Consider the following 72,089-nt stretch of genomic DNA (forward strand, 5'->3'; position numbering starts at 1 on the left):
TGATGATTTAAATGCAAGAATACCATAAATGTTTCTTAGAGAGAGCCCAGGTTGTTCACTGTAACATGAAACTAATATTTGTCTACTGGTGAATGCTATGATGCTATGAGAACTGCTCATACAGGACATTAAAAATCATATTAAGTGAGCTATTATTGGCAATAGCCATTCAATTGGAATACTTCCAGATATTTGGGGTCATACTTGAAACCAAGTGAGGTTTTGCCTCACAAAAGTATGGTAACCCTGACATCCTGAATGAACTTTTGAGGAATTAGCTCTTCCACTGGTGATCTACAGGAGCACTGGTTCTTTGGCTGGCATCACTTCGTACAAGATTTTTGATGACTACTCTGCAAAAGAGCACTCCAGCAACTTTTCTCAGTGGCAAAGTCTTCCCATTGAACACAGCTACTTGGATGATGACTCTACTGCTTTGGTAGGGGCCGTTAGGTGATCATGGTTTTACATGCAGTTGTCAGCATCTCTAATATCTGGCAGCTTTTAAAACTGATTTTTTAATAGCTCTGGTTACAACACTATAGTTCTGATCACATTGGCTAATGTTATTTTCAGCATGGGCAGACAATACCAGTGCAAACTGTCATTAATCCTCTCACAGACATATGTAAGGTAGATATTGGTCAATCAGGGGTGGTATTTTTTTTTTCTATTCTAGAAATCTTGACTTAGAATTTTCCCCTGCTAATTTTTAAGTGAAACCTAGCTGTTGATATCTGATAGTGATAATTATTTTCTTACAGAAGTTATGCCATGGCAGTAACAGGTTAGTCTATTCAGTTCTAAGCAATTCAGAAAATGTGAGAGTTGTATTTTGTACTCCTTATACATGTCAATCAATAGTAACTATTATACAAAATAATTTTCCTACAGACTTTCAGTAGATTCAATTTGAATCTGTTTACTCTTAGCATTCAAGTTGGCCAAATATTGATGGATTTTGGTTCTAAGATATTGCATTACTTTTCAATATCATAGAACTCACTGAGTCTTCCCTATATGAGTACTCTTTTCATGCACCTCTAATCTTATATATACTTCCTTGAAACATCAATATGCTAAGTGAGTTATTGGTGCACTTAGGAATTTTTTTAAAAAACATGAGGGGGGATTAAAGCCTTTCTTATGAAATCCTATGAAGAAAATGGAACCATGTCCTTCATTAAGCTGAAGATGCCAGATTGAGCGACCCCTCTGAGTGCCACCTGTTTTTTTTCTGGTCATCCGGCACTGGCCATGTTGTGCCTGCTTAAAGCTTAACATTGAACTGTCAGGTTTGGAGAGAGCAGACATGAAATAGGAATATTTTCCTTCTACCCATATTTAGCTGAAATTTTCTATAGTGTTAGCTTAGCCACTCGTAGATAAAAAAGCTGTTTTGCTTTAAATACTGCCGGCTATAGGTTCTCACTACCTCCTTTTTCAGCTACCCAGGAAAGGGAATACATTTGTTTTAGAGTTATAGCTTGTGAATTCCCAGGGTAATTGAATTTCTTCCCTGTTATCCATATGGACATCAAGTAGGAATTTTGAGAATTTAGTTATTAGAGAATTATTTTTTTCTTTATGTATGTTGTATTTGGTAAAACAAGATTGGCTGTGGGTCAAACAGCCTTTATTTTTATGAATGGGTACTGAATACCTATACACAGTGTATTCTCAAATATTCATTGGTAATGAATTGCTGAATGTCTACCCCCTCTTTGTTCTTAATAGCCTTGAGTTTCTTCTGTTAACTCCTATATTAAACATAGAAATCCCCCAAGATTTTTTATGACTTTGAATTTATTATGGGAAAGATAAAGGGATTGGTTACAGTATTTTAAAAACAAAAGTCCAAGTCAAGGAATAATCTCTCTTTAATAAATGTGAATTTTGGGGATCCACAGTTAAAAATTCATTTTCCATCTGATTTATAGCTACCTACTGTGCCTAACATGATGCCTGTGTGAGGATTACGCTTAGTCTGCTCTTGCGGCTATTCATAATGACAAGTTAAAAATTGCCTTTGTAATAACAATAAAAAATTGTCATCTTCCCTTTTGAAGGATTTGTCTCTTTGTTTATAATCACCTTCATTGTATCATACCATGAGTGCAAATGTCCATGCTTCTGTACATTCTTAATTTGTTTATTTTTGTACTCCTTATTGGACTTAGAAGCACCTCCTAAATAGTTTTATTAGAATGGCCCTTCTAAGTTCTGTTGTACCAAAAAATAACAAATTTGTGTGTTTTGGCTATGCTTGCATACCATATGCAAGGCTTTTGACTGGCTTGTCTGATTGAAGCTTGCAAAGCATAAAATGGCACTCCAGGAAGTTGGAAGTACTTAATATTAATAGTAGGTCATTACAGTGTGCAGTTTTTTCTATACTGTTCCATTGGGAAATGTCATTAGACAATATGTACCTCAATATGTACTTTTCACCAAGTAATGCAATGCATTCTAATCTATGAAACTCCAGGATTTTTATCAAATAGTACTTTATTATTTACCAAATAGTACTTTCCCTTTATTCTGTGAAAGAGCAAAAGAAAAACTGAACTGAAGAAGTATATAGAGTGGTTAAACCTATAAATGGCAGCAAGATGTTTCTTAGATTTGCCCTTTTTCCTTTCATAGCTATCAGTTCCTTTTTGTAATCTCTACAACTAGAACTTTAGGTAAAAGATGTTAATCCAAATTTTGCATGACCAGAATCCAATTGTATATGTATAGCACAGAAGAAACTCACTTTGGGGTTTTGTTTGATGCTTAGAATTTCAATGTAGATAGTGACCAAAGGAAAGAGCTGATTTTTATTGATTTGTAATTGCTAAAAAAGTAAATAATTTTTCCAATAGCCAAGTTTAAATTTGTTATCTTTATTAAATAGGCCCCAGAACCAGTCTAAGAAATGGTTTTGTGTTCTTAAGTGGAGGAATTATCTACATTTTCCTTTGACATCAAATCATATAGAGGTGTTATATATTACAGAGAGGTAAATTACTGTGATTATAAGACCTTTGTCCTGATTATTGTGTTTATTAATCACATAGTGTCCCTTTTTGAGAGCTGTCTTTCATCAGGATATCTTAAAAAGAGGAAAGGCAGTGTAACCACTTTTGATGCCATTTTTAAGATGGAAAAAAAGTGGTTATCCCCTAAGCTGGAATACTTGAAACATTTGAAAAGTATAGTGTTTAGGTCCTGGGCCAGATGTTGCTTATTTTTACTACATTAATCCCTTTGTTTTCAGTTATGGCATTATTTTAAGCACATTACCATTGGATGATATGGTGATATGTGGACAATTTAAATAAAATGTTTGGACTACTGTACCATCCCCTTTTTAGTCTCCCTGTATTTTTATTTGCAATCCAGATCGTTCCAAATGCTTTTTACAAAAGTGAAATTTTCTCTACCTCTGTTCAATGAAGCCTCCACTCTAATTTTTCCCTGCATTTGTCACATTAAACCTTACTGTTCTTATCTCTAAGGCTTATTTAACTGCTTTGTTTGAAATCACATTTTTTTGTTTGCCTGTTTTCTCATTTCTACACCTGAAAAATCAACAATCTACAAATGAAATTTTAATTGCCACCAGCATTCAACTGCTACCATTTTTATGTTCTGCTGTCCAACTTTGAAGTTTATTAAGCTTTCAGCAATTGCAGAATTTTAGAATACATCCTATAGAAGTAAATTATTTGGTGGTAACACTCCAACTACTAACTTTTCAGAGGAATAATATGATCATAATAGGTGATAAAGTTATGGAAATAGAATTCTTTAAAATATAGCATTACATATAAGTTTATCTTAGAAGATTTTTTTTGAATATTTCCTAATTTTTTTCTTAAACTTCCTCCCCCCAATTTATCTTGGCAGATGATAGGTTCTTGATTTTTATCATATAATTTAAAGGTTATATAAGCTATGTCTATGTCATGTTTTTAATCTGGGAATTAGAACTTGCATTTTAATTACATCATTCCCACTACCTCACTATGTAACCTTAAGATAAGTCACTTGGTGTCTCAGGCTCTCAATTTCCTGTCAGTAAAACTTGGAGGGAGACATGTCTAGAGACTTTTAAGAAGTGTTTAACATATGTTCTATATGATCTCATTTTAGAGGATGAAATAAGTTTAAAGAAGCTGTGACTTGTCCAAATGAGCACAGCCAGAGTGCCATCCTACACAAGTGCTTTAGAATATAGCTAGATTCTCTAGGGGAATAATCTAGGGTTTATATATAGATTTCACTAGAGAGGAAGTTTATAAGTTGGAAATGTAATGTTTTGGTTTGTTAACAATATTTAATCACTAATATTGGTGATAGCATGCAAACAACTTTGAATTATGAGCAGAAATGAACAAATAAAATTAAAAACAATCTAAAACCTTTTGAGTGAAAAGTTTCACCTTTTGGTATCTGCTCTTTTATGGAGCTAATGAACAGATATATTTAGTAACCAATAAAAGGTGAGTAAAAAACCCTTTTATGTAACTTGTCCAGGCTTCTCCAGTGATCTGTGGTCACTCATTTTAATGCCCACCTCTACAAGCCCTAGACTTCCTCAACTGCTGTGACAATCCATGATTTGAGATTTTTCTCTGATAAACCCCTTTTCTCTTGTTTCTCTGTAGATTACTGAAAGTCAAAGTTCTCTCTATTGTCCATTCTCTCTGATGTTGAGGAAAGGCATTTCAACAGCCTCCTTTTCCAGCCAACACATCCCCAACCTCTGCTCTTCAATCATTTGCCTTCCCATCGCCTATGTCCTTGTCTTAATTCTTCAGTTCACTCCAGCATTTATAAAGGATCTGTATGCTTGCTAACATCTCCCTGTTGTCTGTTAGCTCCTTCCTTTCTCCAGTTAGCTACTTACCTTATCTTTACTTTCCTACCAAACTTTTTGTGGGCTAAATACACTATTTCCTTACTTCCTATTCTTTTCACTGTAATTCAATTTCTGTACTTAAAACTCTTGAAGGTGCAAAATCCATAATTTCTTTGCTCTCTGCAGCATATGGCACTATTGGAAATGCCCTTCTTGAAAGTTGCTCTGGTCTCAACACTATATACCATGCTGAATTTTTACTCCAACTTGCTACCATTTCTAGTTCTTCCTCTTGGATCCCAAAGTTCAGTCCTTGTGAATTAAATATTTTACACCATCCATTCATCCATCAGAGAATTTCTGCTTTGAATTATTACCTCTGATTAAGCTCAAAATCCTCACATGCAGGCTACATAGCTAACAACTATAATCCTTGTACATGTAGCTAGGTAACTTCATGACAATTCCTCTTGGAAAAAGGACAGCCTCCTTTCTCAGCTTCAAAGTATCATGAAGCCTTAACTCTTGACAAAGTAAGAACTTTTGCTAGTTTGCAGAGCTAAGTGCCAAATTTGCATTACAAAAACTGACAAGACAAACTGGCTGAGGCCAAAGGGCTTATTTTATCCAACCAAAGCTCTGTGGATTGAGAGCCAGGCCTAGAAACTGAAGGTCCTCAGTTCAAATCTGGCCTCAGACCCTTCCTAGCTGTGTGCAAGTCACTTAACCCCCATCGCCCAGCCACTGTGGCTCTTCTGCCTTGGGACCAATACATATTATTGATTCTAAGATGTAAGGTAAGGATATTTTTTTTAAAAGGCAAATAGTTATTGGCCCTCCTCTCAGAACCCTATATGGAGAAGTTGTATTTAAACAGTGATAGAAAAGACTGGGTCTGGACCTAAGTTCTCATCCTAATACATTCAGCCACAATTTCTGCTGTAGATTCCCCAGAAATAAGAGAGCTAATAATTCTTAAGGATGGAAGCACCAGCCCTCTCTCTGGCACCACCTTAATTATACCTACTTTTTATATTATTGGCTAATTGAAAGCAACCACCCAACAATATAAATATCCCTTTTGCTAATTCATCCTTTACTTCCTCTCACCCCCAAACCAACATTAGGTGCTTTTAATGGGCTAGACAACAGTGGTAGGTCCTGTGAATACAAAGACAAAAATAATCTCTGCTCTCTCAGAGTTTATATTCTATCTGGCTGGTAGTACCTATTCTTTGGTACATTCACTTTGTCTTTATCTCAAGTGAATCTGTGCCTCTGATTCCTTACCAGTAAAATGGGGAAAATAGCACCCACCTCTACATTTCATAAATGGTGTCTACATGGATGATGAAATACTAAGTACCTATTATGATTGTGCTGCCAAGACTTGGAAACAATTCAAACCTGGCTCAGGCAAACGCTTCTTGTAAAACAAAGGTGTCCAGTGCATGCATACTTGCAGCACTCAGAGGTGTGGCCTGAGTCAGATTAAAAGGCAATTGGGAAATATTTAATAAATATGCAATAAAATGTTACTCTTACGATTTTCCAAGTCAATGTGCACCTGCAAGGATCCTTATGTACAGTTTACTGAATCTCTGATACTACTGCTGTAGAAGGGATTTTGGTTGGGATTTAAGTCAGAGAAGCTGTATAAGAAGACTGGAAAGGTAGGAGGGGGCTAGGTTATTAAAGGCTTTGAACACCAGTGAACTTTGTATTTGATACTAGAGGCAATTGGGAGTTGCTAGAGGATTTTGTATTTGATCATGAAGATAACAGAGAGCTGCTAGTGTTTATTGAGTTGACAAGGTTGGACCTGCACTTTAGGAAATCAATTTGCTGGTTGGAGGATGAATTGGGGTGGGAAGAAATCTGAGGCCTGCTGACTCAACAGAAGGCCTTTTGAATAGTTCAAGGAGTGAGGTGAAAAGGACCTGCCCCCAGAGTGGTGGCAATGTAAGAGGAGAGAGGGGGCTTATTACAGAAATGGAGAGGTGAAATCTACAAGCCTTGGCCACTGACTGGATGGGGGGGATGAGAGTGAGGAGGCCAGGATGACACCTCGATTGCCAGTGAGGGGGACTGAATGTCCTCTACAGTAAAAGGAAAGTTAGGAGGGCAGAAAGGCTTAGGGGGAAAATATAATGAGTTCACTTTTGAACATACTGAGTATAAAATGTCTACTGGACATGTAGTCTAAGATGTCTAAAAAGCAGGCAGAGATGCAAGACTAGAGGTCAGCTGAGAGATTGGGTTAGGAAGGTAGGATGTGTGAATACTCAACATAGAGATGCTAACTATATGGGAGCTGAGGAGACCTCCACCCCTCCCCCCAAGTGAAATACTATAGAGGAAGAAGGCCTAAAATAGAATCCTGTGAGACACCAAACAGAATCTGGAGGAGGATCCAGCAATTGAGATTGAGGAACAGTTGGGTAGGGAAAAAAACAGGTGAGAGTGATGTCCCAAAAACCTAACGATAAGAAAATATCAAGGAGAACAGGGTGATCAACAGTGTTAAAAGTTGCATATGTGGAGGAAAAAGGATTTTAAAAGGCCACTGATTTGGCAACTAAGAGCTCTCTAGTAATTTTAAATATTTTATTTTTCCCCAATTATATATGAAAATAAGTTTTTAACATTCATTTTAAAAATTGAGTTCCAAATCCTTTCCCTTCCCACCCTTATTCTCTCTCTCCTATTTCTTTCCCCTCTCTGAGACAGTAATCAGTATGATACAGATTTTACTTATATAATCATGTAAGACATTTTATTAGTCATTTTGTGGAAGAGATCTCAAATTTAAAAAAAAAATGAAATGTAGTATGCTTCATTCCATCAGTTCTTTCTCAAAGAGCAGATGGCATTTTTCATCATGAATCTCTGGGATGGTTCTAGATTATGACACACTGCTGAGAATGTTAACCTTAGAGAGAGCCATTTTGGTGGAATAATGAGTAGAAGAACCTGGGCTGTATGGAGTTTAGAAGAGGAAGGAAAGAAAGAAGAGGTACCTTTTATAGATGACCTTTCTAAGAGTTTAACCACAAAGGGTAGAAGAGATATAGAATGATGGTTAGCTGAGATAGAAGGATCAAGGAGAGGATTTTTTGAGGACATGGAGGAATTGGCATGCCACTCATTGACACAGGGGTAAAGGAGGAGATGGTGGCAGAAGACATTTGAGTGGATTAGGATGAGGAAGAGGGGAAAGAAGGGGCTCATAACAAATGACCTCAAGTTCTCTGTAAAATATGAGGCAAGATTCTTAGCTGAGAGGCTGAGGGGCAGGGAAGGGATGAAACTGGGATGAAAGAGGGATGAAAAGGTTTCATGACTCCTTATTCTCCCTTAGTCCATACATTCAAGCTTTTGTGGAATTAAAAACAAAAACAAAAAAACTACATTATTTCTCACGTCTATCTTTTTTTCACCTTAGATCATCCTCCTATCACCCCTTACTTGGATTTTTGCAATTACTTTTTTTTTTAACCCCTTACCTTCTAACACGGTGGCAGAAGAGTGGTAAGAGCTAGGCAATGAGGGTTAAGTGACTTGCCCAGGGTCACACAGCTAGGAAGCATCTGAGGTCAGATTTGAACCTAGGACCTCCCATCTCTAGGTCTGGCTCTCAATCCACTGAGTCACCCAGCTGCCCCCTTTGCAATTACTTCTTAATTCATTTCCCTATCTCAAGTCTAATCCTGCAACATCCACAGTTCTTAAAATGGATTTTCTTAAAGTACAAATGTGACCATGACTTCATATTTTGATTATTTACAATGATTCAATTACAATGGCTTCTAATCCCTTTTGTTTTTGTTGTTCAGTCCTATCTGACTCTTTGTGACCCCATGGACTATACTGTCTGTAGGGTTTTCTTTCAAAGATACTGGAATGGTTTGCCATTTTCTTCTCCAGTGGATAAAGGCAAACAGATATTAAGTGAGTTGCCCCAGGTCACATAGCCAGTTATATCTGAAGCTGGATTTGAACTTGGATTTTCTTGACTCTAGGGCCAGTGGTCTATTCACTGAGCCACCTAGCTGCTTCCCTTTGGTGTCTTTAGGATTAATTAAAAACCACTGTTTACCTTTTAAAGCTCTTCACAAATAGGCTTCAATCTACTTTTCCTGCCTACTGGGACATTACCCTCCTTCCTGCAATCTGCATTCTAGCCAGACTGACCTTCTGTTCCTCTCATATATTTCTTTTCCTATCCTTTTTACTGGTTGTCCCTCATACCTGGAATGTACTACCTCTGAATCATTTCTAATTAATCTTATTTCCTTCAAACTCAGCTCAAGCTCAATTTATTTCATGAATTCTTTTCTGAATCTTCAAACTACTAGTGTCCTCTCTCCCCAGCTACTCTATTTCACATGTGTCTGTGTTTCCCTCACTGTTCAGCCTAATAATTCTTGATTGTCACAACTGATTAGCTAATCAGATGTGTAAGGTAGAATCTCAGAGTTCCTTAAATAAGTTTTTTTCTTATTAGACATTTGGAACATTTTTCATATAGTTGCTGGTTAATAGCTTGCATTCCATTTGAAAAATCCTTGTGTAGATATTTTGACCACTTATCTATCAGAGAATAGATATATTGTTTTTGTGTGTGTGTATGTGTGTGTATTTTTTATATATCTTGGTTGTCATACTTTTATCAGTATTGGGTACAAAGATTATTTTTTATACCAGGTTACTGCTTCTTTTCTAAACCTACCTGCATTAATTTTCTTTGTGAAAAAGCATTTCAGTTTTGTGTAACCAAAATTATATATTTTATCTTTTATGATCACCTCTCTTTAGTTAAGCATTCACTACCTAGTGATTGTTGTGAATATTATTTTATCTCTCTTCTCTAATTTTTATAATATGATTTTTTAATATTTACTTCATATATCCATTTCCCCCTTTCCTTCTTCAGCTCATTGTCCTCCTGATTCTTAAAGAACTCACACTCCCAAACAGGACCAAACAGGACAGGTCATTTTTATTGCTTACTTGTGACCCAGGCAAGGTCTAGATAATCTTCAAGCATGAAGGCACATTAAAATTCACTCCTGGTGGAATTGTGAATTAGTCAAAGTATCTTAGAAAATTTTTTGAAATTATGCAAAAAAAGTTGCAAAATTTTTCACACTCCACAGCCAAAAACTTCCATTATTGGGTTTATATCCCAAGAAGGTTATTGACAAAAAAAAAAAGCCCTATTGGCACAAAATATTCAGTTTTATGTACCCAATAATTGTGGAATGGCAGAACAAATTGTGACTTATGAATGTAATAAAGGAACATTCCTTTGCCTCAGCAAATGAAATATGAAAAGATTTGTATGAAGTGAACAAAGAAGAACCAGAAGAATAACAATTTCTCCACTGATGTAAATTATTTTTAAATGACAAAAAAAATTAGATCAAAATCACTGGGTAACACTAGTACTAACTTATAAAACATACAATTCTCTATCAAGAAATAGAAGAATAATGTCGAGTACCTATGTTATCAGCCACAATCATTCTTTTATTATTTTACTTAATTGTTTTGGGGAGAGAAGGTTATGGTAGGTTCAGAGGAGAATATATAACAAAAGATCCACATTCTGAACATTTTTTTTTCAGATTCCCTCTTATCCCTGACTTTCACTATCTAAATATAGAATAGGTTTCTAATAACCCTCTTTTATCCTTAAGCTTTCCCTGTGCTGCACTTTTTTAATTGCATATTTTGTTTCTGGCACAATTGTTATATTTTAGTTATTAACATTTTTAAACTGTAACCTTAATTTTTTGACATCTAGAATGTATTCCTCTGCCTTTGGTAACAAGATTTATGACAACAAGATTTCAAAATTCTGATTAAAGCAATGAAAAATAATGGCTTCAAGACATTGATGATGAACATACCTTCCACTTCTTGACTAAGAATGGCGGAGAGTTGCACAAGAAGATATGCATTCTTGGACATGGCCAATGTATTGACTTGTTTTTTTCTGGATTATACATATTTGTTAAAAAGGAGAGATTCTATTGGAGGGAGAGGTAAGTTAGTAGTTAGTGATATTTACACACACAAAAAATAGAAAAATATTTTTAAATGCATAGAAGAAAAAGTACAGAAAGGAGATATGGAGTGTTATTACTTTCTTAAATTAGAATTTTTCTCAGTGTGTATATATATATACATATATGTATATATATATATACATACACACACACACACATATATATATATATAGTTATACACATATATGTGCACATTCACATATCTACTAAAAGCTACTTAAAGAGATCTATGATTTCATCAACTTCAGAGTTTCTTCCAGTAATGACAATTGCAGCCCGTCCATACCCATTCGTCCTGTGGGACTCATTCATATGACCCCATAAGTTTCCCATGTGGTCTGCCCAATGTGCCAGAGGCTTTCCTCTCCTTTGCCTGATATATCAATGAAATAATTTGGCTGTCTGCTACTTATACTTCTTTCATATAACCAGCCCATGTACTCTTCCTATCATAATTCCTTGATATCTTTTACTCTTGTTTTTCAGAGTTCCTCATTGGTTATAGCATTCTGCTTACACCAACCATGCCCTTCTCCATTTCTCTCTTAAGTGATACTCATGTTCAATTCTTCAAAAGGAGTTATATTCCATGTCTTTCTACCACATAGAAATATCCTGAGCCTCTGGGCTGAAAGGAAAAGACAAGTACCTAAAATAACTATTATACAAGTAAGAGCAAGATGAGTGCAAAATAAAGATTCAGGCAAAATTCTAAGAAAAATTGGAGGTAAGATATTGTTTGCAATATATATTATGAGTGATAGTAATATTTGCTTACTTGTACTTCTTCAACCAGGTAGAATGATTCTGTTTCTTAATAGAGATAGAAACTGAGTTGGGCCTTCCCCAAATGAGGGCAAAAAAGTATATATTCCATGTATAGGGAAAAGAATAAACAAAAGCAGAAAGATTCAGATAGCAGGACTGGAATTAAAATGAATAGTTGGAGGCAGCCGGGTGACTCAGTATACTGAAAGCCAGGCCCAGAGACAGGATTCTGTCATGGGTTCAAATGTGATCTCTGACACTTCCTAGCTGTATGACCTTGGGCAAGTCACTTAATCCCCATTGCCTAGCCCTTACCACTCTTCTGCCTTAGAATCAATAAGTAGCATTGATTCTAAGATGGAAGGTAAGGGCTTAAAAAAAAGAATGAATAAGTTTAGTTTAACTAAAATAAGGAATATGTGAAGGTGACTGGAAATATCCTATAAACTCCTTGAGGTCAGGTTTTATTGTATTTGTTCTCCTTGCCCCTAGCTCAGGGCCTTCAATAGGTGGTTAATAAACTGGATTGAATAGATTGGGTATAGTATGAATTAATCTTAGACAGATATAAAATAGATTCAGATTGAGAAAACTAAATGCCAGTCAGGAGTTTATATTTTTTATTTTGAAAGCAATGGAAAAATCACCAACAGTTAAGTAATGAGCCATGATCAGAACAGTCAAGGCATCAAGAGAGGCAGTGTGGCTGACTTAATGGAGAGTTAACCTTAAAGCCAAGAAAAATCTGTTCAAGAGCCACTTCAGGTGCCTACAGGCTGTGTGGCCCTGGGCAAGTCACTTAACTACTCAGGGTTTTAGGCAACTCTCTACTCCCATAAAATGGTGCTAATCCAAATGATAGTTTTCTCAACAGGAATTCCTTATACCATTGAAATGAAAGGTCCAGTCCCTATTCTTATCTGTGGCAGAAGTATTAAGTGCACATTCAAGTTGCTTCTGAGGCTATTTCAGTGTTCCAGGGAGATGATTGCAGGGGGAGTGAAAGAGCCTGGTAAGTGATTGGATGTGTAGAGTGAGGGAGGAATCAGGAATGTCTCCAAGATTAGGAGCATGGGATTCTGAGATGATGATCATTAACTAAAGTAAGGAGGGGTTGAGATTGGTTTATGGCTCACAAAAAATGCTCCAATTAAGCAAAGTTTCAAGGACGTCTAAAACCAGTTCACTTTATGCCTACGCTTACTTGATATGACTCCCCATCCCCTCTCCCCTCAAACCCCAATTTAAGAGGAAAATGCAATTACACTAGATCGACAATGCTATCATCAAAGCAAGGAAGAAGAAAAAACTTTTGTTACCATCCTAGAGATGAAAAAGGCAGTGACAGAGTTATAGAACATAAGACTTTTAAAACATCATGGACATGGCTGGAAGAAACCTTAAAAGTCATCTAGTCCAATTCCTTTAGCCACCTTACCTAAGGCCCCACAGATACTGAGTAGAAGATCTGAGATTGGAACTCACGTCCTCTCACTCCAAATCTACTTATACTGCCCCAACAAAGGCAGTATAATGTAACACATAGAGAATAGGACTTGGAATCAGGAAGAAATAGGTTCGAACCCTCCGTCAGACGATTGCATGAATCTGAACGAGTCTTTTAACCTCTCTGAGCCTTAGTATCCTTATATGTAAAATGAAGAGGTCTGGCCTCGATGACCTAAAAGCCAGTTCTAAATCTATGATCCTAGAGAGTTACCATTCAGTCCCAAAGGTCCCAGGAAGAGGGGAAAAATCTGGGGACATCCAGGCCCCTATGAGGTGAGATGATTCGGAGGCAACTCTAGCAGTTCATGGGGTGACACAGGCTAAGATCACCACCGGCTCCTGTCCGCCCCCGGGGGCGTCTTCAGGACTTCTCCTAGGCTAAAGAGGCAGGTAAACGCTGCGCAGCAGGAAGCTCAACCACGAAACACCGAAGAGTTATCGGTTTGGGCTGCCAGGTGGTGTGAATCCCTGAATCCCAACGTTAGCGACAACTCAGATAGGTTCTCCTCCACAAACTTGCCTAACTAAACAGAACAGAACCAAACCAATCAACATTCGCGCAAGCGCAGCCAACACAGAGCAACTTCCGGATTTAACATCTCAACGAAAGTTGAGAAGGTTGACTTCAACATCATTTCCGGCATCCTTCTCGGGGATCCGGAAATGAGGATTGCGCCTGCGCGCAGCGAGGCTGCCTACCTCCAACCCTTCTATGTAGATTCAGGGTCTATTGCAATCTAGGAAAATGGGTGGTCTGGCTGATGAAAAGACAAAGCCTCAGCTCGTGTCACACGAGGAGGTAGGAGTGGGCTGGGCATCTATGCGTCCGGCCTACAGTTGGGTGACGAAGCTGGGGGTAGAGGCTGAAATAGGCCGCAGCCGCCGGAGTAAGACCGAAGACTGAGGATGAGATGCGAACGGGGGCTGCTCAGGCCCAGGCCCGGAGCCACGGAGCCCCTGTGGCGTTTTGAGGCCGGGTCAGAGTTTTTGAAGTGACTCCTGGAGAAGACGTTCGTTTCCTAGGTCCGCCACATGTCGTGGCCTAAAGGGAAGGGAACCAGAGCCCGCGGTGGGCTGTCCCTCTCAGGCTCGGATAGTGTTATCTCCCTTTTCACCATCTCTGTTACTGTGGCCTAAAATCACTAGAGAACCGGCGCGGTGCTTTGGGCTGCGACCAGGCGTGTAATGCTTGGCCTGACCAAAGCTATTAATGCATCTCCTGGAGGTAGCCGGTTTAGGGTAGAACTTGAGGCCAGGGGGTAATTGGACTTGGCTCATCTCAACTTTTGACATCTGACCATCTCCTGGATAGTCTTCCAACTTCTTTGACCCAGCTCTCCCATTTTAACAAGTTTCTTTTCGTTTTCTGGGTCATCCATTCCAGGCAGCTAAGTGATTTAGGGGATAGAACACTGGGCTTTGAGTAAGAAGGACCTGAATTCAAATGGGGCCTCGTACTTAGTACCTGTGTGATCTTGGGCAAGTCACTTAACCTTGTTTGCCTCTATTTCCTCGCCTGGAAAATGAGCTGGAAAAGGAAATGGCAAATCAGTCCGTTGTCTTTGCCAAGAAAACTTCAGATGGGGTCAAGGATTGTCAGACATGACTGAAAAACAATGGTACAGATGATTCTAAAATGTATCCAGTATCAATATCTCTCCCCTGAATTGAGGTTTAGATATCCCAGATACACGCTAGACATTTCTATTTGGATATTAATTAAGCACTTCAAATTTTAGGATGTACTACAGTTCTACATTGGCAAAAGCATTCCCCAAGACCTGAAATGCACTTGCTTTTCATCTCTGTCAAAGGCTTTTTCTAGTATCAAGGCCTGCCTCTACTATAAACTATTCCTTTTCAAATTCTATTTTTTAAAAAATCTTTCACCTTTTCCCAAATTCTACTTTGTTTTTACTTGTTTGCATATAAGTCAATACTATGTAATTTTTCACCCTTTTACTTCTGTGTCTAGTACAGTGCTTAATAGGAACTAATAAATGTTGGGTTGAACTTGGTTTGGTGTTACTATTTAATTACTACTTTATTACTACTACTTTGAGATGAAGAGAGGGGTAAAAATTTCCATTATGAGATACCTTTAAAGACTCCCTAAATGTGTCAAGTTTCAATTATTCAATGACCATTTATTAAGTTATTGCTTTTGTAAGGGCCCCCAAATTCTTGGGGACAGATACAGCCCAAACTTTGTTGTGTTTTTTTATACAAGTTCTATGGAAGAACATGGTCAAAAATTGCTGAGGATGAGAGGGCATAGATGAATTGTAGTCTGTGAAATTAAGGAACACTTACCAAATGCTTAGGTGCTTTTGGAGTACATAATAGATACTTAATTGAAATGAATTACATGACATCTAAGGATTTGTTAATTCTGAAATTATATGACAAATGTTAAAATTGAGGACCTGCCCCCCCCAAAGGAATGTATTGGAAGAAAGAAATTAATCTAATGTTGAATCATATAACTGAACCAAATTTACACATTTTTGTATCTTTGCTTTTCAGATTAAAAAAGCAACAGAAGATTTGTTGAGATACAGAAAAAATAAGCCAAATGCTAATCCAATGCTTATGAGTGAGGATGAAAATATGTTTTTATTGGTGACTTTATGGAAAATTCCCCCAGAAGGAAAAGAAATCAGAATGTAAGCTTTTCTAAGTTCTCAGTGTGCCATTGATTTTAAATACTTTGTTTCTTTATACCTTTAAGTGTTTTTTATTATCTATTACCTGACAGTTTCAGTAATAAAAGATTACACACGTATGGTGTTTTATAGTTAACAAGAGGCTTATATCTTTATATTATCACACTCATATCATAATTCCTCTGGGAAACTTCAGGACAAAGAGGTTAAGCTACTGACTCAAGGTAACTCTTCTTTTACTTGGAAGAGTCAGAGCTTTTGATCATTTGAATTATCTTTTAGGTATTTCAAAATCAAAATGTCCAAAGCAGTCTTCTCTCCCCTCTCAGTCTACCTCTCTTTTGAGCTTCCATAATGCTTGAGCTGCTATAATTCTTGTTTGGAAAACATGAATCTGTTCCCATGGAATTGATATATTAGGGAATAATTTGAACATAATTCAGATTTAATTTTCTTATATACAATTTCATCTGCAAACAATAATAAGAAAACAGCCATTGTGATAATAACTCATAAGCTGCAACACTTCCAGAAATCCTGTGCCCCACCCCAGCTTTTGTGTCTTGGAGTTGTTGCTGCCTGCCAAGGAGACCCTTTTACCAGTAGCTGTTGACTCTGCCAGACTAACCTCCATAAGAACTACAGTGCAAGGTGTAAACTGAGCAGCAGCCTAAGCCATGCATACCACCACTTTTTATTGCAGAATTTATATATGTCTTAACTATTTAACATATATAAAACTGTTATGCCACTTCTATTAATTTCTCGTCTCTTTTTAATGTGTTACTAAGGAAGCTTTGGGGAATTTCATAAGTCTTGTTTTTGTGTGTGTGCATTTTTGCATAGTACAGTAATTTTTAGAAACATATATGATGTTATGGCAGAACAAGGGCACCATCATTTTCCTCACCTAAATTTGAAACCATGGAGTTATCTTGGACTATACCCATGCACCTGAGAGATCTTGTTTCTACCTCCACAGATCTCTTACATCTGTTCCCTTCTCTCCACTTACATAGCCACCACTCTTCTCTAGTAAAGACCGTCACAACACCTTTCTTGGACTAGTACAATAGCCTTCTTATTGGGCTCCCTGCTTCAGGTTTCCTTCCTCTGGTGATGGTGAGCCTGTGGCACAGGTGCCAAAGACGGCATACAGAGTGCTCTCTGTGGGCACGAGAGTCACCCTCCCCTCCAATCCTTCCCCACCCTTCCTCAATTTAGTTACTAGAAAGGTGGAGGGACTCTGGCAGAGCTGCTTCCCTCTCCCTCTCCACCATGCCTGACCACATTGTTTCACATCACCAGCCCCTCTGCTCAGCAGCCCAATGGGAGCACACAGTGGATAAGGTGGGCAACTCACAGGCAGCAGAACTGGAGGGGAGCAGAACACAGGCCTTTCTCCTCCCCTTCTCCACTCTTAACCCCTCATCACCCACCCCTCTGCCCAGTAGCCCAATGGGAGTGCTTCCTCCCTCCCCTGTCTGGGGTAAGGAGGGGTGGGGCACGGTACTCTGTCTCTGAAGGGGGCAGGGCATGGCACTCTGTCTCTAAAAGATGGCAACATCACTCCCTTAGTCCAATTTATCTTCCATTTAGCTATTAGCAAATTTTCCTAAATCATGGGTCTGATCTTGTCACCTTCCACACAAACACACTTAGTATAAATTCAAGTAGTTCTCTTTAAGTTCAAATATAAATTCTTCCTTGTAGCATTTAAAGCTATTCACAATCTGGCCCATTCCTACTTCTTTTAGTCTCTTCTGACACATTATTCCCCTTTACAAACTGTAGTTCAGCTATAATAGCCCTCTTGTTATACCTCCTCTCCCACAGCCTTTCATCTCCCATCTCTATTCTTTTTCACAGGCTGGCTACTTACCTTGAATGTTTTGCCTCAACAGTCTCTTTGAGCCCCTTGTGTTCTTCATGTTTCAGCTCAAACACTACCTTTTGGCAAAGGCTTTTCATAGTCTCCTCTAGTTCCAGTACCTTCCCTTCTAATGTTGACCTCCTACTTTCTAGGTATCTTGCATGTACCTGTTGATATCCATGTTGTCTCTCTCAGTAGAATGTAAGCTGGAGGACAAGGATTGTTTTTGCTTTACCTCTCTATCCCCAGTGCTTAGCATAATGTTTGGCACATCATAGTTAAGTGCTAAGGAAATGTTTGTTGACTACTTTAACCTTGGTCATCCATTTATAAATGAGAGGGTTGGACTAAATGACATCTGAGGTCCCTTACGGTTCTAGAGCAATGGCTTTTAACTATTCCTGTCTTAATATTCTACCCAAGAAAATTATTGATCCCTCCCTGAAAAACCATTGCACTTCTGTCCCTTTGTTCATACTATTTTTCTTATGAGAAAAATCTCCTTCCCTTTCCACCCATTATTCATTTCCTTCCTTCACAGCCCAGTTTATGTCACCTATTTATAAGAGGCCTTCCCTGATGACCCCAGAATTCAACTCATTTCCCAATTTGAACTCACCTGAATAATTATTGTACTTACTCTTATTTGTCATTTAACATAAATCACCTTGTATTATAGATTGCAAGTTCTTAGAAGGCAAGTATTATATCTTAAATTCTTTTAAATGTTCAGTACTACATACAATGTAAGTGTTCAATAAACGAATTAGATAGCCTATGAGCAAATTTCAACTTTGAGTAGATTTTTTTCCCCATCTTGAATAATCATAATATACATCTCTATTGTGCAGTATACCATATTGCCAACTAAAACTTTTTCTTGGCTTCTCTAAGCAGAGATCCTAACCATTAAGTGTGACAAAAAAACATTCTGGTCACTTTAAGTCAGGAATTCTCAACCTGGTGGTTGTGAATTTGTTTATTTGTTGTTGTTTTTAAGAATGTTTTTATTTCTGTGTGACCCTGGGCAAGTCACTAACCTCCATTGCCTAGCCCTTACTGCTTTTTTGCCTTAGAACCAATGCACAGTATTGATTATAAGATGGAAAGTAAGGATTTAAAAAAAATGATTGTTAAAAATTATTTCTACATGAGATGAGAAAAAATAAAATAAAAACATTCTTTTTTTTTAAAACCCTTACCTTCCATCTTATAATCAATACTGTGTATTGGTTTTAAGGCAGAAGAGCAGTAAGGGCTAGGCAATGGGGGTTAAGTGACTTGCCCAGGGTCCTATAGCTAGGAAGTATCTGAGGCCAGATTAGAACCCAGGACCTTCCCTCTCTGGGCCTGCCTCTCAATCCACTGAGCCACCTAGCTGCCTGCTTAACAATCACTTTTTATAATTTTCAAGTTTTAAATTTCTTCCTTCCCTTCCCCTATCTTATCCTTAAAAAGACAAGTACTTTTATGTAGATTATGCATGTTTAGTCATGCAAAACATTTCCATTAGCCATGTTGCAAAAGAGAATACAGACCAAAAAAAAAGTTTTTAAAAAGTATGCTTCAATCTGCATGCAGAATCCATCAGTTCTTTCTCTGGAGATGGATAGCACTTTTCACCATGTGTCCTTTGGAATTGTCTTGGAACATTGTATTGCTGAGAATAGCTATGTCATTCACAGTTGATCATCCTCCAGTATTGCTGTTACTACATATAATGATCTCCTGGCTCTGCTTCCTTCACTTTGCATCAGTTCATGTAAGTCTTCTCAAGTTTTTTGAAAGCATCTTGCTCTTCATTTCTTAGAGCATAATAATATTCCATCATAATTATATACCACAACTTTTTGAGTCATTCCCTCAATTGATGGACATCCCTTCAATTTCCAATTCTTTGCTTCCACAAAAAGAGCTCCTATAAATATTTTTGTATATATAGGACTTACTCCTTTTTCTTTGATCTATTGGGAATATAGATTTAGTAGTGGTATTGCTGAGTCAAAAGGTATATAAGCTTTTATAGTTCTTTAGGCATAGTTCAAAATCCTCTCCAAAAGGTTCTGATCAGTGCTAATCCCCACCAAACATCCATTAGTTTCCCAGGTTTTGTGAACTTGTGAACTAATACTTTGAAAACTGACTACCAAAAAAATCTATAACTCCCCAAAAAGTTTAGAAGCTGTTTTTTAAATTATACTTACATGAATTTTGAACAGTTTGGTCGCATGTTTTGTTTATTCCTCCCAAAGACTGTTGGTGGCTTAGGTTTAATTGTAGCTGTGTTATTGGTTTTTAAATTTTGTTTTCTTACACCAATGAAAAATATATTTTTTTGTTACTGAGTACTTGTCAATATTTGCTTAGTGAAATATCTTTAATGAAAATCTTTTTTGAGTAAAAAACAACTCAATTTTATTTTGTATTCTTTCAGACCCAAGGGGTTATCATCTGGCCTATTTATTGACTAGTTGCTAGGACTTTTCACCAGGGCTCTTTTATTTTTACAGACCTTTGCCACATGGTATCAGACCTGATTCAAAAGACATTTGTTTATTTACCAAGGATGACCCCAATTTAACTTCAGAAGAAACAGAAATTTTCTATAAGCAGCTATTTCAAAAGAAGGGGATTACAAGTATTACTGAGGTAAAGGAAAGTGAATGTTTTCTAAGGCTTCAGAGGTGCACGTGTAAAAGTTTCTAAAGTAGTTTAAATGATAAGAAATTATGTTTATTGATTCCTTTTTGAGGGACATTGTGTTGAACTGTTTTAAAGTTGACTAGAAGGAAATTTGGGAGAGCTTAGGTGAATCCTGCTTTTACTCTGCCATATTGGCTCTGACCTTCCCCAACTAAAGTTCTTTTTCAAATTATTCATCTATTTTTCTACTTCCTAGATTATCCCTTTCACAAGATTAAAACGTCAATTTAAAACTTATAAAACCATGCGGCGCCTTGTGAGTAGTTTTGACCTTTTCCTTGCTGATCAAAGGATTACACGACTTTTATTCTCACACTTGGGAAAGCTTTTTGTTCGAAGAAAGAAGTAAGTTGCTTGTCCTTAGTGAACTGTTCAATCATTGCTGGCCTCCCTCAAATGAAATGATAATGTTTTGGTTTGGTTTGGTTTATAGAGTACCTTTAGCAGTAAACCTCTCTCATCGAAATTTGTCACAACACATCAATAGAATTGTCCAGGGAACTACATTAACTGTCACTAATCAAGGCAGTCTCAAGTAAGTAACAGTTTGTTGGTTCGTTTTGTGTCAAACTATCTTGCAAAAATTTTTATGGGGGGGAGTATTTCTCCAAATTGACAAGAGAAACTACTCCTTAGAGTTGTTGTCCCACTTTAACTGCATCTGTAGTTCATAGGTCAGAAGTGGGAAAGGACCTTGGATCATCTACTCCTACCCCCTCATTTCACAGAGGAGGAATTTGAGGGGTAGAAAGTACCCAAAGTCACATACTGGTAAGTTGCAGAGTAGCTATTTGAACTAAAGTCTTCTGACTCCAAATTCAGAGCTCTTTCCACTGTACCATCTTGTCTTCTCTCATGGTTAGAATTTTTTGCTTAGTGTAATCTAAGTGTTCATTGAAAATGTTTATTTGTGTCACTTTGAAAAGAATACCTGGGGCAGCTGAATGGCTATATTGATTCAAAGACAGAAGGTAAGGGTTTTAAAAAAGGAAAAGAATACTTTAATATTTGGCTTTTTGTCTCTTTTTTATGGATGAATACATTTATTTCTCAATGATCCAGCTTTCCGTCTTATCCAAAGAATATTTTTTTCTTTTGACCTTGTCACCTATTATGCCTGAAATTCATTTTAATAAACATGGTACAAGTAGTAAGTTTAGGCAGAGAGGAGATCTGACTGATGTATTTTTTTTTTTTTTTACTTTTACTTGCTGTCTTAGACTTGATACTAAGTAGAAGTTTTAAGACAGAAGAGCAGTAAGGCTAGGCAATTGAAATTAAGTGACTTGTTCACGGTCACACAGCTAGGCAGTGTCTAAAGTCATATTTGAACCCAGGACCTCTTGTCTCTGGGCCTGGCTTTCTATCCACTGAGCCACCTAGTTGCCCCGACTCATACTTTATAATGCTGCCTTATTAAGTGAGAAACTAACAAGTTATCAAGTCAGTGGTTTTGTTGCTTCCTTTCATATCCATGGAATAATGGAAATGGCACTAGATTTGGAGTGAGGGCACCTGGTGTTGTCTCTTACTACCTGAAACACCTCTTAACCATTCTGGCTGTTAATTTCTTCTTCCGTAAAATGGGAGCATTGGATTTGGTAAACCCTGAGATTTCTTCTCATGTAGGTCTAAAAAGATGATCTAGAAGCCTAAGAATATGCTGCTTTGGAGATAGATATAGTTCATTTAGATTAGATCTGTGCCGATGTTTTCATCTAGTAGCTTAACTGATTAGGAGTTGACTGTTTTTTGGGTGATTAAATGATTTGGTTGGTGTAGCAGCCTCAGCTACAGTGGTATGAGAATTACTTTGGACAGAACAAAATTAAATTCATTGTCTTATACATTAAAATTTACTACTTTTATAACTTGGAAAGTTTGTCATATATTGTTTCCTTTTTCTGTCACTTATTTTATCCAATTTTGTATAGGTCTTATATTTTTAAAATTTTCAGCATAAAATCACACCCTTTTCACATCTAACATTCAGGATGCCTTTAAAAAAAAAGAGTTCATTTTTCTAGGTCAAACTTTGATTACAAGCAACCTACAGTTATTCTTTTTCTTCCTTTTTTTTGAAGACTGAGGATGATTGCAAATTTTTATAAACAATCTAACCAGATTTCTATGTTGATCAAATCTGCAAAAAATAAATATATGTCTTATTCTGTACACTGAGCCTCTCACCTCTGTCAGGAGGGTAGGTAGCATTAACCTTCTGGAATCATGGTAGGTAGCATTAACCTTCTGGAATCATGTTTAGTTATTAGACTGGTTAGAGTCCTAAATTTTTAAAAGCTATTTTTTTTCTACAGTATTGTTGTCACTATCCAAATTGTTCTCCTGGTTCTGTTGTCTTTTTTTTACATCAGTTCATACAAAGTCTGAAGGGTTCTCTGAAATCATCACTTTCATCATTTCTTATTACACAGTATCACTTCATTATATCCATGTTTTGCCACCCATTCTGCTAGTCTCCAATCTGTGGATACCTCTTCAGATTCTAATACTTTTCCACCTGAAAAGGCCTATAAATATTTTTTACATCTTTTCTAGTGGAGCTTTTGTTTGTTTTCTCAGTTCTAATCCTTCCCTTAGTCTACTTTTCCTTTAATTTGTCCATTTCTCTTTCCCTTTCCTGCCTACTTCTCTGTTGATTGAAATGTATGTCTGCACCCAGTTATGTGTGTGTATTCTCTCTTGATCAGCTCCAATGAGATATCAGATACTTCCCCTACTCCTTCTTTCTGTGTATAGACTTCTACTTGCTCACTCAAATTATGAGTTAATTTTTCCAAACCTTTGCCCTTCCCCTACCTAGTATACCCCTATGCACCTTCTCTCTCTTTTTCTATTCTTTTAATCTCATTAAAATGAATAATATCAAAATGGATTTGAATGATAATATATATATGTATATCCCAGTAGAATTGCTTGTTAACTCCAGGAATAGGCAGGGATGAGGGGAAGGAGAAAACATGGATCATAACCATGTAAAAAAATTTTAAAAAATAATATCATGAAGACATTAACAGAACCCCTTCAAGGCCTTATCTAATTGTGCTCCCTCTTATGACCCCAGTGATAATGATGTTCGGAGGGGACATTTGTATAATTTCACCATAACAGAACATAAAGAGTTTATCATTTTTCATTCATGATTAACTTTTTATATGTTTCTCTTCTCTCCCATGTTTGAATTTTTTAGTTTTATTCAGCTTTAGTCTTTTTCATCAGGAATGCTTAGAAGTCCTCTGTTTCATTAAAAGTCCATTTTTTTCCCATGTGGTTATACTCAGTTTTGTTGAGTAAATTATTCTCTGGTAGCCTATATCCTTAGCCTTCTGCAATATAGTATTCCAAGTTCTTAACAGCTTTCTAGTGGTGGCTTCTTGAATCATGTAGTCCTGACTTCTTTCTTTCTGGTATTTGTAGCATTTTTTTTCTTTGACCTGGAATCTGAATTTTGGCTAAAATGACTAAAATGTTACTGAGCTTTCTCATTGAAGAGTTTCTTTCAGGAGGTGATTAATAAATTTTCACATTGTTCTCTGGTTATAAGAGATTCAGGCAGTTTTCTCTTTTAGATCTCTTGAAATGGGATTTTGAGTTTCTTCTTTTGGTCATAATTTTAGGTAGTCTAGTGATTTTTAAAGTTTTTTCTCCATGATCTGTTTTGCTATGAGATAACATTTTTTTCTGTTTTGTTTTTTTCCCCCAGTCTTTTGACTTTGTTTCAATAGAGGGCACTACATGGCTTGTTTCAATAGAGGGCACTACATTGCATAGTGGTTAGAGCACTGGGCCTAGATCAAAGGAAGAACTGAGTTCCAAGTCTGGCATTAGTATTGTGATAAGGATTTATTTAGTTTATCCTGCCTTATTAGGAGCAGGGATTTTTAGGTCAGAGAAAGGGTTTGTGACTTTTACACTGTCCCCTTTAAGAGGGAGGAATAGAGAGAGAGCTAGCTTCTGGCCCTTTAAGGGAAAAGCATAAAACCCAATGAAAAAAGAAATTCTGAACCCCATGTTTTTCTGGCAGTCTCAGGGAACAGGTGTAGCTATTTTGAGCTCTCATCTATGACAGTGGGCAGTGGTTGGAGTTAATAGAAGATTATATATGACTTTGAGAGTTGTGAGTGGAGAAAGAGAGAGTTTTTTTATTCACTGAGGAGGTTTTCTTTCCCAGTTTCTGTGGGGAAAGAAGCTGCCAGAGAGAGAATCTGTCCACTTTCTGACTTGGAAGAAGGATGTGCATTAGTTTTTCTCAGTGAGAAGATTCTCTTTCTTTCTTTCTTTCTTTTTTTTTTTAAACCCTTACCTTCCTTCTTAGAATCAATTCTAGGTATTGGATCTAAGGCAGAAGAGTGGTAAGGGCTAGGTAATGTAGGTTAAGTGACTTGCCCAGGGTCACACAGCTAGGAAATGTCTGAGGCCAGATTTGAACCCAGGAACTCCCGTCTCTGGGCCTGACTCTCAATCCACTGAGCCACCCAGCGGACTCCCATAGCTAGGAGATTCTGACAGTTATTCTAACCGTTTGATTGTTTATATTAATTGAAGAAGGTTAAAGAAGATTTTACAAATTAGCATAGCTTAGTTAGATAGAAAATTATTATTTAAGATAGCTAAGTGTAGTTTAAGTCAGGTACACCTTGGAGGACACAAAGAAGCTGCAAACATAGCAGTCTAGATTTTTTTGGGGGGGGTGGGGATTATTTAGGAATGTTAAGAGATTCCCTATTTTATTCCTATCATATTCCTACTTCCTATTTCCTTTCCCTACCTCAACTAGAAATAAATAGGTTGTATCAAACTGCTTCCAGCCATCCTTCCACCACCTGGAAATAGTTTAACCCCTTATAACTTTAGTTACTTATAACAGCTTATCAATAATAGTTTGAGGTCCAACATCCCAGGGATTATTTACTTATAACATTAGATAATAGGTGTGTGAGTCTGGGCAAGTCATTTAATCTGTTTGCCTCCATTTCCTCATCTGTAAAATGGGGATAATAATAGCACCTACCTCCCAGCATTGTCATGAGGAATACATGATATTTTAAAGTCCTTAGCATGGTGTCTGATATAGTTAGCACCATATAAATACTGGTTATTATTATTATTACTACTACTTCTTCATGCCTTATAGAATCATTGGTGTCTCTAGTACATTTTGATTTTCAGGACGTTTGTTGCTTAGGCAAGGTTTTAATGAGATAAATGTGCTTTAAACTGGTCAAGGTAAGACAGAATAAGTTAGCCTGTTATTAGTAGAAGTACACATGCCTGAGTAGAAATGAAACTGTAGGAAAATTATTGCCTATTCCAAGTAATTCACAAAATATTAGATTTAGTTCATGTCTTTGTTCATTTAGTTCATGTACCTAATGATTTTCCTCTTTTTTTTTTAATGGCCTAGGAAAAATCATTTAAATTTTTATGCATAAATAGGTGGCTCAGTGGATAGAGAGTCAGGACTAGAAATAGGAGGTAACATAATAAATATTTCTTTAATTTCAGTACAACACGTGTGGGTCACATTGGAATGCCTGTAGATCACCTAGTGGAAAATATTGTTGCTGCTATAGACGTGCTTTCAGAAAAGTTGCCAGAGGTATTGTGCTTTAGTTGTGCCAGTTTTTATCTGTGTGAGAGGATATTCTTAGGATGGCATGCAATTTTGTATTTTCCTTTATTTACAGAAGTGGGATAGTGTAAAATTTCTACACCTGAAAACTGAAAAATCTCTTTCCATTCCAATCTTTCCTTCATTTGACTCCCATTTGGATTCTCCTCAGAAAAGTGAGGTAAGTCTTAGATCAAGAGTTAGGCTTAAATATAGGTGATATAAAACTGCAAAATTTTAATGCCCTTAACTCTGGGATAGGAAACAACCAGATATACATCTTTGGCATTGTAGTTGGAATTGCCAGTTTTTGCATTGTTTTAAGATACTTTTGTGTCCGTGCTATCACATCTGTGTGAGATATTTGTTTTTCTTACAAGGATCAAGTCGGTTTGGAAGTTGATAGCTAATGTAAAGACCGTATTAGACTAGAAATGTCACTGCCTTTTGAGTTAATGATAGCTTTCTACTTTGTGGGTGATCAGAGGTCCTTCACCTTTTTTTTCTTATTAAGGTAGCCTGGGGTAAGCATCTTTCATAAGCATCTATCTTGGCCTCAGAAGAAACCTCAGTGAGCTCAAACCCTGACTTTCACTGGCCATGTCACTATAACAGGTTATTGACCCACCCAGGGTTGGTTTTCTCATCTTTATTATATGCCTTTTTTTTTTAAACCCTTACCTTCTGTCTTGGAACCAATTGGGGCTAGGCAATGAGGGTTAAGTGACTTGCCCAGGGCCACTCAGCTAGGAAGTGTCTGAGGCCAGATTTGAACCCAGGATTTACCGGCTCTGGGCCTGGCTTTTGATCTACTAAGCCACCTAGCTGCCCCCAAGATATAGGTCTTGATCAGGCTATTGTGAATAAAGTGATAGATGTGTGAATTATAGTAGTTGAGCTTATTAGTATTCCTACAAATTAATACAGTGAAAGAGGTTATTATTTCTGTCAGAGGATGTTGAAATTAATTGGGGTTAGGTTTGGGAATATCCTCTGCATAATTCCTAATTGCCATAAAATTTAAAGATTTCTAGAGCAATACTTTAGAATAAGATGAATTTTGAAACAGAAATGCTCAAAACTAAAATTTTGCTTGTTTTTATTGGTAGAATCAGAAACAAAGTAAAAAAGTGGCCTCCAAGCCTGCCCAGACTGCAGTGAGGTCTGAAAGTGAATGTGGTTTAGGTGGTTATAAGCTTGAACCTGCAAAGGAGAGCAAAGCAGAGCCTTACTCATCAAAGAATGAGATTCCACAGGTATTTCCAATTCAAGGAACATCTCCTCAAAAGTGTCTAGAGGTAATCTTGTTGCTTTAAAAAAAAACACACAAGCATATATATTTATTCAAAAGAAATTTTTCTCTGCAAGATTTTTAAGTAAAAAAATACATTGATAAGAAAGGCCTATAATATGATGAAGAATATTCCATAAAAAAGTTTTTCATTGGGCATGAATTCATGTTTTTTATTACAGTTCTATTAAACATTAGCCATTTTTATAGAAGCCTTGATTATTAGCAGTGAAATCATCAGAACTTCAAACACTTTCCTAAAATGATTCTGTGGGATCACCTTTTAGATGTGGTCTTTCTGCCTTGGAGCACTGCTGAAGTTATACAATTTCGGCTCCCTGGTGATTTCTAGGTTATAGATCAAATTATAGCCTCCTTAGCCTCCTCTGTAACAGTTCCAGGCCCTTCCTGCATATAGAAACAGCACTTTAAATGGACCCTTTTATACTCTGACCCCTTAGGCATCAGGTGGGCTGAGGTAAAGAGACTAAGGCCCTTGTGCTTCCCTATTACTTGGCTCTTTCTTCAGAAGACTTTCCTATGTTTTAAAATATCAATTCATTTATATATAATATTCATTACTGTGTGGAGGTTTATTTTTAAGGATGAGGAAATGAGACATCAAGCTGTTACAGATCAAACAAGTGCAGAAGCAGAATTTCTGTTTAAATCTTATGACTAGCCACTTGCCCAATATGGCCCTGTCCTTTGCCTCCTGTGGTAAAAGAATCACAACATTCCTACTCTCGTTGAAGGATGGAAACTACTTGTTTATTACAAATGCTTAATTAGATGATCTTTCTGTTTATCACCTTCAGAAAGTAGCTCTATTTGAGGAGTGTACAGGAGAGAACCTCAGCCCTGAAACACCACAAGCTAAAACTCCTGGTAAAAAGAGAAAAGCTTCCATGGCTCTGGAGACTGCAAAACAGGTTAACAAAAGTTCCACAGAGTTGAAGACTACTCCAGATGCTGGCAAAGATAAGAAGCCAAGGACCCATCCCCAAGAAAGCCCAGAAGAAAAGTAATTCTTCCCTAGAGGTCAGAGCCCTAGAGAAGACTCCCAAGAAGCCAAAATGCAAGTCATTTACTACTCACAATAAAATAGGGAAAATTATGAAATCAACTCCCAAAGCTCCTCAAACACTAAGATAAAAGCAGAACAAAGCAAGTCATTCCCAAGTCAACCTAAATATATTCTGAAGGACTTTTAAAATAAAATTTATTTTTACTTGTTTTTCTATTTACTTCACACAGTGAAAAAAATAAATGTATTTCAGTGTCTTATCTGTGTTTCAGTTCCCTTATTCTGATGTAGCATTTGTTCCTGAGCCAGTCTTACTCCTGTGTTTAAAATAGGTCTGCTTTATTGTTTTGCTGTAAATGTTAACTTAAGCCTCATGGCTTGAACTGTTTTGTCAGATTTATTGCATTTATTTCCTTTATTAATAGCTTAAAATGAGTCAAATTATTCACTCAAGGTAAGCAGTGAATTGATAAAAGGTTAATGATGGCAAAAAAACAACCTTTCCTTTTTAAAGAATTTTTCCTTTCTCCTATCCCTTACTCCTTTCTTATAGCCGAACAGGTCCTCAACCCATAAGTAGGTTAGCTGTAGCATTAGAAAATTCAGAATTGATTAGGTCTAGTACCCCAGAATCTTTTTTTTTAAACATAGTTAAAATTCATTGTATTTGCCTTCTCAGAGCTTTCTGTTTTTGATTGAAACAAAAGACAGAAAAGGAAATTTATGTGTATTCATTTCATTACTCTACCCTTTCACTTACTGATCCCAGAAACTAATAGATCACTTTTAAGAATTTCTACCCAAGAATAACTTCTTAATTAGGCATAGTTTGAAATATAGGCAACAAAATAAATGTTCAAAATAATGAAAGAAATGCTATAAAGTTCAGACGGTTGCTATAATCTCTTTGGAGTTTCAGAAGCCTTGTGGGTATAGCACTATATTTCTAGTCAATGTAATGTGCTTATAGTTTGCTTTTTTTGTCTTAAACTTTACTGCTTTTAAATAAACATTTTAAAAAGTGTTTAAGTTGCATTTGGGTATTGTTTCCCATTGACATTTTAATAAGCAGTAGGCCTTCTAATCATATTGAAGAATGTGGAATGGATTTACTCTACATTCTTTTGCCTTAGAAGTATCATAATGAGTATTCTCCCCATTATAGGGCACCTTCCCAGGTCATTCTCATTAATAATCCTAGCATCTAATTTGGAACTATGCCCAAAGGGCAGTAAAAGACTGTCTGCCCTTTGTTCCAGCCATATTGCTGCTAGGTTTATGCCCCAAAGCGATCATAAGGAGAAAGACTTGTACAAAAATATTTATAGCTGCACTCTTTGTGGTTGCAAAAAACTGGAAAATGAGGGAATGCCCTTCAATTGTGGAATGGCTGAACAAATTGTGGTATTTGTTGGTGATGGAATACTATTGTGCTCAAAGGAATAATGAACTGGAGAAATTCCATGTGAACTGGAATGACCTCCAGGAATTGATGCAGAGTGAAAGGAGCAGAACCAGAAGAACATTGTACAAAGAAACAGATACACTGTGATACAATCCAATGTAATGGACTTCTCTATTAGTAGCAATGCAGTAATCCAGGACAACTATGAGGGACCTATGAGAAAGAACACTATCCACATTCAGAGGAAGAACTATGGCGGTAGAAACACAGAAGAAAAACAACTGCTTGAACACATGAGTTGATGCGGATATGATTGGGGATGTAGACTCTAAATGACCACCCCAGTGCAACTATCAACAATATGGAAATAGGTCTTGATTGATGACACATGTAAAACCCAGTGGAAATGTGCATAGGCTACAGGGGTGGAGGGGGGGGGGGGGGTTGAGGGGAGAATAAGAACATGAATCATGTAACCATGGAAAATTTTTCTAAAAATTAAAATAAATAAAAGTAAAAGTTTTATTTAAAAAAGAAATTGATGAAAAACATGACCAAGCCAAAAAACTGGATACCCTATTTCAAGGAAGCAGAAAAGAAAAATGTCCCGGATCTAGTAGAACTAGAGAGCAAAAAGAAGATAGAAAGAATGTATCATTGACCTTCAGAAAGAAATCCCAAAATGAAAACACCAGAAATAACATAGTCAAAATCCAAAGCTTTCAAGGAAAAGAAATACTCTGAGTAGCCTGAAAAAAGATTTCAAGTGCTGCACTAAGGATCATTTAAGATCATTGAAGATCATTAAGACTTGGCAGTAACTATTACAGAGAAGAAAATATCTTCAAATATGTGTTGAATGCAGCTAGAAATAAGCTGACTTCCTTTACAAGTGCAGAGGAAGCAATTTGATTTCAGATGTGGAAGCAAAGTGTTAGACCTTGAGTTAGGAAGACCCCAGTTCAAATCCAAACACAGACGTTTACTTACCTTTGTGACCCTGGGCAAATTATTAAAAAAAAAATTTTTTTTTAACCCTAACCTTCTGTCTTAGATGCTAAGTATTAGTTCCCAGGCAAGAGAGCAGTAAAAGCTGGGCAATGGGTGTTAAATGACTTGTCCAGGATCACACAACTACATGGCTGAGGCCATATTTGAACTGAGGACTTCCTTATCCACTGAGCTACCTACCTCCCTGTTGGACAAGTCATTTAACATCCATCTCCCTCATTTTCCTCACTTGCAAAAATAGAAATAATAATCGTACTTCCCAGAATTACTGTGAGAATAAAATATCTATAAAGTGGTTTGTGAACCTTAAAACACTATGTAAAAGTAGTTATAGTTTTATTAATGTAAATGCTAGTTATATTATTAATCAGACAAGGCAACAGTAAAAGGAGGTTAAGAAAATGGTTAAGAAAAAAGCATGGAAAAACATTATTCCTAAAGGTTCTATCCATAATGAATAAGAGTAACAATATGTACACATATTTTATATGCACTAATTTTTATAACATTTAACTATTTGAAGGAAAGGTTAATTACAGGGAGAAAAAGATTAAAAAAAAAACAACTAATGTGCCTCCTTAGAACAATTTAATAAAAAAGAAAAATTAGAAATTAAAAGTCCTGAACAGAAATTTGGAGAAGTTAGACTTGATGGTTCTCTGGTGATTCCTGAATGGGAATAAAAAATGAATATATGTATTTCTTATTTATTTGTGGTACCTTTACAAAATTAATCATTGTGCTATGAAATATTTACAGAAATGCATATCTTTTTAGCCATTATTATATCGGCAAATGGCTTTTGCCCTTAATGCATTTGCTTTGCTTCTTTATATAATAGGTTTTTGTTATATTTAAAATATCTTTTCTTTGAAATCTTAAATTAGTAAAAAATTTACTGCAGTTATTTTCGCCCAGTAAAATGTTTCTTTTCTAATTTTAACTGCATTGATTTGGGAACGTCGATGATTCGGAGGCAATTCCAGGAATTCACGGAGTGACAGCCTCAGATCAATAGAGGCTCCTAGTTTGTCCAGGCGGGGAGGTGGAGGAAGACAATTCAGGACTTCTCCTGGACTTAAAGGGACGGGAAACGCTGCGTAAGCAAGAAGCTCAAACAAGAAAAACCGGCGGGGCTGCGGTGTGGAACGTATCCCCCAAATCAGAAGTTCGCTTGCATAACCTCCTGGCCAAATGAAACGAGCAGAACCAAAACAGTTAACTCCCGTACAAGAGTACGCTATACTCGCGGAAACTTCCGGACTCACAGCCTCAACGAAAACATTGAGAGGGGAGGGGTTGACTTCAACCTCATTTCCGGTATCCTCCTTGGGAAACAGGAAATTAGGAATTGCGCCTGCGCTTGGCGGGACCTTTACCTCCCTCCACCTCCTCTCCGCAGAATTGTAGGACACGTGCTTCCGAGTAAAATGGATGGTCAGGCTGGAGAGAAGACTGAGCCTAATCTCGTGTCGCAGGAGCAGGTAGGACTGTGCTGGGGACGAAAGATATCTGTGCATCCGGCTAACGGTTGGGTGAGGAAGCTGGGGGTAGAGGCTGGCCGCAACCGCCGGAGTAAGGCAGAAAACTCAGGATAAGTTGCGAGCGGGGACGGCTCCGGCCCAGGGCCGGAGCCACGGAGTCCCTATGGCGTTACGAGGCTGGCTCAAGAGTTTTTGAAGGGGTCTCTGGAGAAGATGCTCTTTTCCTAGGTTCGCCACACGCCAGGGCTCAAAGGGAAGGGGACCAGGACCTCGGGGCGGGCGGCCCCTCTTGGGCTCGGGATAATGTCTCCCGTGTCACCATCTCTGCCACTGCGGCCTAAAATGAACCGCACGGTGCTTTGGGCTGTAACCAGGCACGTAGTCCTTGGCTTTAGTAAAGCTATTTCTGCATCCCCTGAAGGTAGCTGGGTTAGGATAGAACTTGGGGTCAGAGGGTGATTGGACTTGGCTCGTCTGAACTTTTGACATCTGACCACAACCTCCTGGATAGTCTTCCCTCTCCAAACTCTGACCTTGACCCAGCTCTCTTCTCATTTAAAAAAAAAAATTCTTTTCCTGGTCATCCGTTCACTGATCACCCCAACCCCCACTCCCAATTAAATTACCATTTCTATGTAAAATGATCCAGGGAGGCAGCTAAGTGGTTCAGTGGCTAGTGCACTTGGCCTGGAGTAAGAAAGATCTTGAATTCAGATGGGGCAGAAGAAAACTTTGAAGCTTTGCGATCCCCAGGGTAGGTCACTTAACTATATTATCTCCATTTCCTCATCTGAAAAATGAGCTCAAAAAAGGAAATGGCAGTTCAGTCCATTGTCTTTGCCAAGGAAGACCCCCCAAATGGGGTCAAGAATTGTCAGACATGATTGAACAACAACAGTACAGATTATTATAAAATGTATCCAATCTCAGTATCTTTCCCTTGAGCTCCAGGCCTAGATATCCCAGATACATAATAGATATTTCTATCAGAATATTGATCAAGTACTTCAAACTTTAGGATGTCCTTCAGTTCTCCATTGGCATTTCCCAAGACCTGAAGTGCACTCCCACTTCCATCTCTTCCATGCCTTAGTATCACATCTCTAACATAATTATTCTTTCTCAAATCGTACTTTTTTTAAAATATATTTTTTACCAATTACATATAACAAATTAGTTTTCCTAAGTTATGATCAAACTTATCTCCCTCCTTCCCTTCCCTTCCCCCTCCAGCTGCTGGCAGGTGATTTGATCTGGGTTATATATATATCATATATATAAATATGTTATCATTGAAAACATTTCCACATGTTCATTTTTGTAATTAAGTAGTCTTATAAAACCAAAACCCCAAAACATAAACCCAAGTAAACATTTGAAAAAAATTATACTTTTGTCTGCACTCTGACTCCGGAACAGTTCTTTCTCTGGATGTGGATAACATTATTTGTCATAAGTTAATTGGATCATAATTGTCCTGGATCATTGTAATCCTGATAATAGCTAAGTCTATTACAGTTGATCATTACACAATATTGCTGTTACTCAGAACAATGTTTTTCTGATTCTACTTTTTTCTTTTTAATTTTTTTAAAAACCCTTAACCTTCCACCTTAGAATCAATACTGTGAATTAGTTCTAAGGCAGAAGAGCAGTAAGGGCTAGGCAATGGGGGTTAAGTGACTTGCCCAGGGTCCCACAACTAGGAAGTGTCTGAGGGCACATTTGAACCTGGGACCTCGAATTTCTAGGCCTAACTCTCAATCCACTGAGCCACCTAGCTGCCCACTGATTCTTCTTATTTTAATTTGCATCAGTCCATGAAGGTCTTTCCAGCTCTTTCTAAAAAATCATCCTGTTCCTTTCTTATGGCACCATAGTATTCCATCATCATCATTGTACCACAATTTGTTCAGCCATTCCTCAATTGATGGACATCCCTTTAATTTCTCATTTTTGCCACCACAAAATGAGCAGCTGTAAATATTTTTGTGCCAGTAGGTCCTTTCCCCCCCCCCCCTTTTTTTAATCTCTTTGGAATACAGACCTAGTAGCTGTATTGTTGGTCAAAGGGTATACATTATTTTATAGCCCCTTGGGCATACTTCCAAATTTCCCTTCAGAATGGTTGGACCAGTGGTTGTGCTCTACCTTTAAAAACTCCCATAATGTGTCATTTCAGTCATTCAACAACCATTTTTTTATGCTGTTGCTTTTGTATAGAGCCCCCAGTTTTTTGGGACAAGTACAGGCCAAAGTTTTTTCCCCCCATATGCAGGATCTATGGAAGAACATGGACAAAATTCTTTTGCTCAGAATGAGAGGGCATGGATGAATTGTAGTCTGTGAAATTAAAGGAATACTTACCAAATGCTTAGGTGCTTTTGGGGTACATAATAGGTACTTAATATTAGTTGAACTGAATTAAATGACTTTAAGGATTTTGTCGATTCTGAAATTATAGGACAAATGTTAAAAAGGTAGTATCTTCCAGCAGAAAGAAAAAGCACCTGTTAGAATGAAAAAGTAATCTGATTTTGAATCATATAACAACCATATTTAAGCATTTTTGTATCTTTGCAGATTAAAAAGGCTACAGAAGCTTTGTTGAGTTATACAAAGAAGAAACAAAATGATAATACATTGCTTTTGAATGAGAATGAGAATGTATTTTTAATGGTGACATTATGGAAAATTCCCCCAAAGGGAAAAGAAATCAGAATGTAAGTTCTAATATTGCCATTAATTTTAGATGCTTTGTTTCTTTGTGACTTTAGCAAGTGCTTTTTATTATCTGCTTTTACTTGACAGTTTTAGTGATAATAATAGCTAACACACATACTACTGTTAACTACTTTATAGTTAACCGAGGACTATGTTTATGTCATCTCGCTTGTTCCCTTGCATCATTCTTGCCTGACCAAAAAACTTCAGGAAGTTAAGCTACTAATTCAAAGTAACTCTCTTGCTTGGTAGTTTGCTTTATTTTAACCAGTCTTCTTTTTTATTGAATGTTACAGAAACTTCATTCTGCTTCTAAAAATCCAGGATTTTATTTGTGTCTTAGTGATAGAAGTAGAGAGTGAGAGGGAAAGGGTCCTTTTTTTCTCTTTGTTGTATCACACATTTGAAGAACTCAGCAGTTCCTTTGGCTTTAACTATCATCTCTCTGTAAATGATTCTCATATGTAGTCTCCTACATATCAGTCCAGTTATCACCAATTACCTTTGGATTATCTGAATTCTCTTTTAGACATTTCAGAAATAAAGGTTCGACCTCTCCTTTGACTTTTCCCTATTACAATCAATTCTGTTAATGCTTATTTGGAAAACATGAATTTATTCCAATTGGATTGGTATATTAGGGAATAATTTGAGTATAATTCAAATTTAATTTTCTTATATACAATATCATATGTGTTACTAAGGAAGTTTGGGGGAATACCTAACCACATTATACGTCCTGTGGTTTTTATTGTGCATTTTTGCATAGTACAGTAGTTTCTAGGAACATATATGATGTTATGGCAGAATTAATTACTGTCAAGGACAAGACCTATTTCCATATTATTGATAGTTGCTGTAGGGTGGTCGTTTAGAGTCTGCATCCCAAATCATGTCCACATCAACCTATGTGTTCAAGCAGTTGTTTTTTTCTTCTTCTGTGTTTCCACTCCTGTAGTTCTTCCTCTGAATGTGGATAGCGTTCTTTTCCACAAATCCCTCAGAATTGTCCTGGATCTTTGCATTACTGCTAGTACAGAAGTCCATTACATTTTATCCATCTCTGTGTACAATGTTCTTCTGGATCTGCTCCTTTCACTCTGCATCAATTCCTGGAGGTCATTCCAGTTCACATGGAATTCTTCCAGTTTATTATTCTTTTGAGCACAGTAGTATTCCAAGACCAACAGATACTTGTTTGTTTTTTAATTTTGTTATCCTATACAATGAGAAATACTTTTTTTGGATACCAAATTGTTATCGGTTTGTGCTTTGTGAAGTATCTTAGGGATGAAAATCTTTCTTGAATAAAAAGTAACTCTGAATTTCATTTTGCATCTTTTTCAGACACAAAGACATATCAACTGGCAGCAATCAACTAGTTGCTAGACCTTTTTCATCAGAGTTCTTTTTTTTTTTTTATAGACCTTTGCCACACGGTATCAGACCCGATTCAAAAGACATATGCTTATTTACCAAGGATGAATCCAATTTAACTTCAGAACAGACAGAACATTTCTATAAGCAGCTTTTGAAAAAGAAGGGGATTACAAGCATTACTGAGGTAAGGGAAATTTAATGCTTCTTAAGGCTTCAGAAGTGGGGTCTTTTTGGTGGTGGGGAGAGGAAAGTTGTTGATATCTCTGTAAAAGTTTTCTAATGTAGTTTAAATGACAAGAAATTATATTTATTGATCCTTTATTAGGGATATTCTTTGGAGCACTTATAAGATGTAGATAATTTTGCTTTCATTAATAGGGATAGTAAATCAGCAAATTTCTTGGGGAAGATCACAAATTAGAAAAATTAGTGTATTCTGTAACTTATTTTTATACTTTTACTTATTTCAAGTGCTACTTTTATTGCAGTTTCACATTATAAATCTTAATAGGTTTTACTGAAGTGGTTTATCTTTTTTTCCAATTACTTGTAAAAATAATTTTAAACATTTAATTAAAAAAAATTTTAAATTCCAAATTCTCTCCTTTTCTCCCTCTCCTACACTCTCATTGAGTGAGAAAGCAAGCAATTTGATAAAAGTTATAGGCGCATAGTCATGCAAAACATTTCCATATTAAGTCATGTGAAGAAAAAAAACAGACCAAAAAAAAAAAGAAAGAAAAAAATGTAAAAGTAGGTTTCACTGTACATTCAGACTCCCATCAGTTATTTCTCTTGAGGTGGATGGCTTTTTCCATTAATGATCCTTCAGATTGTCTTAGATCATTGTATTGCTGAGAATAACTAAGTCATTCACAGTTGATCATTTTACAATATTGTTACTTTATTCATTATACTCTTGGTTCTGCTCATTTCACTTTTTACTAGTTCATGTAAATATTCTCAGGTTTTTCTGAAAGCATCCTACTCTTCATTTCTTATACCACAATAATATTCCATCATAATTATATATCACAGCTTGTTGAGCCATTTCCCAATTGATGGACATCCCCTCAATTTCCAGTTCTTTGCCACCACTGCTATAAAAGTTTTTTACATATAGATACATTTCCTTTTTTAAAAAATCTTTTTGGGATACAGATGTGGTAATATTGCTAGGTCAATGGGTATACATAGGCCAATCTATAGGCATGAGGTAATACCACAAGAGTTGTCTTAATTTGCAATTCTATAATTAAAATGGGCAATGGAACAGAGACCTGCTCCCAGTGTTGGCAAAGGATCTCCTGTAATCAGCTTCTGGCAAGTTGTTTGCCCACCCCAGTCCCCTCAACCCCTTCCCCAACTGTCTGGGCTTAGAGCTCAGTGAGCTGCTAGTACTACTAGGGCAAGGCCTGAGTTGGACTGGGCTCAATTTTCACACCTGTGAGATAAACCTTTCTTGGGGACATTTAAGTTGCCTTGGGCTCGAAAATTCAATTACCCTGTCTTTTTGTTGATTCTGCCAATCTAGAACTCATTGTGAGGCATGATTTTAAAATTTGATGGGGAACTTAGGGAGTTCTGGTGAATCCTTTCCTTTACTCTACCACAGTGGTTCCCAAACTTTTTTGGCCTACCGCCCCCTTTTCAGAAAAAATATTACTTAGCCCACTGGAAATTAAATTTTTTTTTTAATTTTAATAGCAATTAATAGGAAAGATAAATGCACCTGTGGCCATTACTGCCTTCCTGGATCACTGCAGCACCCACCAGGGGCCACTTTGGGAATCACACTCTGTTCTGCCATCTTAGTTTTACCTACTCTCCACCCCAGCTGAAATCCTTTTTCAAATTATTTAGACCTTTATTAACCTACAACTAAATCTAAGTGTATTTTTCTACTTTCTAGGTCATCCCTTACAAAAGACTAAAACATGAATATAAACCTTATGAAGCCAAGCGGCGCCTTTTGAGTAGTTTTGACCTTTTTCTTGCTGATCAAAGAATTAGACGACTTTTGCCCTCACACATAGGAAAGCATTTCTATCGAAGAAAGAAGTAAGTTGCTTTTTCTTAGTGAATTGTTAAGTCTTTTCTGGCCTTTCCTAAATAAAACAAAGGTGGTTTTACTTTGTTTCGTTTATAGAGTACCTCTAGCAGTAGACCTCACGACCCAAAATTTGTTGGAACACATCAATAAGATAGTCCAGGGAACTACATTGACTGTCACTAATCATGGTTGTTGCAAGTAAGTAACAGTGTCTTTGTTCATTTAGTTTAAAACAATCTTGAAAATTATTTGGAATATTTTCTAGATTGAATTTCATATTAATAACAGCACCTACTCCTTAGAGTTGTTTTCCTACTTTAACTGTATCTGTAGTTCATAGAAATCCTAGGTGAAGAGTGAGAAATGTACCTTAGGTCATTAATTCCAACCTCTCAATTTGCAAATGAGGACATTAAAATATAAAAAGTACCCAAGTCATATAATTGGTAAGTTTCAGAGTAGCTACTTGAATTTAGGTCTTTCTAATTTCAAATTCAGGTTCCTTCCCTCTATACCATTCTGCCTTCTCTCATTATTAGAGGTTTTTGCTTGGTGTAACCATAAGTGTTCATTGAACATGTTAATTTGTGTCACTTTGAAAAGAACACCTTAATATTTCTATGGTGTTTTTTTTTTATTAATGATGCAATCATTTCTTAGTTACCCAGCTTTCCTTCTTATCCAAGGAAGGTCTTATTCTGTTAAACTTGTTAACCTGTTATGCCTAAAATTCATTTCAGGAAGCATTTAGCAAATGCCTATGGTGTGTAAGGAACTTGTAATGCAGAGTCTGAATCATTTCCAGTTTTTAATGAGGACAAAGCATGGGGCACAGAGATAAAATATGTAGAAAAATAACTTTTAAGTGTCTTGGTGGCATTTCTTTAGTAGACATTACCTTTTAAGTCAAATAATTCATTTTCTCCCTCTGCAAATAAAAAGAGGTTACAAGTAGTAAGTTTAGGCAAAGAGTAGTTCTAGCTAATGCTTTTTAATGCTCCCAGTGAAGTGAAAAAACAAACACGTTAGCCAGTCAAGTCTTCATAGTATGGTTTTGTTGTTTCTTTTAATATATGTGGTATGATGGAAAGGGCACTAGACTTAGAGTGGAGGTGTCCTTTCTTTGCCCATCACTATCTGAAATATCACCTAACAGTTCTGCCTATTAATTTTTTCCTCTGTAAAATGGATTGGCATTGGATTAAGCAATCCCTGAGGTTTCTTCTTGGTCTAGAAAGATGATTTAAGAGCCTAAGAATATGCTGTTTTGGAGATATAGTTCATTTAAATTATCTCTGTGCCAGTGTTTTCATCTGTTAGCTCAACTGATTAAGAGTTGACTTTTTTAGATGATTAAATGATTTAGTGTAGCAGGCTAGGCTACAGTGGTATGAGAACTTTGGACAGAATAAAATTAAATTCATTGGCTTACACATTAAAATTAACTACTTTTTACATCCTGAAAAGTTTATTATATACTGTTTACTTTTTCTGTCATCACTTGTTTTAGCCCATTTTGCATGAGTTCATGAGATTTTGTTATATATTTAAAATGTTTTCAACATGAAACCACACTCTTCACATTTGTTCAGGATACCTTGAAAAAGACCTTTTTTTTCCAAGTTTAGCTTTGACTATAACCCATAGTTTTTCTCTTTTTTTGGGTGGGTGGGATGGTTGCAGACATTTATAAACAAGCAAAACAAATTTCCACATTGGCCATATCTAAAAGAAATAAATATATACATGTCTCATTCTATAATCTATCAGGAGGGTGGTAGTATTAATCTTCTGGAATTAGGGTTGGTCATTATACTTCACCATAGAGTTTCTAAGTCTTTAAAAGCTCTAGTATTCCTCTAGTATTGTTGTCACTCTCCAAATTGTTCTCATTCTGTTGACTTTGTTCTATATCAGTTCATACAAAGTCTGAAGGATTCTCTGAAATCAATCCATTTATCATTTACTGCACTATAGTGCTCCACATTCATAAATTACAGTCTGGAGTTGGGGAGTGTTCAGAAAAAATGGGTGTCTCTGGTGTGAAGGCTTGCTGAGCCCCCTTTCCAGGACTGCTTTCCTTTTTTTGGTGTGTCCCTGCTACCCAGCTCTCACTCTCCAAGAAGTGGTAGCTTGCTCATTTGCCAGTAAATTTACTGGAGTAAATTTTACTCCAGTAAAATCATCATAGCAGGGAACAAAACCAGGTTGAGGGTAACTCACAGGCCTCAAATTAGTCATTGGTTTATGCAGGGCATATATCTCAAATATGTGAAGACTTCCTTGGTGGAATGGGTAAATGCAAACAGTTTGTTTCAGTGTTCCAGGAAGGCAGCAGAAGCAGACGCTTGTGAAACACTGAAAACTTGGTTAGATTTTAAAGACTCTAAGGTCATACATTGCATCCCAGACCATCTCTAGTCATCTTGACTCTTGTCTTGCCCCTAGATTTTGATGACTTTGGAAGAGAGAGTTAAGCTGACAACTTTGCACAACTCTACCTCACTTAAATCCACTTTATATATGAATCAAAAGGTATTAACCATAGCATTTTATATTTTACTATTTCACTATTATTTTGCTCCTATCTTAAAGTCCTTTGGTGACAGGAAAGATATGACACAGCAAATATGGATATGCTTGGAATTATAATCAAAATCCTACACACAGGTTGTTCAGTGGATACAGTTGTCTTCTTACTTGACCGCAGGGCCAGTGGGATTCAGCAGCCCCCTAGATAGATGTCCGAGCAGCCTTTTTTAAGGACTACACTACTCATTTTCTGGTGTGAGGAAGGGGCTAGAAAGGGTGCCTTAAAAATCACCACCCAATCTAACCCTGGCTTGCTTACAGCAGCAGGTAAGGATCCTACCTTATGATCAAAACACCAGAAAATGTACAGAAATTTGTAGAGGATTTCACTCTCCTTTGCATAGAATGTGAGTACATGTGAAACCATAGTGAAATCCAGTAAACCAAAAGAACTTAGCAGATATGGCATCCAAATAACAAGGGGATACAGTTTTCTACTGTGGTTGCCATGATGAGTGCCATGAGGCTTGCATAAGTTTGATATCAAATAATCTAGCCAGTAAATCTGAATGCCTCCCAAACAGAGTGAATGACAGACTCATGACAATGAGATTGCCACTTGTAGGAAAGTGCCATACTATCTTCATCAGTGCATATGCTCCCACCATGATGAAGTCAAAGAAAAATTTCCTGGAGACCATCAACAGGGTGTCAAAAAGGGCAAGCTTGTAATCCTGGGTGGCTTTAATGCTAGAGAATGCAAAGGCACAGATGATCAGATGTGGCAGGGAGTTGGAAATAACAAGTCATTTACTACTGAAGACTTGTGTGTCTCATGAGCTCATCACCAGAACTGGTTTCCATTTGCCTAAATTCAGTAAAGCTTCATAGATCGCACTTTTGCAGCAAACATGGGTATTTAATAGACTTATGTCATTGTGAGGAAAAGCTATGGAAAGGATGTGAGGTTTAGGAAGGCAGTGTGTGGTCAGACTGATCATAGACTTTTTTTTAATTCTTTTTTTTTATTTTTATAGGCAATGGGGGTCAAGTGACTTGCCCAGGGTCACACAACTGGGAAGTGTCTGAGGCCAGATTTGAACCTAGTACCTCCTGTCTCTATGCCTGGCTCTTAATCTACTGAGCTACCCAGCTGCCCCCTTGATCATAGACTTTTAACTTTGAAAGTTAAACATCCCCATTCAACAAAAGTGGCAACCCCAAGGCTAGAGGACTATCAGAAGACTTAATGTACAGATTAGAGTGCTTCTTTGTGCACAAATAGCTTGTTGCTGACTTGGACAGAAAACTGAGCCAACACACAGTTGGCAACATTGGAGCAGAAAAGGAGTGGTCAGCTTTCAGAGATATGATGCATGGCACCACAGATAACCTTTTGGGCCAGAATACTCACAAACATCAAGATTGGCTTGATTAAAATGATGGGGAAATTCTGATGCTACTAAATAAAAAATGAGAACTCTACTGGGTTTACCAGCGGGATACTTCATCTGTCTCCAAAATGTCCAAAGAAGGTTAGATCAGTGCAGGATTCTTGGCTAAGTAAGAAGGATGATAAAATTTAGTTTTATACTAGTAGTAAAACTGGAAGTTCTTCTGTGGTGCCCTGAAAGCTATTTATGGGCCAAAGACCTATGGTGCATCTCTGCTACTCAGTGCTGCTGATGAAGTTCAGTGATAAGAACGTGATCCTGGAGAGATAGGCTGAACATTTTCATAGTATTCTCAACAGATCATGATCAATCAACGCTGAGACCATTGATCATATGTATATTTCAGGTCAAAGTCAATACCTTTATAGCCAAACTTAGAACTGAAGATGTTTTGAATGCCATTAGGCTCCTCTCATTTGGCAAAGTACCAGCTGCTGATTCTTTACCAGCAGAGATTTATAAGGCAAGGCATTCACTGTTCATACAAAAACTGGCTAGCGTTATATAGCAAGAGGAGGTAATATTGACAGGTACCAGGAGGACCAAAATAGCATCAAGGTCAGCTTTTAGGCAGTGATAGCAAATTATATAATTGGAAAAGGCTGCAAGCTAAGACTGAAGTAGAGGGAAAGTTGGTTCACAACTTACTGTTCATAGATATTTGTGCCCTCAATGCAGCCTCTGAGACTAAGATACAATAGAATAATGAATTTATTCTCTGTTGCTTGTGCTAATTTTGGCGGGATAATTAATACAAAATTAATTTTCCACCAGCTAGCACTGCATCATTCATATGTACATGTAACCATTAGTTAAAGCAAATGAGAAATTTTGAATGCTGTCGATAAGTTCACTTACCTTGACAGTATACTTTCCAGGGATGTTCACATAGATATGAGATTGACCCATGCATTGCCAGAGCTAGCACAGTGTTGGGAGGCTCTGAAGGAAGGTGTAGGAGAGAAGTGATACTATAAGAGCTGCTTTTGCCCAGTTCAAATGAAAGCATGGTTCAAATGTTCAGTACTCCCTCTGGCTCCTTCCTCCTCTGTATAGACTTCTACTTGCTCATTCCAGGAAGGGGAAATAATTTCTCAAACCTTCCTTTCCCTTGCCTTTCATTTACCCAGTGCATTCTTCTTTTTACATTCTTTTAATATTTTAATATCAAAAACCACTTTGAAGCCTTATCTAATCATACTTTATAACACCTGGCAATTGTGAATTTCAGAGGGGAATCATTTTGCCATTTTGGTACATAAGAAGTTTATCCTTGTCTATTCGTGTTTAACTTTTTATATTTCTCTTCACTTGTATGTTTGAACTTGACATTTCTATGCAGCTTTTAATCTTTAAATCAGAAGTGCTTAGAAATCCTCTTTGATGAAAGGCAGGCCCACTTTTCCCATGTGTTATATTCAGTTTTGTTGGGTGACTCCTCTCTGGTAGCCTACATCCTTTGCCTTTGTGTAAATGGAATTAGCTCTAGCCTATTCATAGTCATAACTCTACTTACCCAAGATGACGTCATCCCCACCTCCCTTAGTGGGAAGGGGAGATGAGTTATCCACATGTGGCAATAAGTAACAAATCAAGAACAAGGGACTGCCCTTTGAGCAGTCCAAACCAGTGTAGAGGCTGCCATTTGTCCCCTTGAATTAGAGGTGGACCCACTGGAAGTGACAAGAGACACTATCACTTTAAGTATGTTGGTTACTTCCTGCTAAGGGAGTTTCCCTCTTTGAACTTGGTGCTGAAGGATATTGGCTGAGACCTCAGACTGCTTCCACTCTGAATTGTCACGTGGGTAAGTTAGGCTGACTTCCTTGGCCTGCCTTGGCGTTTTCCAAACTCTGCTTTTAGTATGCTTATAGCCTCTCTGATTGCTATGGTCTTGTGGCTTGTAGTTTAGTTTAATTAGCCTTTTAACCTTCTCTCTCCATCCAGGCCTCTGCAGGTCTGGACTAGTCTCTCCCTCTCTCTATTTCCCTACCTTTTACCTTCCTAATTGTAAATAAACTACCTTAAACCCGATCCTGACTTGGGTCTATTTTAATTATGGAATCAATCTGAATTGTTGATTCCTGGCGGCCACACTTTAAATATATATCTATAATCTAAATATATATCTAAAATCTCTCTCTTACACCTTCTGCAAAATAATATTCTAAGCTCTCAACTCCTTTATAATGGTAGCTGCTTAAACCATGTGATTCTGACTGGACCTAATTCATTTGTAGCATTTTTTTTCCTTTGACATGGAATATCTGGATTTAGGCTATCATGTTGCTGAGACTTTTCAATTTAGGATTTCTTTCAGGAGGTGTGACTAATGGATTTCTACTTTGCCTTCTGGTTATATGAAATCTGAGCAGTTTTTGTTTTATTTTTTAGATTTTTTGAAATAGATTTTTGAGATGCTTTTTTTTGGTCATAGTTTTCAAGTAGTCCAGTGATTCTTATGTTTTTTTTCTCCATGATCTATTTTACTTTGAGATACCTTATTTCCTTCTGTTTTTTTCAGTCTTTTGACTTTACTTTGATAGAGGCAACTACATGGCATAATGGAAAGAGCTAGTTTAAGCCTGCATTAAAGGAAGAATGAATTCAAGTCTGGCCTAAGATCTTTATTAGCTGTGTGACCCTTGGGCAAGTCATTTAATCTGTTTAGCTCAATTTCCTCACCTATAAAATATCAATAATATTAGCATCTACCTCCTAGCATTGTCAAGAAGATCAAATGAGATTGTAAAGTGCTTAGCATATTACCACATAGTAAGCACTATATAAATGCTAGTTTTTTAAAAAAGAAATATTATTACTTCTTAGGGCAGTTAGCTAGCTGGGGTTAGTGGATAGAGAACTAGATCTGAAGGTGGGAGGTTCTGGGTTCAAATTTGCTCCTGGCAAGTCACTTAATGGCTATTTCCCACTTTTTTTTTTGGTCAGTTTATTTTTTTCATTTTTATTTTGAATATTTTCCCATATTTGTATGTTTCATGTTCTTTCCCTCTCCTCAAACCCCCCGAACCCGATGCACAATTCCATTGGGTTTTACAAGTATCATTGATTAAGCCCTAATTCCATATTATTGATAGTTGGGCTGGAGTTATCATTTAGTGTCTACATCCCCAATAATATCCCCATCAGCCCCTGTGTTCAAACAGTTATTTTTCCTCTGTGTTTCTCCTCCCACAGTTCTTCCTCTGAATGGGGCTAGTTTTCTTTCTCATAAGTCTCTCAGCCTTGTTCTGGATCCTTTCGTTGCTGCTAGTAGAGAAGTCCGTTATGTTTGATTGTACCACAGTGTATCAGTCTGTGTATAAGGTTCTCCTGGTTCTGCTCCTTTCACTCTGCATCAATTCCTGGAGGTCATTCCAGTTCACATGGAATTCCTCCAGTTCTTTATTCCTTTGAGCACAATAGTATTCCATCACCAACAGATAACATGATTTGAGAGAGAACGAATGAATGAATATGTGGTGTTAGCATGTTGTCAATTCCCTTTCCATTTCTTTTATAATTCTCGTTTTGTTTCTAAATTTTCCCTTTAGATATATCTCATTTCATTTATAATAACTGTCAGTCTGACAGGGAATCTGACCTGAGACTGAGACTGGAGTAAAGTGATATAGTAAAGCTTTATTTAGAGGAAAAGAGGGGGATGGGGGTGGCCAGTGGCAGTAGAAGTGGCAGTGGAAGGTGGGAAAACAAAGATGGCTGCTGAGTCTCCACCAGAGTAGAGATGGGTTTAGTCTCTTATAGTGTTGTTGTCTGGGGTGAGGTAATCTTTGTTGCCTCTATTGGCCAAGTTGGGGTACTTGGGTCCAGTTCATTGGGTGGCCCTGAGTGGGTTAGCTTGGGGATGGGGTCCCCAGTGATGCAGTACAGGCTGTGAGGGACAAGATTCTCCTCTTCTGCTAGGTATTGCTATTGTGGCTGTTTCTGTCCCCGGCTTGGGCAGGTGCCTGGGGGAAGGGGCATTTTGGTCCCATGATTATCAATAACATTCTGCAAATTTTTTTTTCTTAAACTCTTCTAGTATTTCCAGTTGATAGTTGAATTTGTGCTCAAGTTCTGTTTTTCTTTAAGGCTTTTCTTATACATCTTTTAGGTCATTTTCTTATTTTGGATTTATTTCTTGAGCAGCCCTGTTATTGTGATTGCTTTACATGGTGGGATTTTTTTTTTTTTTTTTTTTTTTTTTTTTTTTTTTTTTTTGCTGATTCTTCTAGAGCAAGGAAACCTATATTGGGCAAAAATTGAACATTCAATAGACAAAGAACTAAGAGTGGAAAAACCAAATAAATATGGTTTCCACTGGTCAAGGTAAGACATCATAAGTCAGCCAAGTAGACGTATATATGCTATGCCTGAGTATTTTTTGCTTAATGAAACCATTTCAGAATTTTTGCATGTCCCAAGTAATTCACATATTATATTTAATTTGTGTCTTTAGCACCTAATGTTTTCCCTTTCTTTTTTTCTAATGGTTCCTTAAAGTAGGAAAATAATTATTTTTACGCATAATAAATATTTCTTTAATTTCAGTACAACACGTGTGGGTCACACTGGAATGCCTGTAGATCATCTAGTAGAAAATACTGTTGCTGCTATAAAAGTGCTTTCAGAAAAGCTGCCAATGGTACTGTAACAACGGATATCTTTTTATTCCTTCCTTCATTTATTTTAAATTTTAACAATTAAGATCCAAATTGTCTCACTCCTTTCCTTCCCTTCCCTTTACTATAGATGGTAGCCAATTTGATCTGGGTTATACATGTATTACCATGCAAAACATGGTATATTGTTCATTATTTTAAGAGAATACTCATATGAAACTAAAACCCAAATAAATTAAAGTGAAAAATATGTTTTGATATGTATTTGGATTCTAGTAGTTCTTTCTCTGGAGGTGAATAGCACTCTTTGTCATAAATCCTTCAGAAATATCCTGAATTGTTGTATTGCTGGGAAGCTAAATCTTTTAACAGTTGGTCATCTCACAATATTGCCATTACTGTGTATAATGTTCTCCTGGTACTGCTTATTGAGTATATTCTTTTGCATTTTTCTTATTTACAGAAGTGGGAGAGTGTAAAAATTCTACACCTGAAAACAGAAAGATCTCTTTCCCTTCCAATCTTTTCTTCATTTGTCTCCCATTTGGGGACTCATCAGAAAAGTAAGGTAAGTTAGTAGATTGAGGTAGTCTATATATATAAACCTACTAAATTTTGAACTGCCTTTAACTATAGTAGAGGAAGTAACCAAGTAAACGTTTTTGACATTATAGTTGATTTTCCTTTTAAGGTTTTTAACATGGTTACATGGATATTTTTGTATCCATGCTACCACATCTGTGTGAGATACTTTTTTTTTCTAAGCAGAATGGGATTAAAGTTGAGAGCACTTTAAACTAGGAATAAAACATTGAAGAAATGATAGATTTCCACTCTGTGCGTGATCAGAGCCCCTTTATCTTTTTTTTGCTTAGTGAGGAAGTCTGGAGTGAGCATCTCTCCTGGCATCAAAAGAAACCTTACTGAATAAACCCTGACTCACACTGGCCACATAGGTCACTGACCCACCCAGGGTTGGTTTTCTCATCTTCTAGGTAACTGGTAATTTGCATCCTCAATAAGGATGTGAGAAAGTGATAGATGTATGAATTATGGCAGTTTTTATTCCATGAGCTCATTAGTATTTCCGCAAAGTAATATGATGAAAGAGGCAAATTTATTATTTCTGTTAGAGGATGAAGTTGAAATTATGGGCTTATATTTGGGAATATTCTCTACATAATTAATTCATAAAAGATAGTCATCTATGGATAATGTTACAAGTAGTAACTGAAAAAGTTTGGATTAAAGATTTCTAGACTGATATTTTAGAATAAGATGAATTTTGAAATGGGAAATGCTCAAAACTAAAATTTTGCTTATGTTTGTAGAATCAAAATCAAGGCAAAAAAGCGGCCTCAAAGCCTGCCCAAACTGCAGTGAGGCCTGATGGTGAAGGTAATTTGGAAGGTCATGGGCTTGAGGCCACAAAGGATAGCAAAACAGAACCTGATTCTGAGGATGAGATTCCACAGCTAGTTCCAATTCAAGCAACATCTCCTCAAAAGCTCCCAGAGGTAATTTTGTTACTTTTTTTTTTAAAGTAAGCATATGTATTCTCTGCAATATTTTTAAGTAAAAAGTACTTTACTAAGAGACTCAGAGATTGTAAAGATAGCCTTGTTTTGTTTTAGGTTTCAATACTTAGGGTTTTACTTCATGAAATACTTACAGGGGAAACATTAGTTTTTTAAAAAATGTACATAAGAATGTTTGATAAAGAAGTGTCTGTGAGTTCATATTTTTATATTACATTCCTGTGGGATACTAACCATAGTTACAAGTCCTGATTATTAACATCAAAAATCATGAAAACTTCAAACATCATTATCATTTCCAAAAATGACTAGGTGGAATCACCCCTTGCATATTTTCTGTCTGTTTCAGAGCATTTCTGAAGCCATAGAATTTAAACGGTCTAGTGATTTCAAGATTACAGATGAAATTAAACTACACATGGGGTAGTTAGGTAAACATAGTTGATAGCATGCCAGGCTTGGAGTTGCAAGGCCCTAGGTTCAAATCTGGCCCCAGATATTTCCTAGCTAAGATAGGTAAGGGTTTAACCAAAAAATTGTAATACAAACTATAGGCTCCTTGGCCCCCTCTGCTACAGCTCTATGCTAGACATATAATGTCTCTTCAACCTGCTTATAGAAAAAACTTTTTTTTTTTAACCTTTACCTTCCATCTTACAATCAATACTGTTTTGGTTCCAAGGCAGAAGAGTGGTAAAGGCTAGGCCATGGAGTTTAGGTGATTTGCCCTGGGTCACACAGCTAGGAAATGCCTGGGGCCAGATTTGGCCTGGCTCTCAAACCAAGGAGCCATCTATCTGCTCCCTGAAATAACACTTTAAATAGGAAGCCCTTTCATATTCTCACCCATTAGGTATCAGATGGGCTGAAATAAAGAGACAAAGGCCCTTGTTCTTCACTATTAATTGGTTCGCTCTTCAGAAAGCTTTCCTATGCTTTATAATCCTAATTCATTCCTGTTCATAATATCCTTTGGTATATGGAGGTTTATTTTTAAGGATGAGGAAATGAGACATCAAGCTGTTACAGATCAGACAAGTGCAGAAGCAGAATTTCTGTCTAAATATTCTGACTAACCACTTGCTCAGTACGGCCCTGTCCATTGCCTCCTGTGGTAAAAGAAGGGGCGATCCATACTTGGAGGGAGAGGAGAGGTATCTCTGGAACTTATTCATGGAAACAGAGTGGGGAATAAGACTATATACTGAGTTGATTTGAGTTTCATGCACTTGAAATCACAACATCTCTACTCTCATGGAAGGATGGAAACTACTTTATTGCAAATGCTTAATTAGATGATCTTTCTCTTCATCATCTTCAGAAAATAATCCTAATTAAGGAGTCTACAGGAGAGAGTCTCAGCCCTGAAACGCCACAAGCTAAAACTCCTGGTAAAAAGAGAAAAGCCTCCATGGCTTTGGATACTCCAAAACAGATTAAGAAAGGTTCCACAGAATTGAAGAAGACTCCAGCCACTGGCAAAGTAAGAAGCCAAAGACCCATCCCTAAGAAAACACAGAAAGAAAATAATTCTTCCCTAGAGGTTAAAGCTCTGGAGAAGACTCCCAAGAAGCCACGACCCAAGTCATTTACTACTCACAATAAAGTAGGAAAAATTAAGAAGTCAGCTACCAAAGCTCCCCAAACTCCAAGACAAAAGCAGAAAAAAACAAAAGTCACCCCCAAGTCAACCTAGGTATCTTTTTTTTTTTTTTAATTTTTTCTTTCTTTTATTCCAGTAACAAATCTATACATAAGTTTTCCTAAGTTACGTGATTCTCATTGTCCTCCCTCCCCTTTCCTCCCCTCACCTGTAGTTGACAAGCAGTTCTACTGGGTTTTACATGTATTTTCACTCAAAACAAACTAGGTATCTTTTGAATGGCATTTCAAATAAAATATATTTTTACTTGCTTTTCTATTTACTTCACACAATGAAAAAAAATTAGTGTTTTCAGGGTCAAATCTGATGCTTCAGGTCCCTTATTCTGCTGTAGCATTTGTTCCTGAGCCACTCTTCCTCTTGTTTTTAAAATAGTTCTGCTTTACTAGTGTTGCTGTATATGTTAACTTAAGCCTCATAGCTTGAACTGTTTTCTTGTCAGATTTAATGCATTTGTTTCCTTTACTAATACCTTAAAATGGGTCAAGTTATTCATGAAGGCAAGCAGTGAATTGATACAAGGTTAATGAAGGCAAAAAATGACCTTTCCTTTTTAAGATTTTTCCTCTTTCTCCTGTTCCTTAATCCTTCCTTACAATCAAACAAGTCTTCAACCCATAAGTTGGGTGGTTAAGCTGTTGGAAGATTCAGAATGGACTACATCTAGTGACTAAAAATCCTTCTTATTTTTAAATATAGTAAAAATTCATTTTTTGTATCCTCAGTTTTCCCTGTTTGCTTTTTAAACCTTTACTTTGTATCTAGTAGGGCTATGCAATTGGGATTAAGTGACTTGCCCAGGGTCACACAGCTGGGAAGTGCCTATGGCCATATTTGAAGCCAGGATCTGTCTTCAGACCTGATGTTCTATCCACTGAGTCACTTAATTACCTCCTACTTTCCTTGTTGTTTGAAACCAAAACCTGGAAACAACATTTATGTGCATTTATTTCATTCCTCCGCCTTTTATTTTAGTTTGCCAATCCCAGAAATAAATAGGTCATTTAAAGAATCTCTACACAAGAATAATCTCTCAGGCATAGTTTAAAGTATAGGCAACAAAATAAAGAAGTGTTCAAAATAATGAAAAAAACCATTAAAAAGTTTAGATAGTTGCTGTCATTTCTTTGAGATGCCATTAAGACTTGTGGATACAGCAATATACTTTTAGTCAATGCAATGTATTTTATAGTTTGCTTTTTTGAATTAAGCTTTCCTACTGATAAATAAACATGTTTGAAAAAGTGCTTTGTGTTTGGGTATTGTCTCTCACTGAAGTTTTAGTAAGGGAGAAATTCCATTTCAAAATTAACTAGACAATATAAAATTTCTGGGATCCTACCTACCAACCCAAACCTAGGAACTGTGTGAACACACTACAAAATACTTTTCACATGAAGTCAGATTTTAACAACTGGAAAAATGTTAATTGCTCCTGGGTAGTTGTAGCCAGTATAATAAAAATGACAATCTACTAAATTATTCAGTGCCATACCAATTGAACTAACAAAAAAATAATGAAAAAAAGTGAAGGTGGCCTACCCATACCAGATCTCAAAGTATATAATAAAGAGGTAATCCTGTGTTATTTTGAATTTTGGGGGTTCCATTTAAAAGTATTTGACAAACTTCCTGTGGGCATGTGGGGGACTTTGAAACTACATTTTCCATGGTCCAGTGAGTTTCCTGTTTTGAATGACATCTTCAAGGTAAAGCCCAGCTTTAAATATTGGAAAGTCGCATTTGACTTCCTCTTTGCTACCTGAGCACGCTCCCAGGGAAATGTAGAAAGGATTAAGGAAGGTACGAAATGTAATGGCGGAGCCAGGATTTTTGAAATAGCCTGGCGTGTGGTCGATTTTATTCTATCAACATGGGCCTAAATAAAATATTAGTTTTCCTCATAATATCAGCCTTTATCATTTTTAATCGTTACAATCCTCAAAACAATCCATTGGTACGTCAAGATATGGTCAAAATGGGCACATTATTTAAACACATGGTGATACTATAAGAAATTAGGGGATCATGGGAATTGTTTACTTGTGATTTATGGATAAGGGAAGTCAATGATTAAATGAGATAGCATTACAAGATGTAAAATGAGTAATTTGATTTTATTAAATTTAAGATGTTTTGCACAGATAAAACTAATGCAACCAAGATGAGAGGGAAGGTAGAAAGCTTGGAAAAATTTTTTCTGATAAAAACTTCATTTCTCAAATATGAGGGGGTGGGTCAGAGAACTGGGTCTAAATACAGGATTAGAAGTTATTAAATATTCTAGTTTGCCAATCCCAGGAACAAATAAGTCATTTGAAAGAATTCAAAGATAATAAATAGGCCAAGGATATGAACATTTTTTTTACAATTACATGTGGAAACCATTTTTGAAAATTGTTTTATGACATCAAGATTCTCTCCTTCCTACTCCCCCATCCCTGACAGTAAATGGTGTGATATAAGTTATACAATCATGATATAAGTTATACTATCATGAAATACATATTTCCATATTACTCAGGAGCAGACAGTTTTCTGATAAAATTAAGACTAGTCACATGAAATATGCCCTAAATTACTCAATTAGGGGAATGTAAATTAAAACAACTCCGATGTACCACCTTACACCTATCACATTGCCCAATGTGACAGAAAAGGAAAATGATAAATATTGGAGATGTGGTAAGATTGGGACACTACTACACTGTTGGAGTTGTGAACTGATCCAACCATTCAGGAGAACAATTTGCAACTGCCTGATGGGGGTTCTAAGACTGCATAACTTGTGATCCTACAATACCACTACTTGGTCTAATCTCAAAGAGATTTAAAAAAGGTGAAAACCTATTTGTACAAAGATTTTGTGGTAGCAAATAATTGGAAATTGAGGGAATCCATCAATTGAATGACTTGAACAGTTTGTGGTATGTGTTTGTGATGGAATACTACTGTGGTTAAGAAATGAAGAGCAGAATGGTTTTAGAAAATCCTGGAAATTTTACATAAACTGATGCAAAGTGAGGTGAGTAGAGGCAGGAATCATATAACAGCAATATTGAATGAAGAAGAATTGAAAATGACTTAGCTAGTCTCAGCAACAGTGATCCAAGACAATCCACAGACTCAAGATGAAAAATGCCATCCAGCTCCATAGAAAGGAGTGATAGAGGGGCAGCTGGGTAGCTCTAGAGACAGAAGGTCCTAGGTTCAAATCCGACCTCAGACACTTCCCAGCTGTGTGACCCTGGACAAGTCATTTGACCCCCATTGCCCACCTTTACCACTCTTCTGCCTTGGAGCCAATACACGGAAGTTAAGGGTTTAAAAAAGAAAAAGAAAGGAGTGATGGAGTCTGAATGCAAACTGAAATATACTAAATTTCATTTTCTTCATTTTTCTTTGAGTTCTCTTCCACAAAATGATAAGGAAAAATGTTTTGCATTATTACACATGTAAAATCTATATCAGATGGCTTGCTATATCAGGGAGGATGGGAGAGGAGAGAATTCGGCTCAAATTTGTAAAAAAAAAAAAATTAAAATTTTTACATGTAATTAGAGTAAAAAATAAACCAGTCCAAACAAATAATAATAATAAACAGTCTGGTACTGGCTAAGAAATAAAGAGTGGTGGATCAATCTTTAGGTACAAAGAACACAGTAGTAAATGACTATAGTAATCATGTTTGATAAACCCAAAGATCCCAACTTTTAGGAAAAAAAACTGCTAGGAAAACTAGAAAATAGTATGGCAGAAACTAGGTATAGACCAACCTTTCTCACCATATACTAAGAACAGGTCAAAATGGTTACATGATTTAGACATAAAGAGTGATACCAAAAGTACATGAACATGGAGTAGTTTACTTGTCAGATCTATGGAAAAGGGAAGACTTTATGACCAAACAAAACTGATGCAAGATTAGAAGAGAAGCGGAAGCCTTGGAAAACAATTTTGCAGCAAGTTTTTTCAACAAAGGTCTAATTTTTTAAATACATAGAGAACAGAATCAAATTTATAAGATTACATGTCATTCCTCAATTGAGAAATAGTTCCAAGGGCAGCTTTCAGACAAAGATATCAAAACCATCTAGATACATGAAAAGAATGTTCTAAATCACTTTTTTCTTTTTTTTTTTTTTTTTAAATTTAAAACCCTTACCTTCCATCTTGGAGTCAATACTATGAATTGGTTTTAAGGCAGAAGAGTGGTAAGGGTAGAGGTGTCAAGTGACCTGTCCAGGGTCACACAGCTAGGAAGTGTCTGAGGCCGGATTTGAACCCAGGACCTCCCATCTCTAAGCCTGGCTCTCAATCCACTGAGCTACCCAGCTGCCCCTCTAAATCACTCTTGATTAAAGAATTGCAAATTAAAACAACTCATTTATCTACTCACGCTTATTGGATTGGCTATTATGACATTAGATATATGAAAATTGGGACACTACTAGACTGTGATCCAGTTATTCTGGACAACAACTGGAACTGTGCCAAAAGGGCTTTAAAACCGCATAGTTTTTGATTTAGCAGCACTACTACCAGGTATGTATTGCAGAGATTCCCTTCCCTCCATCCCCTCAAAAAAAAAAAAAAAAGGAAAAAGGTCTATTGTTACAAAAGTGTTTATAGCAGCTCTTTTGTGTTACAGGATTTTTTTTCTTTTCTGGAAAGGATTCTTTGTTGTTTTTTAATTAAACTATTTCTTTATTTAGAATATTTTTCCATAGTTACATAATTCATGTTCTTTCCCTTCCCTCTTCCCTCCCCCCATCCTGGAACTGACCAGCTGCTCCATTGGGTTATACATATATCATTGTTTAAAACCTATTTCCATGTTATTCATATTTGCAATAGAGTGATCATTTAAAGCCAAAATCCCCAATCATGGGGCATATGATTTTAATGGAATACCACTATAGTACAGAAATGAAGAGCAGAATGATTTCTGAAAAACCTGGGAAGACCTATATGAACTGATACAAAGTGAAGTGAGCAGAACCAGGAGAACATTGTACACATTAGCAGCAATGCAAAGATTCAAGACAATTTGAAAGGACTTGTGGCAAAAAATGATATCCACCTCCAGAAAAAGAACTAGAATATGAATGCAGATCAAAGAATACTATTTTTCATTTTCTTTTCTTCAGGGTTTTTTGTTTGTTTTATATCTGCTTCTTACAAAACATGACCAATGCGGAGATATGTTTTGCATGATTGTACATGTATATAACCAAGATCAATTGCTTACGGCCTCAAGGAGGGAGTAGGGAATGGAGGGAAAGAATTTGGAACTCAAGTTTTTGAAAATGAATGGTAAATTATTACATATTAATTGCTCGGGAGTAGACTGAGCTAAAATAATAAAAATGACAATTCTACCTAAATTAATTAATTTTTTTTACCATACCAACCAAACTACCAAGTCAATATTTTAGAGAACTGGAAAAAATTATAACAAAATTCATCTGGAAAAAATATCACATATCAGAAAAAAGAAAATGTTTTATTTTTTAAAAGCAATAGGACTTCTAAGCATATTTAAGATTGTGAAATGGATTTACTTGCCATCAAAGCCATACCAGGTATTTCCCCTAACATGGCACATAGTAAGCACTATATAAATGTTAGCTTCTATTATTATGTATTAAATACACTGTGCCAGGCATTGTGCCCAGCTCTGCTGAGGTAGGTAAGGTGTGGGAGTGGTTAGAATACAAAAACAAAACAATCCTTCACCTCAAAGAGTTTATACTCTTCTGTCCTCCCAGAATGTGCAACCTTGAAATCCCCTGGTTCCTTCAACTAATCAGTGTGATTGGGTTTCTAATCATAGAATAATAGTTGCAGAGTTGAAAAAATTGAAAAAGCATGTATTAAGTCCTTTGGGTAAAATGGTATGCTGAATATGTTGAGGATACAAATATAAGTGTAGCCCTTATTTTCAAGAAGCTTACATTCTCATAGGACACAACACATAGAGGAGATTTCAGGGGCAAGTCAAACAAAAAGCCAAACAGATAGTAATGGTGGGAAAACAAGCATTTATTAATCTCCTACTGTATGCCAGGCAGTGTGCTAATTGCTCCAGAAATATTCAATAAACATTTAAGTGCCTCAGGCACAGTGCTAAACACAAGAAGATACAAAAATATTACCTCATTTGAGCCTTCAAACAATCCTGTGAGATAGGTGCCATTATTATCCCTCTCTTACAGTTGAGGAAACTGAGGCAGAGAAAGGTCTATTTCTCAAAGTGATTAGGGAAAAAGGAAAAGAACTTAAATATTCTAAAATATTTATAGCAGCCTTCTCTATGGTATCAAAGAACTAGAAACTGAGGGGTGCCCATTCATTGTGGAATGGCTGAATCGGGCGTGGAATATAATTACGATGAAATACTACTGCGTAAAACTACACAAAAAATGATGAGCAGTATAATTTTTTTAAAACTTGGAAAGATCTACGTGAAATAATGAAAAACAAAACAAGTAGAACCAAGAGAACATTATACACACCTAAAGAATTAATAGCTGAGGAATAACTTGTGAATGTCCACTTCAAGAGAAAGAACTGATAAATAGAAACACAAAAGGCATGATTTATATACATATTTCTTTGACAGGTGATACCTTCTATTGTGTGGGGAGGGAAAGGTGGGTAAGAAGTCTGTATAAATAAACAGTATAAATAAATTTTAAAAGAAACACAGTGTTGACCAGGAAGGAGATGATAACACATCTGGAGTATATTTTTGGTTCTATCTGCAACATTTAGGGACAAATAGGGTGTGCATCTTGATAATGACCAGACTGTACAGTGATCTAGTTAAAATAACTAAGAAGGCAAGAATCCTATTCTACTTTTGTCTATCCAGACCACATCTGGAGTACTCTTTTCTCTTTCATTTTTTTCTTTCCTTTTTTTCATCCTTTTCCTGTTTCCCTCTTTCATTTTTTTCTTTCCTTTTTTCCATCCTTTTCCTGTTTCCCTTCCTTCCTTCCTTCCTTCCTTCCTTCCTTCCTTCCTCCCTTTCTTTCTCCTTCTCTTCCTTCCTTCCTCCCTTTCTTTCTCCTTCTCTTCCTTCCTTCCTTTCCTTTTCTTCCTCTCCTTTCCCTTCCCTATCTTTTCTCAGTCTGAAAATACATCATTCACTTTCTGGTCCAATTCCAACTGGCATAAAAGCTTTAATCTGCTGTGTTTGCACGACTTGGGCTGCTTCACTAGGCAGCCTTGTGGTCCTTTGCTCTTGGAGCTGCGGGACCTACAATGGACAGCCAATTGGCTTTAGCCCTCCTACAGTTTAGAACTGGCAAACGAAAGGTAACTGGCCAGACTTGGCTTCCCCAGAAGGTGCCTAGCGGGTGTGTGTCTCTATGTGCAAACACTTGAGGAGTTCAAGGTAAATAAAGATGTTTAACCTTGAAGAGAGAAGCCTTAGGGGAAAGTGACCGCAGACTTCAGGTATGTGAGAGCAGCTGGGCCTGGAACCAAGAAGACTCTTCTGGAGTTCAAATCTGGCCTTGGACATTTACTAGTTGTCTGACTGGACAAAGCGCTTAACCTTGTTTGCCTCAGTTTCCTCACCCGTAAAATGAGCTGGAGAAGGAAATGGTAAATCACTCCAGGATCTTCGCCAAGAAAATCTTAAATGGGGTCGAGAAGAGTGAGACATACACAATAACTGCAATAAATGTTGATTGAGAAAGAGAAAAGATAAGGCCAGACTCTACAATGATCTTAAGAACCCTCAAGGAAATGTCAACAAAGCCAGGGGGAATGTGAATTTTTTTTTAAACCCTTGTATTTTGGTGTATTGTCTCATCGGTGGAAGAGTGATAAGGGTGGGCAATGGGGGTCAAGTGACTTGCCCAGGGTCACACAGCTGGAAAGTGGCTGAGGCCGGATTTGAACCCAGGACCTCCTGTCTCTAGGCCTGACTCTCAATCCACTGAGCTACCCAGCTGCCCCGGGAATGTGAATTTTAAGTCTGTTCCCTTAGTGGCAGCTCCAAATCAGATGATGTTTTTCCAATCTCCCCTTCACTATGGAATTAATATAGGCAATTTCTTGATTGTCTGGGGATTAAATTTTTTTAAATCCACAAAATATTTTTTGTGCACTGGTTTCTTCATCTTTGAAATAGTTTTTTCTACTAGACCACGGAAAATGCTGAGCTGTATCTTAGCTGAGGTTTAAGTTCAGAATTTTTAAAAATGGAGGTGAGACCCTGCACACACCCCCTGCCACAATAACAAAAAAGGTTGGAGTTAAGTTTAAAGGCCTGTAGAAAATAAATGTTCTTATTGAATACTTCCATTTCTAAATGGAACATCTATGTGAGAAGTTTCATGTATATGATTCTAACTTCCATCTGTACTGATTAAACACCTTCTGCATATAGAAAAAAATTATTTGGGGGCAGCTGGGTGGCTCAGTGGATTGAGAGCCAGATCTAGAGATGGGAGGTCCTGGGTTCAAATCTGGCCTCAAATGCTTCCTAGCTGTGTGGCCCTTGGTAAGTCACTTGACCCCCATTGCCTAGCCCTTACCACTCTTCTGCCTTGAAACCAAAACACAGTACTGATTCTAAGGCAGAAGGTAAGGGTTTACAAAAAAAGAACTATTAGATACTGGAGAAGGTATAATTAATAAATAAGATGAGGTCTCTGTTCTCATGGAGCTTAGAGGAACCCTACATAAGTAACCATCATACAAATTGAACTATAAAAAGTACCTAAAAGTGATTCTAATCAAGAAAGGCAAAAAAGGACTATTACAGTTTTTAGCAGCACATTTTAAAAAAAAAATAGTTTAGAATCAATACTGTGTATTGTTTCCAAAGCAGAAGAGAGGTAAGAGCTAGGCAATGGGGGTTTAAGTGACTTGTCCAGGGTCACACAGGTAGGAAGTGGCTGGGGCCAGATTTTTTTTTAAAAATCAGTTTTTTAATTGATGATTTTTTATGTCACCATAATTTTTCCCAATAAAAGTTAACATAACTGAAAAAATCCAGAAAAGTCTGAAAACATAAGCCACGTACAACCGTTGTGGACCTCTACAACGGGATAGAGCAGGCATGTCTTTTTACCTCTTTGCCTTGGGATCCTGCTTGTTCTTTATCATTTTGAAACTTTGACTTTTGCGTGCGTGTGCACGTGTGCGTGTGCATGTGTGTGTGTGTGTGTGTGTGTGTGTGTGTGTGTTCTGGTTACCTTGCTGTAGTCACCGGTTTCTTGGCTTTGCTTACTTCGCTTTGTATCACTTCACAGAGCTCTTTGCAGGCTTCTCTCTATTCACCACGTTAATCCTTTCACAGAGCACAGTGATACAGTCCATAACATTCGTGAGACACCATTTGTTTAGTCATTCCCTATTGAATGGACATCCATCTCTGTTTCTAATTCTCTGTGAACACAGAAAGGGCCATTAAGCAGCACTTTTAATGAAAAGAGCAATTATAGCGATCAACTGAAAGTCAGCCCAGCTGTTCCAAAGGGTGATTATTTCCTAATTGTGCTTTGGTTCCTTACGGTTTCTTCAGTCTTCAGATGAGCGCTTAATGACTTACTTGGGAAAACGATTGTCTTGTCATTGCCTAAGATGGGAACTACCTTCACCTGAGAATCCATGTTTTTCTCCTTGTCAGCCAGGATTCCATCGCCTATAAATGACAGAGGAAAAGGGTGAGGATTTCTGCAGCTCAAAGCTTTCCTTCCATGATCTGTAGGTGGTTCCAGGAGACTCTCAAGCCTCTGCTTTGTTCTCGTCAAATCAGGTAAGTGGAAGAGAATTTCTCTCCTAAAAGCTAACACTTGGGAGCATGGAGGTGGCTCATTGGATCAGTAACCAAAGCTCATCCTTAACAAGGATGGGATGGCTAGCCCCTTTAAAAGAACTAGGTGGGGGGGAGGGGGGAGCAGCTGGGTAGCTCAAGGGATTGAGAGCCAGGCCTAGAGACAGGAGGTCCTGGGTTCAAATCCGGCCTCAGACACTTCCTAGCGGTGTGACCCTGGGCAAGTCACTTAACCCCCATTGCCCAGCCCTTACTGCTCTTCTGCCTTGGAGCCAATACACAGTGTTGATTCTAAGATGGAAGGTAAGGGTTTAAAAAAAAAACAACTAGGCAGGGGCAGCTGTGTAGGTCAGCTGATGAAAAGCCAAGCCTAGAGACAGGAGGTCCTGGGTTCAAATTTGGTCTCAGATACTTCCAGTTGTGTCACCCTGGGCAAGTCACTTCATCCCAATTGCCTAGCCCTTACCATTCTTCTGCCCTGGATGCATCCTTCAGTATTGATTGATTCTAAGACAAAAGGTAAAAAAACAAAACAAAACATAAATTTAATATTCCTTCTTGAAAAAAAAAATACATAACCAATTGCAGTCTTTGAATGTGCCTAGCACTGCCCAGGGGGTGGAGGGTGGGCAGTGTCCTTTGGAGGTGTGAGCTTACTCTAGTAAGTGACTTGTGAATTCTCTTACTTAGTGTCAAGTAGGGGTACTTTAAGTTCTTGATTTGTTTAGCTAAAAATAGAAGAGAGGAGAGTTAATGCCATCTTCACACTAGGGAGCACAGGTGGAGAGAGTCAAGTCAAGAGCCAGGAGGACCTGCATTCAAATTTGACCTTAGATATTTTCTAGTTGTATGACCCTGGGCAAGCCATTGAACCCCATTTGTCCAGCCCTTGCCCTTCTGTCTTGAAGGTTGATATTAGGACTGAAAGTAAGGCTTTAAAAGAAAAAGAGCAAAAAAAAAAAAAAAATACATCTTCATCCAGGACATTTTTCACTAGACCAGGGCATCCTCAGAGGTCTTGATTTCTTTCTCTTGTCTTTCAGTTCTACTGTGTCATAGTAGTCACAAAGCATCCCCCGTCCCCAGAACTGCGCAATGTGTTCCACAGTCTGAGTTTGAAGCACAGCGTAGTCAGAGTACAGAGACAGCAGAGTAAAAAGACATTTCTTCTCCGTGACCTCGCAAGGTTGGCAGCAAAGCAGGAAGCGCTCTCAGCAAGGCTGCCTCCAGGAGGGGGAACCACATCTGGGCTGGGCTGGCCAGGTCAGAGGCTGCTGGGAAGAGGTAGCCGGACTCCCTAGGCTGACTGTCCCAAGAGCGGCTGCACCGTTTCAGGTTCCTGAGCCAGTGGCTTGGCTGGCTCATGCTGCTCTCTCTTCAAAAGGAATGTTACGGGGTTCTCTTCAACTGAAGGGCTACAGTGCTGGGTTTTTATTTTCATTTAAATCCTCACCTTCCATTTAGAATCAATACTATATATTGGTTCTAAGGCAGAAGAGCAGTAAGGGCTAGGCAATGGGGGGGTTCAGTGACTTGCCCAGGATCACCCAGTTCAGAAGTGTCTGAGGCTGGATTTGAACCCAGGACCTCCCGCCTCTAGGCCTGGCTCTCCATCCACTGAACCACCCAGCTGCCTCCTACAGCACTCTTTTAATCGGGGCGCTCGGTGTCCCACGGGCATCTCAAATTCAACAAGTCCAGAACTGAGCTCCTTTGTCTTTTCCCCCCAAATTCTTCCTCTTGCCCCCTCTTCCTAAAGGGTGCCACCATTCTCCCGGCCAGCCATATTTCCAACCTTCATGGGCTCTCCTCCTTCCAGGCATCTTTCAATCATGCACCTTTTTCTCCACTCACAGGGGAAATGCCCCCAGGCGTAGCCCTGGTTACCGGCCACCTGTTCTGTTGCCATAGTCTTCTTGTTGGATTCTCTGCCTCTTTCATCACTCACAGAAGGGACTTTCTGCAGCCAAAGGTCTAAGACAACCTCTGTCGCTCCTCCTTTTCAAGATCAGACACACTCTTTTGTTGGGCATTCCTTCACCTGACCCCCTTCTTTTTTTTTTTCTTACCTTTCCAGTCTTCTAGTTGACTCCCTTCTGCCAACGACAGTGGCCTATTTGTTGTTTCCCCCACAAGATGACTCTCTCTTGTGTTCAGCACAAAACAAACCTCTAGTTTTTGTTTTTGTTTTTGTTTTTGCCTGGACCATCTCCCGCCCGTGGAACGTTCTCCTTCCCAAATGAGTGTGACTCCAGCATTCCTTCCAGTTTGGCTCCAGGCCCACTTTGGCCAAGACCTTCCCCAGTCCCTTTGTGGGTAGCATGTCTCCCTTGCATGTTCACGGCTGTTTTACACGCTCTCTCTCTCTCTTTCTCTCTCCTTAGAATGGGAGGTCCTTGAGGGCAAGGGCTGTATTTTGACTTCCTTTGTTTCCTTGGAGGTAGGGATGATCTTCGATGCTCTTTGACTCCTTTGATTTCCTCTCGTCCCAGGACTTCTTTAACTATTTCCTCTTCTCTCCTACCCCAGGTCCAAAACTCCTCTCCTCCTTGACAAGAGAACAGAATCGCCCCAGATGGAAGACTACGATGACGAGACCTCGGAGAAAGACAGTGACTGGGCTAAACGCAAAAATTATACGACTATTGTGTACATAATACTCATGGCTGTGCTTCTGAAGCGCCTTCGGCTAATCTGCGTCTCTCTTGTGGACAGACAAAGTATATTGTTTTTTGTGGGTGCGTGTATTTTGGCAGGCATCTTTGTGGCAGTTATTGCATTGCTATTATCTTCATATAAGTGAATTCCAACTAAAATGCAGATGGTGGATCTGGAGGAAGGCGCATCAGGATCTTCACAACTAGCACTGGATTTTTTTGCCACATGTCAAGTTTTGTCAATTGTTTTTATTTTCTTCAAGATGACTCTTAAGCCTTAAAACCGTCCATTTTAATAAACATCTATATCTTTAGCAGTGTTTTGTGTTCAGTCATTTCAGTTGTGTCTGACTATTTGGGACTGCCGAGGCCATTTTCTTCTCCAGCTCATTTTATAGGTGAGAATTGAGGCAGAGATAGGTGACTTGGCCAGGGCCACACAGCTAGTAAGTGTCTTGAGCCTAGATGTGAACTCACAAAGATGCATCTTCCTGATTTCAGATCCAGCATTCTATTCATTCAGCCACCTAGATGTCCATAGTATTTTGTACTTCTTTCAAAACATATACCTTCTCTATTAATTGTGGCTTTTCTCTTTGTGCTCGGAGTCAAGGCAGAGCAAGAAAACTTCAGAAATTAAGCCCCTTTACAGTCATAGGATCTTCTAGAGCTGGAAAAAATATAAGGGGATCCCTTAGGTTCAATCCCCTCCTCCCCATTTTATAAATGGGTAAACTGAGGGCCCAGGAGTTTAGTTATCTAATCCTGACCTTGTCCCAAATAGGAGACAGGCTTTGTAAAACACTTAGATTTCCTTAGGTGGTTGTGGTTAAAAAAAAATGTAGAGAAGGGGGCAAAATAAAAAATGTTGGAGGGAATAAGGAAAAATGGAGACACTGATACATTGTTGATGGAATTGTGAAATGAGAAAAATGGAGACACTAATACATTATTGATGGAATTGTGAAATGATCCAACCATTTTGGAGAGCAATTTGGAATTATGCCAGACGGTTATAAAACTGACTATCCTTAGACTGAGCAATACCACTGTTGGGCCTGTTTCCTAAGGAGATTGGGAGAAAAAGGAAAATAATCTATATGTTCCAATATATTTATAGTAGCCTTCTTTGTGGTGGCAAAAATTGGAAATTGAGAGAATGTCCCTCAGGAATGGCTGAACAGAGTATAATATATAATTGATGGAATATAAAAAATGATGAATAGATTAAAAAAACTTGGAAAGACATGAAATTATGTAAAATGAGAGAATGTTATATACAGCTACAGAATTAATATTTTAAAAAATCTGATGAATGCCTACTTCCTGAGAAAGAATTGATAAATAGAAACATGGAAGATATAATTTATACATGTATATTTTCATGTGATGCCTTCTATGTGCAGGAAAGGGATAGAAGAGGTGAAATACATAGGAATTATAACATAACCAACAAACAATTAATTTAAAAAATTTTTAAATAAGACCTGGGTTCAAATTCCATTTATTAATAGCTTTGTGTTCTAAATCAAATTACTTAACTTTTCTGAACTTCAGGGATCTCCACTACAAAATGTACCTACTTTGCAAGTTCACTGTTGTATATCAAACATTTATTATGTGCCATACACCATGTTATGTAGAGGTTAATTGGGGCTCCTCTTTTTTTCATTCTATTGTTTTATTTGATTTTCTTTAAGTTAGAACTCATCCTGGTATAAAGATCAATTCTTGGAAATTATTTCAGTACCATAGTCAAATTAATACATCATTAATGATCCCATTTCCTTATTTAGAAATCCCATAACCCAAACAAGATCTGGTTTTTCAAAGCTGATTGCTTTGCTCACTCAACTGATTTTTTTTTTTTAGATTTAAATATTTTATTTTTTTTAGAAAAATTTTCCATGCTTACATGATTCTTGATTTTACTTTCCCCTTCACTCCCCCCCCCATATCCAACACACATTTCCACTGGTTTTAACCTGTGTGATCAGTCAAGACTTATTTACATATTATTGATAGTTGCATTGGTGTGGTCGTTTAGTGTCTGTCTACATCCCCAACCATACCCACATCAACCCATGTGTTCAAGCGGTTGTTTTTCTTCTGTGTTTCCAATCCTGAAGTTCTTCCTCTGAATGTGGGTAGCATCTTTACCATAAGTTCCTCAGAATTGTCCTGGGTCATTGCATTGCTGCCAGTACAGAAGTCCATTACACTCAACTGACTTCTTAAAATCTTATAAGTTTACAGAAAAAATGCTTTCCCCTTTAACCTTCCCAAACAATAATCACCCAATCTTTTATTTTCTTTATTCTCTCTTTCCATATTTTAGTCCTCACTGAATCTCAACAAGTCTACAATGATCTAACTGATAGGATTTTACCCCAGGCTATCACAATTTATTCATCTGGGAGTTTTTAGGGACATGAACTTGTCCCCTCTTTGGGGCTCCTCTATTTCTGAGGCCCCCCCCAAAAATACTGATGAAATTTACAGGAATTAAGGGACAGGGAAAAGAGACGATGAGATGTGGGTCATGGTTTTAATGCCAGAGTTCTCAGCTCTTGTTCAATATTGGTATAAAATGTGGCACTCGAAAGTCACTGAACAGTGACCAGAAGGAGGTTTACTTTGACCTACCAAAACAAGGTTATGCGATGAGGACAGAATGGCATTTAGCTTTTAGATCTGCAGTCCGCCTTGTCTCCCTATGAAAACATGCCATTAGGGTAAGATGTGGTGATGGGGACCAAAAAGGTCTTCAGAAATCTACTGATGCCCATCCCTGGGGCTGTTTATGATGACCAGAAGATGTTGGGGTGTGCTTCATTTTTATCTTGTAAAATAATTTAATTTTAATTAAATATTTAAATAAAATAATTCACAAGGCGCTGCAGGAGTCTAGGTTCTAAGACCTGCCAGACTATTTCCTTTTAGAGAAAGCTGATTCCTTTCAAAGAAAGAAAGGAGAAGAAGGAACCATGTTGTTGCACCAAGAAAACCCTGTTAATGAGTCCTGTCACAGCCCATCTTTCCACAATTGCTCCGACACCGACCCTCTGACAATTCCCATCCTTTGTCATCTTCGACAAAAAGAAAGAAAAAAAAGGAAAATTGCTAGCTAGCTAGGGAGTGAAGCATGTTACTTAGATGATCTCATTTTGATCCTCCCAACAACCTGATGAAGGAGAGATGTTATCCCCATTTTACAGATGGCAAAACAGAGACTGAGAGAGGCTCAGTGACTTCCCTGGGTGCATGTGCCTAGTGACTGGATGTCTCAGATAGATTTTAACCTTGGGCTCTCCTGCTTCCAAGCCCAGCAGTCTAGGCACCATCTACCTTTAGGGCATTCCAAGGGAACCCACTGGTTTCTCAAAACCCTGTTTGCTCCTTTTCACTCATGTGTAAACCAAGTAAATAGAAAAATAGAATATGAATTTTTCTCACATAGCTAACACTCCTGTTTTATCTACTTCCTTTCCCCAGGAAGCACTATGAAACTGCTGTCGTTCTCTATATTAATGCATTTGCAATTTTCTCTTTTGGAGCTTTATTGTTTCCCAGAAACTGTACTTTCCAGAGTAGCACTTTCCTCATGGTCTTTTTTTTTTGAATAAAAAAATTTTTTATTTGAAAAATTTTTAAATAAAAAAATGACTTTAAAATAAAAATAAAAACAAAAAGAGGATTGAGAACCAGACCTAGAGATGGGAGGGTCCTGGATTCAAATATGATCTCAGATACTTCCCAGCTGTGTGACCCTGGGCAAGTCACTTAACCCCTCCCTCCCCCCATTGCCTAGTCCTTACCACTCTTCTGTCTTGGAGCCAATACACAGTACTGATTCTAAGAAGAAGGGAAGAGTTTTTTTAAAAAAAATAATGCTATGACCACCCAGAAATGGACTTCTGAGTCCATTTCCAAATGACACCATTTTACCCTACTTGTGTAATTCAGACAAAAACAAGCCAATTCTTACTTTAACTTGAGCTAACTGTAAAGTGGCTGCAGGTTCAGGCCAGACCCAGACACTCCTAAAGGGCAGAGTCTTTCCTGTTTGTCTTCAGGATGCTCCCAGGACCTCAGACAAAACTATGAGCAGGTACTTGCTGAGCTGCTGCAGAGAAATCTCCATCATGAATTTTTCTACGCTCCTGATCCTAATAAAAAGGTCAAGAAATAAAGAAGCTGGTTCAGAATTACACTACTTTTAGGATCTATATCAGATGGGTTACTATGTCAGGAAGGGGGTTGGGGGCAGGGAAGGGGGAGAAGGTAGAAAGGAGAGAGAATTAGGAACTCCAATTTTTTTTTTATTTTAAGATCTTTAATTAATTAATTAATTAAGAACATTTTTCCATGGTTGTAGGATTCATGTTCTATCCCGCTCCTGCTCCCACCCCCTCCCATAGCCGACACACAATTCCATTGGATTTTACATGTGTCTCAAAATTTTTTAAAAAATGAATTTTTAAAAATTGTTTATATATAATCTGGGGAAAATAAAATATTATGAAAAAGAAGTAAATAAATGACATAGTAACTAATCTACTGAGGGAATGACCTCATAAGTACTTCTTAGAGGGCAGCTGGTTAACTCATTGGCTAGAAAGCTAAGCTTTGAGGTGGGAGGTCCTGTGTGCAAATCTAGTCTCAGACACTTCCTTGCTGTGTTACCCTGGGCAAGTCACTTAACTCCAATTGCCTAGCCCTTGCCCATTTGTTATATTACTAAGACAGAAAGTTAGGGTTATTTAAAAAAAAAACAGGGGGGAAGTGAGGAATGGGGGAGGAGGGGGAGAAGCCTATTGCTCACCATCACAAACACAAGCTTAAACTGTAGAAGACATTATAGACTTTGAGAAATGTGTGCCAAGATCTTTAAAATGGCCTTGTTGGTGCCAAAACCAGCACTATAAAAATATAAAATATAAAAATCCAGATTTCAATTTTTAACTTTCTTCATCAGGTAGCTTAAACTTTAAAGCCATTTATTTAAAAAAACTAAACTAAACTAACAGCTAACTCCTGGAGGAACTCACCAAAATGTCTCTATCATCAACACTATCAGTTTGGCGGCCTTATTAGTCAATCAGTCAATAACCATTTTTTTTTTAAACACCTTACATTCTGTCATAGAATCCATCCTAAGAATTGGTTCCAAGGCAGAAGATTGGCCAGGGCTAGGCAATGGGGGTTACCTGACTTGCCCAGGGAAATGTCTGAGGCCAAATTCTTTTGTCCTCCCAGGTCCTCCCAACTCCAGGCCTGGCTCTCCATTTCCTGAGCAATCTAGCTGCCCCTCAATAATCATTTTTTAAAATTTCTTGTTTTTTTAATCTCATTTTATTTTATTTTCAAAACATTTTTTATTTTTTCCCCCATGGTTCCATGATTCATGTTGTCTCCCTCCCTTCTTCCCTCCTCCCTCCTAGAGGTGACAAGCAATTCCACTGTATTATCACTCAAAACCCATGTCTATATTTCAATAATCATTTATGAAACTCTTATTTATGTGCTAGGCACTTAGAGAAGTGCTGATCAATACAAAAACAAGTAGAAAGACAATCCCTGCCCTCAAGGAGCTTAATCTTAATCTTAATGGGGGAAGACAATACAAAAAGATAATTGTCAGCAAAGGATCATATATTTAAAGCTAAAAGAGACCTTAGAGGTCACCGAATCCAACTCCATTTTACAGAGGAAACTGAGCCACAGGCTGAGAGAAACGTGGTTTCCTTCAAGTCCCAGCTAAGATTTCATCTCCTACAGCAGAAAGTCTCTCCTGATCCCTCTTAATTCTGGTGCCTTCTTCCTGTTGATTATTTCTTATTTATTTATTTATTTATTTGTTTGTTTGTTTGTTTGTTTGTTTAATTTAGAATATTTTTCCGTGGTTACAAGATTCATGTTCTTTCCTCCCCTCTTCCTCTTCCCTCCCTCCTCCCATAGCCAACGAGCAATTCCACTGGATTTTACATGTTTCATTGATCAATAATTTCCATATTATTAATATTTACAACAGAGGGATTGTTTAGCATCTACATCCCCCAATCATATCCCCTTCGAACCATGTAATCCTGCTGATTGTTTCTAATTTATCTTGTATTTAGTGTTTCAGTACATAGGTGCTTGCATGTGGTCTCATTCCGGAGCCTGAGAGCTCCTTGAGATTAGGGATTGCCTTTTAACTTTCTTTGTATCCCCACACCAGTTAGTACAGGGACCGGTTCACTGTAGGCACTTAATCAATATTTATTGACTGTCAGAATTGTTTCCAACCAGGAATAAGACTGGATCTGTATGTATTTCATTTTAAATGGCAAGCACTATGATACACAGTAGAAGGGGCATGGGACTTTATTCATCTAGTATTTCTGAGACTCAATTTCTTCATTTGTAAAATGAGAATAAATAGTATATCGCTGAATAGTTTTTTCCTTGAAAGGCTATCATTATTGTGAGGATCCAATAAGAGAAGGGCAGTTAGGTAGTTCAGTGGATAGAGCACTGGGCTTGGAATCAGGGAGGTTTATCTTCACGAGTTCAAATCAGGTCTCAGACTTGGGCTCTGTGACTCCCTCCCCCACCATGTCACTTAATCCTGTTTGCCTCAGTTTCCTCATTTCTAAAATGAGCTGCAGAAGAAAATGGCAAACCACTCTGATATCTTTGCCAAGAAAACCCCAAACTAGGTCACGGAGAGTCGGACATGATGGGACAACAAAATGAATGTTTGTCTGCCTCACCAAACTTGAGACCTACTGAACGAGAAGGTAGAAAAGGCAAAAACAGACTTTAAAATGTAAAAGGGAAACCCTGGTTTTCAGATGGAGAAGAAAAGTTCTACACCTAGAAAGAGGCTGAGACCTGAACATCTCAATGCATATGGACTGGCCATGAACTTGCCTAATCTAGGACACAGCCTACCTTGTAACAGATCTCAGTGGGATTGGAGGAGTGTAACTGGCTGAATTGGGACAGATCATCCCAAGCAAAGGTAGAAGGTTTTACTGTGGGAGCTCGCTTAGAACCCTGGAATTCTGCCAAACAGGGATGTTAGATCTCCTCTGCCTCTTGCCTGGAGGTGACAACCTGAGGTCAGAATGGGACTATATTAAACTGTATTTTTTTTTTTGACTCAGAACAACCACCTAGTAGTCCGACCTGTACCCCAGAGAGATCAAAGAAAGAAGACAAGGACCCATATGTACAAAAATATTTATAGCAGCTCTTTTTGTGGTGGCAGAGCAATGCCAAATTACTGAGAGCAGAACAAATTACAGATGGAATACTACTGTGCTGTTAAGAGATGAGAGGGCAGTTTCAGAGAAGCCAGAGAAAATTTGTATGAACTGATGCAGAGTGAGTGAAGCAAGAAAATAATTTATACTATAACATCAAGATTGTAAAAATGAACAAATCTGAAAGTTGAGAACTCTGACCAATGCCATGAGCAACCACAATTCTGAAAGACTCATGATGAAGCATGCTATCATCTTAAAGACAGAGAAGTGATAGACTCTGAACACAAACACTTTCATTGTTTCACTAATGCAGGAATTTGTTTTGCATAATTATACATATTTGTAACAGGCTTTATCCCCAACCCCCTTATCAATGCATGTGGGAAGGAGAGGATGGAGGGAGAAAATTCAGAGGATAAAATGAAATCGAACTTTTAAAATATTTTTAAAAATCACAATAGAAAGTGACCTCCACACAGATGCTAATCAAGAGAGTTAGAAAGGACTATTACAGCCCTTTTATTTAACAGCTTCTTTTTGGCCCAGGCCCTAACATTTATTATTTTTTTTGTTTTGTTTTTTTAAAACCTTAACTTCTGTGTATTGGCTCCTTGGTGGAAGAGTGGTAAGGGTGGGCAATGAGGGTCAAGTGACTTGCCCAGGCTCACACAGCTGGGAAGTGTCTGAGGCCAGATTTGAACCTAGGACCTCCCATCTCTAGACCAGACTCTCAATCTACTGAACTACCCAGCTGCCCCCAGGCCCTAACATTTAATGGAAGAACACCTTTAGTTCTTAGCTGAAAGCCAGTGCTGTGCAGAGGTTCTGTCACAGTCAGTTGCCTGCTAGAGAGTTGACAAATATTTGCTTATAACTTGCTCTTATAAGAAGAGTTCCTTAAAAAAAAAAAAAAAAAAAAAAAGAGTTCCTTCATCAGTTGCAGATCATTGATTGGCTTGATTGGAAAAAACACTCACTTGTTCTTTCCAGAGATACACAGGTCCACCTGAGAAACCATGATTTTCTAATTGTCTAATCAGGATTTGATCCTCTATAAATGAAGTAGGAAAAATGTAAGATCTACCCAAGAGAGTGGCTTTTTTTTGAGTTGCTGTGGCAGGTTCTTTTCAAAACACCCGACAGTTCTCTCAGATCCCAGACCTTTTGTTATTCAGTCACCTCCTCCAGGAAAATAAGTCAGGTAAGGAAAACTCGAGGTTCTTTCATAAATGAACACCTTTTTTTTTTCTACTTTTTTTCTGCCCCAACTTCCATGAACTACGCTTAAAATGTTGCTGCTTTTAATTAGAACTTAATTACAAGTTTCTTTGTATATTGTGAATGTTGATGTTTGTTGCTCCTTAGAAACTATACTTGTAGGGCCAGCTGGGTGGCTCAATAAATAAAGAGCTAGTCCTGGAGGCAGGAGATTATAGGTTCAAATCTGGCCTCAGACACTTCTTAGCTGTGTGACCCTGGGCAATTCACTTTACCCCAATTACCTAGCCCTTACCACTCTTCTGTCAGTTCTAAGCCAGAAAGTAAGGGTTTAAGAAGAAAGGAAACTATACTTCTACCAGCCAGTAGTTTCCCGTTGATATTATTATTTTTTTAACCCTTACTTTCCATCTTAGTAACAACTCTTAGATAGAAGGGTAAAGGGCTGGGAAAAATTGAGTTAAGTGACTTGCCCAGGGTCACACAACTAGGAAGTGTCTGAAGCAATATTAGAACCTAGGTACTTCCAACTTCAGGATTGGAGCTTTATCCTTTGGAGTCATATAGCTGCCCTTATGGTATTATTTAAAAAGAAGATAAGTTCCATTATGTTTTGTTCTCTTCCTCCACACCCTCCACCCTCTTTCCCATCTTCCCCTAGGTCTATGTGGCACAAAATAAGTTATGGTACCAGTGTCTGGTTCTCTGCCTGAATGAGAGTCTGTTTTTGTAAACGATTCAGTCAAGAATGAATTTCTCCTGACCTCGACTTAACTGAAGCAGCCGCCACCACCAATGAGTTTATCTTCAGGATTCTCCAGTGTTAAAAATTCTTTGGGAGCAACCAGCAAAAATCTGGGGTTCTTTTAGCTCGAATGCTTTCTGACAGGCACATTCTGTTTCC

General features: G+C 37.6%; 2 protein-coding genes across 3 annotated transcripts; both read left to right on the forward strand.

Annotated features, from left to right (window-relative positions):
- The first annotated feature begins 13,920 nt into the window (after positions 1-13,920).
- On the forward strand, positions 13,921-29,336 carry LOC123231107 (ribosomal L1 domain-containing protein 1-like). Of its 2 annotated transcripts, none has more exons than XM_044657336.1 (9): positions 13,921-13,999; positions 15,727-15,866; positions 20,250-20,388; positions 20,639-20,787; positions 20,876-20,977; positions 25,969-26,062; positions 26,151-26,255; positions 27,184-27,372; positions 28,184-29,336. In XM_044657336.1, the coding sequence occupies exons 1-9, from the start codon at positions 13,946-13,948 to the stop codon at positions 28,391-28,393; spliced, it is 1,182 nt and encodes a 393-aa protein (XP_044513271.1). In that variant the 5' UTR covers positions 13,921-13,945; the 3' UTR covers positions 28,394-29,336. The 2 variants fall into 2 exon arrangements, with proteins under 2 accessions (XP_044513271.1, XP_044513272.1); XM_044657337.1 differs by having other exon boundaries at positions 27,184-27,330.
- Positions 29,337-32,153: 2,817 nt separating this feature from the next.
- On the forward strand, positions 32,154-50,321 carry LOC123231108 (ribosomal L1 domain-containing protein 1-like). The gene is made up of 9 exons (XM_044657338.1): positions 32,154-32,292; positions 34,876-35,015; positions 36,442-36,580; positions 38,309-38,457; positions 38,546-38,647; positions 46,987-47,080; positions 47,521-47,625; positions 48,389-48,574; positions 49,917-50,321. The coding sequence occupies exons 1-9, from the start codon at positions 32,239-32,241 to the stop codon at positions 50,289-50,291; spliced, it is 1,344 nt and encodes a 447-aa protein (XP_044513273.1). The 5' UTR covers positions 32,154-32,238; the 3' UTR covers positions 50,292-50,321.
- Positions 50,322-72,089: the final 21,768 nt, after the last annotated feature.

The sequence above is a fragment of the Gracilinanus agilis genome, chromosome 1 (genome assembly GCF_016433145.1).
Source record: "Gracilinanus agilis isolate LMUSP501 chromosome 1, AgileGrace, whole genome shotgun sequence".
Classification (NCBI taxonomy): domain Eukaryota; kingdom Metazoa; phylum Chordata; class Mammalia; order Didelphimorphia; family Didelphidae; genus Gracilinanus; species Gracilinanus agilis.

Excerpts from the sequence above, each read along its gene's own strand:
- LOC123231108 (XM_044657338.1), top strand. The coding sequence starts at position 32,239 with ATGGATGGTCAGGCTGGAGAGAAGACTGAGCCTAATCTCGTGTCGCAG. Across the intron at positions 36,581-38,308 it reads GGATTACAAGCATTACTGAG|GTCATCCCTTACAAAAGACT; the intron begins GTAAGGGAAATT and ends TCTACTTTCTAG. Across the intron at positions 47,626-48,388 it reads GGACTCATCAGAAAAGTAAG|AATCAAAATCAAGGCAAAAA; the intron begins GTAAGTTAGTAG and ends TTATGTTTGTAG.
- LOC123231107 (XM_044657336.1), top strand. The coding sequence starts at position 13,946 with ATGGGTGGTCTGGCTGATGAAAAGACAAAGCCTCAGCTCGTGTCACAC. Across the intron at positions 14,000-15,726 it reads AGCTCGTGTCACACGAGGAG|ATTAAAAAAGCAACAGAAGA; the intron begins GTAGGAGTGGGC and ends TTTGCTTTTCAG. Across the intron at positions 20,389-20,638 it reads GGATTACAAGTATTACTGAG|ATTATCCCTTTCACAAGATT; the intron begins GTAAAGGAAAGT and ends TCTACTTCCTAG.